Source organism: Scomber scombrus, chromosome 1 (assembly GCF_963691925.1).
Source record: "Scomber scombrus chromosome 1, fScoSco1.1, whole genome shotgun sequence".
Classification (NCBI taxonomy): Eukaryota; Metazoa; Chordata; class Actinopteri; order Scombriformes; family Scombridae; genus Scomber; species Scomber scombrus.
This window is the reverse complement of record NC_084970.1, coordinates 8693191-8746059: the sequence shown is the minus strand read 5'-3', so window position 1 is coordinate 8746059 and position 52869 is coordinate 8693191. Positions and strand designations below refer to the sequence as shown.

General features: G+C 42.1%; 1 protein-coding gene across 1 annotated transcript; it reads right to left on the bottom strand.

Annotated features, from left to right (window-relative positions):
* Positions 1-2535: 2535 nt before the first annotated feature.
* On the bottom strand, positions 2536-51661 carry LOC133981193 (AT-rich interactive domain-containing protein 3B-like). The gene is made up of 9 exons (XM_062420014.1): positions 51586-51661; positions 49450-50079; positions 24402-24476; positions 23683-23755; positions 6433-6616; positions 4681-4944; positions 3420-3700; positions 2927-3019; positions 2536-2729 (listed from the first exon to the last, which is right to left on the bottom strand). The coding sequence occupies exons 1-9, from the start codon at positions 51619-51621 to the stop codon at positions 2536-2538; spliced, it is 1830 nt and encodes a 609-aa protein (XP_062275998.1). The 5' UTR covers positions 51622-51661.
* Positions 51662-52869: the final 1208 nt, after the last annotated feature.

Below are 52869 nucleotides of genomic sequence, written 5' to 3'. Positions count from 1 at the left end.
AATGGTTAAAGTACAGTCTACTAAAAGCAACAAGGCTGCCCAACTCAGATCACACTGGGCTTTTAAAGAAGTCTCTAAAAAGCCTCACATTCAACACAGATAAAGCTAGAAAATTCATTTGTGGTATTTCAAAAATGTTTAACTTTAAAAGGGAGAAAAATACCTGAATATGGGTACAAACCATCTGTTTCTGGATTATCAGGAAGCAGGGTTTTTTTTTGTTTTTTTAAAATAACAAAGGGCCTCTGTCCGCACTGGCTGAGGTGGCTCACATCCACAGTGGGTGGTGGAGAGTGTTAAGGTTTAATTAGAGAACTAGCCCAAAAATGCCACAGCATCTGGCGCCACGGCTATTGATTGCAGGATTGAAATATACACACTAACAGCCTTTAAAATATCCAGCCAGACTTGTCATGTAATAAGATTTTGAGTCTTTAAATTCCAGTTTTTCTTGAATCAAGCAAGAAAACTGTTCAAACTTGCTTAAAAAAAGCCCACGAAAACCCTCAAAATCTGATGAAATGAGACGTAACATTTTAGTTGCCACCCACTGCGTCACCTGCTGGTGTGGGCAGGATTGTAAAAGGGTCCTTTAAGTGGAGCGACTGGGCTAGTCTTTGGTATCTAGCTGTGCAATAACCAGAGGCTAACGTGGACCAGAGGATCGAGGTGTTAAAAACGCTGGTCACATGATTGTACACATGCATATCATTTCGCCGCTGTCGTGAAAGAAGACGTTAAAATTGCGATTTTTTTTTCTTCTTCTAGTGTTTGCAGTCAAATTTAAGCTTTACATGGTTGTTTTGTTTGTTGACCTCTGCAACCTTGAATCCTGTTAACAATTCTACAAATACAAGTTTCAGTGTCTTAGTCTCTTCCCTGAAAAAAAAGCAGATATATCACTCTTTTCAGACAACATCTCAAAAAAAGAAAAGAAAAAAAAGAAAGAAAGAAAAGAAAACGGAAGCAAGCATAAAACAAGTTCTACAAGTAAATGCAGGAGAGAGATAGAAAGCCCATCCCAGTTCTGTTTGTCCCCAAAAATCCACCAGCAGTGTGTCAGTATGTTCTTGTCACTTTCGGTTCACGTAGGGTTTCCATCAAGGGGTTCAGGCGTCAAGTCTCGATTGGCTTAGCAGCCGTATGAGGTATGTAGTAGCTCTCCTTCTGAGAGAGTCTGATGAGGTATTCAAAAACATCATGTAGACTTGTGCAATCTTCAGGTGTGAATCCTTTGTTTTTTCTTCTTCTTTAAATTAACAGTGATTTCTTGCAGTTGTCCCATTGCTTCCTGAGAGAGACGCCCTCCAGAGCAGAGAGGCCGCTATGAGGTCTGAGCGACTACGTCTCGACCGTGGCGCTGTTGGATTGACATTAAGCTCTGCGGCTGCAGCTGGAGGAAGGATGCGCACCAAAATGGAGGACAACAATTAACTCAAACCTGATTCTGCAGCTCTTTGTCAGATAAATTTGAACTGGGAGGTAAAATGATCACAGGGCTTGCTAGGCCTGCTGGAGGGGGGTGAGAGTTGCTGTCCCCCCCCTCCAAATATTGTGCGCTACTTGTTTAAAAACAGCTTGTGCAGACCTGCAAGAAGTTGAATTTTCATTGGTTCTCTGGACATAAAGATACCATGCATTGTTAATTTGTTTGGTGACATCACGTCCATATTGGGAGGTTTGTGTACATTTTCAACCTTCCAGCCTTTCTAATGGACTCAACATGATGTGAACTGAGGGTGGAGTTATGAACTTAGGTATTTAGTGTGCTGATCTACAGCATCCGATCATTCACCAGTTTGAGTTCAGTGAGAGGCTACAGCGTGTTAAAGAAACCTGAGCAACCCAAGTTGGAGGCCCGTTTCTGTGAGGTGGGTGCTCTGTACACGAGGTTCCACTGGTGAGATATACCCGACTTCCCCTGATTGCAACTAGGTCAAAAAAAAAAAAAAAAAAGAATACAAAAATAAAGTTGATTCAGGTTAAATATACTACAGCTCCTGAGGTAAAGACACAACTGCAGGTTACTTGATTTGAGGTATGTAAAAAGAGAAAAACTAAAAACAAAATCATTCTAAAACACAAAATCAAAAAGACAACAAAATGGCAACAAACAAACAAAATGTCCTAAGATAAAACTTTTCAAGTTCAGTTGTGACTACACCTGTCAGTGGGTTTTGGCTGACTTGATTGTGTTTAGCATGTACATTAGGATTGTATGTGTAGATTATGTGTCTGTACGTGTATGTTTGTGTTTGTGTTTGTGTTTGTGTGTGTGTGCGTGTGTTTATAGTGTGGTGTATATGTACTTGTATGTTGATTAAAATGCATAGCTGTGCGTTTGGGCACGTGTTGTCATATAATATTCTCGGGCTCTGTGTTCATGATTGGACAGCCAAGAGGTTGACAGGGTCGCTGAGGTATTTGTTGTGCAACAGTTTGTTATTCTTATCGGTTTCTCATTGTACTGTATATTCATGCTGGGCCTCCCGGTGGAAGAGAGGCCTGGGGAACAGGTACAAAGGGCAGCCTGAGTTATGGTGACCCGCTGGGAGCAGGCTCAGCCGAGCCAGGACCCTTGGAGGAAGAGGAGGACGTGGGGCTGAGGGTCTGAGCCAGGGGTGCAGAGAAGCCAAAGCTAGAGCTGGTTCCAGCAGGGGAGGCTGAAGCAGCAGCAGCTGATACAGTGGGCCCCAGGACCCCTCCAGACTTCTGGGCAAACAGGGTTCCTGTAGGAAGACAGGGGACATCAAGTTAGTTAAAAACCTGAAAAAAGAATTAACAGGTGGAGGCTGTGGGCCACAAATCCTAATAAACTTTGGAACTTGGAAATATTACATGACATTGAATAAAAGTAAAGGATTCACAAGATCATTATTATTTACCGAGCATATGTAACATTTAATCACTTCTTCCTCATACACACCTGAATAGATTGTGCCATTGACCTCCACTGAGACAGTGATGCTTGCATTTCCATTGGTTGAGATGCTCAGAGACATGTCCTGCTGCTTCTCATCTGCAGACACAAACACTTTATTGTTAAATGATACGTTTTTTTGTATTTTATGAAAATAATGTTGATCTTTATACATTTCCCCCTTAAATCCCTACAGTAATATATTTAGATGTGGTCATTCACAAATTAAAATCCTGCTACCAAAGGTCCATCAACCAAATACTGACTTCAAATGGTGAATATTTTGTATTTTAGATTTGAACATAATTAAGTTTCAACAGTTTGTGGAAAAATGTAGATTAACAAAACTGTTCTGAGAACTTTCTCAAGTTCTTGTTTTTCTAGAAATGAGATTAGGCAAACCTTATTAAGTACAACTTGCTTAAGTTCCTCTTTCAACATAAAACCCACTTAGTTTGAAACACTTCTAGGTTCTTGTAACATAATCAGCAGCTCTGACCTCTGGTGGTGATGGCGGGGGCTCCCAGGCGCAGGTTCATGGGCATTTGGGAAGCCATGGCCAGCAGGTTGTGTTGGAAAGCCTGCTGCATCAGGCGCTGCTGCTCTTCTGCCAGGCGTGCCATCTTCCTCTCTGGGCCCTCTCCACCGCTGGTCTCCAGTTTTTCTCTCAGCTGCTCCAGTGTGGCGGCTCGTGCCAAGCCTGCAACCTGTTGCTGACCGAGGGTCAACGCCATGGGGGACCTCGCCGCCAAGATGGAGGAGGTCAGGTCATCTGGAATATAAAAATAGAGAGTTGTGTGAATCCAATTATTCATTAATCCAAGAATGTGACTATACTTCACATTAAATTAAACAGAATTTTCGTATCACGCCGTTTTATCATAAGTTTCCCTCTTTGGCAACTTGAAAAGTGAAAGAAAAAACCCCCAGATCTCTCAGGAATTAGTCTGAATGACAAGTACACTTTTTGCACAAAGAGTTTCATAAAAGAAGGGTCGGTGGCTGAGTCACAGTCCAGCCAAGTGAAGTGACATCAGATAGCAAACAGCAGGTTAATGACAGTGATCAACAAGATGCTACTGATGTAAAGTGAAGGCTTCACATTTCATAAAGTGTCTCCCAGCATGGGAACCATGTAATTCATCAGTAATTAAGGTGAGTGCTCAGTAGCCTGAGGCAGAACGGGTTCACAAATGGACTCCTAAACACCTGGACAGACAACACTCACAGGAAGAACACACACACACACACACACACACACACACACACACACACACACACACACACACACACACACACACACACACACACACACACACACACACACACACACACACACACACACACACACACACACACACACACACACACACACACACACACACACACACACACACACACACACACACACATTAAAACTTCTATCCATGATTTTAGAAATTGAAACAACTAGATGTAGTTTCTGTTAATTCCGACAGAGGGCAGTATTTATTTATAAATACTTCAGTCTCAATTCGTGTGAACTGGAACACACCAGTTTAATGAAGCTCCAGTCTTTGAAGTAAACATTTACCTAGTTTAATTAAACCATTATTAATCCATACAAAAAGGCTGTTTGAGTAAGTTTTTTTTCCAGCAACACCCCTCTTCACTCTGATTATAATTCAGATCATAGCTGAACCTTAAGTTCACGCATCACATTTTATTCACGCCACCAGATCATCTCCGTGCCACAATTCCTCTGCGCACATCTAAAGTGCCTACCTTTCTTCAGAGAGTGTCCTGGCGAGACGTGCAGGCCGTTGAGGGCCGCTGAGGTCCCTGCCCCCAGAGCCGAGAGGTGCATCTTGGGAGGTGACAGGATGCGGGGAGCTGTGCTGGGAGAGGGAGAGAAGCGGAAGAGGCTGCTGCTGTAGCTCGGACGACGACCCTCGCGTCGGTTACTGTCGATGGCCGCCTGAAGCTCACCTGGAGAGCTGAGGCCTTTCCTCTCGCACTCGAATGGGTACAGATATTTCATGTACCTTAAAGAGAAAAACACACACACAATACATCTTTAACAATCTGTACTTGTACATATAGATTGAGTACACAAGTGATCAGATTTTTGGAAGAATTACAGTTAAGGCAGAAATGTTTACTAATATATGAACAGATTTAGGTTTTATGAGGGTCACAAGCAGGCACAATCAGTATCCTCTTATATATGTCTTCTTAAAACAGTCTCATCTTATGGATTTTTGTGAAAGGTGCAATATAAATGAAGTTATCGTTAATACGTGAAGATGCAGCTTCCTGAAGATCATTTATATACATTTTGACTAAACTGATTTCTTTAGTTTGTAGAGGCTCTTATATATTACTCTAATATCAGTTTTAATCACAGATGGATGAAAACATAAAATGCTGGAGTGACCATTTATTTACCATTCTGTTCCTGCCTGAGGTGTTTCATGCATACTCATACATGTAAAAACCTGGTTATGCAGACACATGATCAAGCAGGTTTCTCTAGTAGATGTCTTGCTCTGTTAACTGCTTTTTCTCTAATCCCCTACTCTTATTATAGCAAGCAGGCCCCATGTTGTGCTGTCATTTATAAAATCAGGTTAGTCCAGAAAGCTGGTACTAACCTTGTTACTTAAGTGCGTGTAATTACATTGAATTTAATGAGACGCCCGATATGCAAATTGTTAAAAACATGTATATGTTGAGTATTCTCAGACGACGTCACACAGGCTCTTACAATTATGCACAGTCACAACTCTGCTATGTTTCCATTCCATTAGAACCTACATTAAAATGAACATATGCGTGCTGACTGTGTAATGGTGGAATAGCAACACTGAGGATCAATAAGAAGCTAAGAGCAGCGTCCATTAGATAAAACCAGTGGAGCGAGGCTACATAACAGCCCACAGACATTAAAAATACATAAAGGTTCATTAGGGCAGCCTGCTAGTGGACAGGACAGAGAGGTGTTACATATACTGAAGGGTCTCCGTCCAGAGAGTGGAGGAGTTTTAGTCCGGGCTCGGCCTACGAGCTGTCAGTCAAACCCCACCTTAGTCATTGTGAACTCTGACCCAAATCACATCAATAAATCTATGGGAATCAATGGGCTCTATGTGTGATGTAATGGACGGAGGGATTGGATGTGAAAAGGGAAGGCGGCTCGGTGGAGGAAACAAACTTGCATGTGTATAAACACTTGGGCACGGGTTAATATTGACATCTGCTCCCACGCCATCACATACACACACACACACACACACACGCACAAATCTACATTCTCTCATAAACACGCACACACTCACGCATACTCAAGGCATGAGGAAGGTGCTTGTTTCCAGCTGATAAGTCACACACACACACTTGAGATTCTTTATTTAGCCGGAGTAAATTCAATTTGAGTTTACTAAACATTAACAGACTGCGTATCTCAGAGTGTAAACAGTCAATTTATAGTAACCACAAATGCTGATACGGCTGGTTGTTTGTTGGTGACTCACTGTGTGCGCAGGGTGAAAGCTGCACTGGTGATGGAAGTAGGCAGATTGAGTCCCTTTGTGATTTCTCTCCAGATCTTCTTGTTGATGACCTCCACCAGGCCTCCCTTCTCCGTCACCAGCTTGTACAGCATGTACAGATCCAGGACCTGCTTGGCCATGATGGGGATACGATTGACTGGGGTTCCTGTGGAGAAGAGGAAATAGCAGAAAATAAATCAATGCTGTACAAATCATACATCTGAATCCAAATAGCCTAGAGACATATAATGAACATGGATTGTGTCCGTGAGAATGGGACATATAACTGACAGTTTTTCTTACGTGTATCCCTGCTGAGACATACTAGCATCCGACACAGAAAATATATTTAAAGCTGAATCGGTGAAAGGAGCAGAATGTCTATGTCTAATCTATATTGTGCATTTATTCATCTACAAATCAATGGTGAAGCAGCCAGGATCATTTTGTGACCTCCACATACAGATCTCAGTGCTGTCAGTGTACTGGTAAGACGAGGGTGGCAGGCCTGTTGCCTGTATGCCTGTTAAATTTGGCTTGAAAACATATTAGCCCAGTTAAGGCAATCTGGCTTGACCTGGAAAAGGGGATTCGCAAACAACACAAAGCAAAGCGGCTCTAGACTTTTGATACAGATGCATTAATCTTGTCAACAGCTTATCTGCAGTGAAGCTTGCAGGGAGCGTGTGGGGAGGGAGGGGGTGGAGGGGAGGGAGGGGTGGCGGTGGGGGTTCGCAGTATGCAACAGAATCAAAAAGTGCAATGTGCAACAGTGTAAGCACGGAGCGGGAGGAGGGGACTCTGGGATTGTGACGACCTGCTAATCCACAGGCGGCGGTGGGTGGGGGGCTCCTGGATAGGCCAGTATAATGAAGCTCATTTAGAGGATTGTACTGAGTAAATCCACACCCCTCTGCTGTGCTAGTGCTGCTGAGCCCGTCGCAAGCGAGTCGTACAGATTTGCCTCCGCGGTTAATACCGGCCAATCCTTGAGCGCCTCCACAGGCTGCTCTTAACTTGGAATTGGTCTCATTAATGACTTTGTAAAATAGCAGTGTGATCAGGCCATGAAGATTAGCCCTGATTCATTTTCTTAAGTTAGCAACATGTCTTTAAGCCATGTGCAAAGGGCCTAAGTGAAGTGAACACATGGACCTGCATAAGATTGGAGATCAGGGAAGGTGTGGTAGCTCTGACCCGTGTGCTTAATAATAGTGGTTGTTATGCTGGTGGTAGTGAGTCAAACTTATACTGTTGTGTTAACTGAAAAACACTCTCAAAAAGGTTTTTCCTCAGCAGGGCGGCTGAAATATAAAACAAATAGAGCACATTTCTAGCAGACAGGTGCAGGACTTGTATTTGAGTAAGGTGGGAGCGAGCAAAGGCTGGTAAGCCTGTTAATGTATGTCACTATGTATGGGAGGACAGACGAGGCTTTGACACTGAACAATCATTGTTTGGCATTACGGTTTCAGATCAGATTTTTTAAGAGTTTGGAGGGAAGAGGAACTTGCTGTTGTAGTGAAGTATTCAAACATAGAGCAGCAAGTGATTGGAGACAGCCAGGATAATAAATAAAACAGAGAAAACACGGGTAGCAATTCAGGAACCAGTTTATCTGGTGCACCTGTACAATTAAATGCAATCCTTGTTCAAGTCTGTTATGTCTACCTCCATTTATGTAAAAGATGTAGACAAAATATTAGGAGATTGTATCTGAATGCTGGTGAAATTCACTAGTATAAAACTACGGATAAAAAGAAAGAAAAAAAAGAAAGAAAAATACTGCCACATAGACAGATCTGTAATGCCTCCTCTCATCCTGAGAATAACCACAGAACCACAGCACAGTGTACACGTTTAATATTGTGAAGCTTGTTAAAGCTGACGAAAATTCTGTTCTGGGAAAACAGGCATCTTATCTCCAAAACCAATTAACAGTCAGCAAAACAAGCAGGCCTTTTGCCAAGATACCAGCTTCCTTTACAGATCACTTGGATTAGCTTAGAGGAGAGGAGAAGAGCAATAAGTTAGCATTTGATGCCTGTTAAAGGCCAAGCCTGTAGTGATATTTAGTTATCCATGAATTTAAATGAGCCATTATCCTTAAAAAAGGTCTAAAATTGGTTTTTATTATTAACAGTGACTTGTAGCTATTTTGATACTGTAGCTTTATTGATACACCTTTTCAAAATCAGTTGCTAACAAGTTACCAGTATACGTAGTGGTATATAAATCTACAAATTACAACAAGTAATATAATGGTTTAAACCAGCTGTGCAATAAATCTCACATTTTAAATAATCCTGTCCTTCTGTAGATTACTAATGTATTGATCCACACTCCTATCAGACTGAAAAGAAAATGAACTCTCTCCAGTGGTTGCACAGTAAACATAATGTTGATGGCAGACCTCTGACTACGTAGCAGCATTTCCAGAACATGAGCGGATCAAAGCGGCAGGAATGCTTTGCTGCCAGTGCCTAGTCAGTTATTTAATGCAGCGTTGGACATCAATCCTGCATCAAACAATTAGTACAACTGGAGGGGTCAGAGATCAGCCAGGGGTTATTGATGTGTGAATTAAACTGCAGGTCAGCAGGAAGCCATGTTTTCATACCGGCCCCGGCCACGAACAATGAGAGCACAACAAATGAGACACAACAGCGCTGGCCCCACGGTGACAGGCCAGCTGTTAGTTAGGCTTTAATTCACACCTATGCTTTTTATTCAGCCCTTTATCACGATCTGCTGTCAAATCAAAATCTGATTTCATCTGTACACAATGAGCTGTTTTCTGCGACTTCACAACAAGAGCACAAACAGAAAAAATAAGAATACATTTTGAAAACAGTAGCACAGAGAGTGATGTGTATGTGTGTGTGTGTGTGTGTGTGTGTGTGTGTGTGTGTGTGTGTGTGTGTGTGTGTGTGTGTGTGTGTGTGTGTGTGTGTGTGTGTGTGTGGAATAGAGGAAACCAAATAGCTATCTATATATCTTAAGTGGACCAGAGCTGCTTTTGAAACCTAAAACAGCATTAATTAGTCAACATGTGACATCAACCGGGTTTCACATTTCAACATGGCCCCCGTCATATGTGAAAGCGCCGGGAAAGCACCTTTGATAATGCGGTAATTGAGCAAAAATCACATTAGCAACACTGCTCGGGCAGTTAGCCAGAGAGTTCCCTAATTTGAGAGAATCAACAAGCCGCTTGCCTTTGGTGTCCCACATCTGCTCTGTTTCTAACCCTGGAGACATTTAGCTCTAACAGGCTTAATTAGACCAGTCCGAAACATCTCTTTTGATCACAGCAGTACAACTCCTGTCTCACTGCACCTTTTTATGTACTCTATACTGTTATTATAACTGTTCCCATTTCACCCTGTTGCTTCCTTTTTTTATTTATTACAGAAGACTAGAGACAACAGGATCCACAATGATTTGAGACCATATATAGCATACTTCATAGCATCATGCCACGCCGGCCTCCAGTAGGCAACTATTGGATATTTCATCTCTCTGTAAAGCTGTGATTTGTCCACTCGGCTGCTCTGAGCCAATCTGTAATTGGCTGCAGGCTTCACCTCCCATCATCCTTTGCCCCGGACTGATTTTCCCCCAGGGACACGGCCATCAGGAGCCTAGTGATTAATGGCACCAGGGGTCAGAGGTCACTCTGGTGGGAAGTGCCGCGGCTGAGGGCCCCTGAACCACTCCCTAAGTCCTTCCTCTGACTTCCAGTGTGAACACAAGAGCCACACGGCTAGTGTTCAAACGGCTAGACTTCAAATGATAAGGAGTACTGATAGAGAGGGAGACAGAGGAGGGGAAATAACTGTAGAAGCTGAGAGACTAGGATTTAACTAGTCCTTTTAAGGTTGATACTACTAGAGAGGTTAGGTGATATTTTGTGCATATAGTCAATATAGTTGATATATTTGAATAATTTAATTTACAGCATTTACCCTTATGGGGATATAAATCTCTCTGTTGACACAAGAGAATGAAAATAAACCATGTTAATGCACACTCATTTATACAGTCAAATCTGCAATCAAGTAAAAAGCCTTCTGTCCATAATTTCAGAGGCTGGATTCATTGATCAGCTCACACACTATTCATAATAATCAACAGCACTGGTCTCATGCACTGAGAGACATTAACCAGACTGTCCCTCTGTATCAAACATTAACATTTCCCACCTCATATTACAGTCCACGCTCTCTATCTCAATGAGAGGACCAACGAAAAAAAAGGGAACAAGGTCATTTTATCTGACCTCTGACCTATTTTTAGCAGGAAACAGCTGTTCACATTAAAGGGCCTCTATAATAAATCAATTGGGTGCCCCTGACGCCAGTAGTGGTAAATTAAATATCACTGACTTCGCATGATGGGCATTTTTTAAATAATTAAGTGACAGAGTGACAGCCTTCCAGCAGACAACACATAGGAAATGAATTTTTTACTGAATGAGAATTGGCTGGTGTGAGGTTTCACTATCATCTACAGTGAGGAAAGACAGGAAGGAAAGGAGAGAAAGGAGTAAGCGACATGTCATCGCATAGTTTTTGGTTGTATTCGATTCTGATGGTTCATTTAAATATTATTCTGTTCAATCTATTGAACATTACTCTGATTAATTACATGCATGTAGATAAAAAGAGAGCAAAAGATAGAAAAACAGGCAGAAGTAGAGAAGGGAGGAGAGAAGAAAAGGAAGGAGGGAGATGAGCAGAGATGAAGAACAAAAAGGGTGAGAAAGAGAGAAAAAAAGCAAGGGAGGAAACAGTTTGTGTGACTTTTTTTTCTTTTCTGTTGCTAGGAGGGAAGGATGGAAGGATAGAGGGAAGGAAGGGGAAAAAAAGAAGGGGGGGAGGTGTGGTAGCTGCTAGCTAGCCAGCTGGAGAGAGACTGGATTACTGCTGTAAGGAAGGTGTCAGCCAACACAAACAGCCCCTGGCCTCATGGCAGTGTCTGAGTCCTTTCAAACCCCCCCCCCCCCCCCCCACACACACACACACACACAGCTCCTCCACCAAGCCCCTACCACCACAAACTACACACCAGATCATACCAAACCAAGGCTACGACTCACTCTCTGCACTTCAGACCATTTAATATGTTCAAACTTTAGCACATTTAATTAACTTAGTTGAATAACTGATAGTAAGAAACCCTGCAGAAGTTTAAAAACTGTCCACTTTCTTTAATAAAACATGTGAAAAAAGAAAAGAAAAAAAAAGATGATTTTTATTTGACGACATGAATTGCACTAATGATGAGAAAAGGATTACAATACTAAGTGGTAAACCCATTTCTTAACAAATGATAATTTGAAGGGAATACCAATCCAGAACAGCTAAAATCCTTCATTAGCGTTGGACAGAGAGACACTGACAGCAGAGACGAGTGTCTGGACTCCACATGCTGGGAGTTTACTTTATGTCGGGCAGCCCCTGGCTCTAGTTTATATGTTCGTATGTCGGGGCAGCATATTGTCAGGACCCCGCTGTATGCTGGGGCCATGTTTGTTTTATTTTTAATGCATGGCCAGGGACATAAAAGGTAAAAAAGCCTTGAGTGTATGGAATTTGCTATCTTTAGTCCAGGCAGAGCCACCACTCGCATGACGGACCAATTCATATCAAGTGTTAAGATATGTACCCTCCACATAAGGGAAGTTAAATGTAACGTTACACTATAGATACATCGCTATTCTAAGCATGAAGCTAAAGCCACAGCTGGTAGAGAGACAAGCTATAGCTTGGGCTGCATAGGTTTCATTCCACTCATGTCAATAAAGTGCAATTAATGTAAATTGACAAAGGGAAAAGAGAGAGAGAGAGAGGGGAAACAAAGGGAGAGAGGCAAGACAGGAAATAATGGATGAAATAATGAAATAATCTTCTGCCAACTGTACTGAGCTGGGATGAAAAACATGTCAGTTCACTAAGTAGAGGATCAATAAAACTTCCATGTAAATATCGTCATATATTTTGGAGCCTATACAACCATTTTGGCACGTCTCACCATATAGACATAGTTCAGATCTAGCTTGTTATTTTAGGAATTAGTTATTTATTTTAGTTATTTTATCAAATACCACTCAATCGTCCTCTCTTGTCTCTTCCTCTCACTTTTCCTTCTGTCTCAATTAAAAGAACAAATAGCCATCCTAATGGATAAGTCACTTCAAGCTATATTTACTCAGGAAACAGTGAGAGTAGCTTCTTACTAAGAATTATTACAGTGAGCAGGCGGCCATTATATATGAGGAGCTGTCTTCTGTGCACTGTCAACTGCTGCAGCCTGTGGTGTAAAACACTGCAAAAAACTGGCGAGGCTCCAAACAACAGCCAGGAGCTGTAAATCTCACTGGGTGCTGTTCACACACTGGGGAGGCTGTCAGACTGCGAATAATGACACTATTAGAAGTTCAATTACACGATTAGAAGTTTCTCAGATGCAATTTGGCAATAAATCTCTCTATTTGTCAGACAGTTACAGACAGTTTTCCAGGATGCTTAAAGTGCTGTGCTGCTTTGGCTGAGCTTCATATTCTGACAGTCATGCCGGTAAATGCATCTTTGACTTGAATATGAGAGATAGACAGAAAAAGAAGGAGAGAGTAAGAAGGAGAGAGTAAGAAAAAGAGAGAGAAACATGACTCCTTCTCCGTGCGTCATGAAGATGATTCACCTGGTGAAATAGAGGGGGTGGGGTGGGGGGATTGAAAAGGTTGGATGGCGCGAAAAGTGAGATGGCCTCTCCAACTGTAACCCAAGTCCCCTGGATCCCCAGAGACCCGGCAGATCAACTGACTAGACCCCAATCAACACTGGCTGACATGGAGCCAACAGAGAGATGGATGAATGGACAGAAAGATGGCTGATGTCTTTTATGCAATGTAGTTACTCTGGGTCACTGGTCATTTCATTTCTGGAGGAAGAGGTGTATATCAGATCAGAAAATTTGATCATCTTGACTGTGTAGTTGCATAAACTATACAATTAGTTGCATACATCAATTTCTAGTATATAAGGCTCCTTGATAGATGTCTGCTACCTACCCCTTTTCTTTCTGTTTTGGGGTTAATAAAAAGGAAACATTATGGACTCTGTCTCAGTCAGTGTCTAGTATGTGTATCTATTTATGCATCCATCCATTAGTGCTTCAGGAGGTTAAGTTGCTCCACCCAGCAGCCATATTTGATGGTAACAAATCATTATCTGGGAATGTTTGTCTTCTGTAAACAGTTAATTGGTGAAATTATGCCGGTGGCTGGTGAACCTGCAGTGTACTGGTCCAAAGGCGAGTGCTTTGACTGAGTAAATGAATGATTCACATAATAAAATCTCTACTGCATTGTACATACTAACTGTAAGGGGTTAACTGGACAATGATTGCCCTAAGAAAAGTGTTGCGTTTTTCTAATTCATGTCTGCAGCACTACTGGCTACAACAAACCACCTAAACCTGTTGCATTGCTCATGCATGAGGCATGCATTTAGCGTGTGAACATTTTACCGCCCTCATTGCACAGTTGAGGTTAAGTAGTGGAATCATTACAAATGTTGCATTCAGTTTCCTTTCCTCTTGAGCACACACATGAACTTCTAGACAATTAAGTATTGTCTTAGCACAAACATCTCTATAGAAGCTTTGCTTAAATCGTATGTTAATATAGCAAAACTGATTCAAATCTAAACTTTCTGAAATAAAGAAGTTTTCCACACTCAGTACTACAGACATTACTTGGCTACATATCTAAAAGTATTACAGTTGGATATCCAGTTCTGATATGAGGGAATGAATGAATCCCTGTTCTATCTTTCTTTTCTGTTTGAAGTGGCTTAAAAGGTCTGCGCTGAAATTATGATCAGCCTAGACTGACAATATCTTTTGGCAACACTAAATTTATGAGCAAGCTTAAGAAACAAGAACAAACAGCAGATGACAGAGAGGATTTACAGTGTATAGTTTTTGAAGGAGGAGGTAAAAATCTCTTTGTTGACATGTGCGATGGTAGTAAATACAGGTGTGATACAGGCCTGTATTGTGAGTTACAGTCAGTTAGGAAAACGGTCAATAAAGCTTGTTTTCTAACCACAAGCGTAACCACTCAAGAACAAGCATGAAAACTCAAAAATGTATACATTCAACTACATTTCCACACACACCATTAGAATTAAAAGCATTAAAGTTTGCTGTTTCATTTAGCTTTTCATATGTTGTATCAGATTGCTGAGAACATTTCTTTCTGAAATCACAATTTAAATCTCTACAGCTTGTACACAAGTATAGTACAAGACCTCTGCTCTATATTTACAAAAGTAACCCAATAGCTTGGCCTTGTAAACAGCCATCTCTGATCTTGAAATGTCAAGAATGTATATGTCACAGCAACATCACAATGGTATGTCACACGCATAATAGAGGGAGGGGCTTTGCCATCAACTGTAGATTCCTGTGATTAAGGTGCAGAAGGTAGGTCTAATTTTTTTTCCACTGAAATCACTTTAAATTCAGGTAAAGTAAATCCGAAGCAGAGTCAGATAATGAGGGAAGGGAGTCATATTTAGAAAGAAGGAAATTAACAAAAGGAAGATACTGAGTTTAAAGGGAAAAGTATGTAAAAAAGGAAAAAGTATTAAACAATGTAAGAATGAAGGAGGGAATTCAAGATAGAAACATAGGGTCAGAAATAGAAACCAGAGTATCTCTTAAATAGAACTATGGCCATCACTAGTGACACTTCCACTTGTCAGACTGGGTATTCACTGTTTAAAAATAGACTGATAAATGATGGACATAGCAACGCATGACGTCACCAACGTTGCTGCTTATGGTTGGCACCATCTTTTCTGTTTGGAGCCAGGACCTCCCATATATGCCTGGAAGCCATCCCGCTACCCCAGACCAAAGCGAACAGTAATTTATCAGTAACACTGAGTGGTGCAGATCTGTGCTAACATTAGCTAACTAACAGCCAGTATCATTATCAAGTAACCCCTCCTAAGCTTATAGAAATATTGCGACATTAGTCCACCTCAGTGCGACTATATGAGCCATGGAGAGCAGCAGGTGAGCTGTCAATCAATGCCCACATTGCAGATATCATCGCTACTCTAAGTCTTCAAATCCAGCTACTTAATAGAGGACCTGAATTTAAGAGATTGAGACACATTTTATGCAACAATTTGACACTTTCTGAATAGGAGACTATTAGACCCAGTGATTTTTGAAGCCAACGGCTAATGTCCATCAGTTGTGTTACACTTTAGGGGATTTCCACATTTGCTTTAATTTCCCACCATGGTAGTTCCCACTAAGGTATAAAGGGTAAGTAGTTGGCAATGATGTCTTAACTAGCAGGTGCAACACTGAGGAGGTTCCCTCTCCCTTCTAGCTTTATAACACAGCTAACTGCTTCAATCAATGGACACCGGGATAGACAGATAAAGCCATCAGCTGACGAGCCCCATTTGAGGCCTAGCAGCAGTAATCAATACATGAGACATCAGCTGCTATAAGCCGAAGAGAAAGAACGATATGTTGCAATGGGAGGAGATTGCGGGGGAGGCTGTGCACTCATCTTTGAAATGTTAACTCCCATCAATGCTAATTACTTTTGGCTTTTGGAATCAATGACAGAGAATCATACATTTACCTTTCAGGGATTTAGCTGATGCTATTATGCAAAGTGTCAAAGTGAGGTCAGCAGCAGAAGATGCTTTCATTCCTTAATGACAAAGTATCAAATAAATTATGTTAAATAAAGAAAGGCCTTTAATGTCAAGAAGATTTTAATATTTTTAAGCACCTACAGTTAAATGACAATGATTAAGGAGAATGATGATAAGTCAACCTTTAAGCCTAGTTATGTAAGACGAAAACTTCTTTGCTCACTCATTTATAGTAACTTATAACAGGCCGATACCTTTATCTAATCATGTATCCCCAACAACAAACCATCAGCTACGCTCCCATCATGAAAGAAGTAAAAGCATTTAGCCACTGTGTGTTTCATGTCCATTTCTTCCCTCAAATCAAGCGTCTTGTTTTCCATTAGGCCCCTTTGCACTCAGATCTCTGTTAGTGTGTGGCTTATGCAACACTGCTGCAGAGCTGCACTGGAAGTGAGCTCAGGGCTATTGTACTGGTGTAGGGCTCCTCTGGGGGCTGTAATGTATTTCATACCATCCATCACATGGGTGTGGAGGCCAGGAAACATTGCTTTAAGAGCACACACAGGACACAGATGGAGAAGCAAGACACACAGATATGCAGGGATAGCAGTAGTTTGTGTCACGGGAGAGTTTCATGTGAGAACAGCTTAACAAAGTCCCTTAATGCGGCTTAATGTGCTTTTCTTCAATTGAAAAATGTCGGGTGCCGCCTTAAAGTTTTATGTCTCAACTTAATATGCTTCAACTATGTTGAATGAAATTAAATTAATATCTAGTGTTTGTCTATCATGTCCCTACATGACTTTTAGAGAATCAACATTTTAATTACTTTTTCTTTCTTTTTTTTTTACATTTTGCATTATTAGTCTGTCACAATGTAGACACAGACAGGAAACATGAGGAGATGGCACAACATGCAAGAAACACCCTCCACACAGAATCGAACCATGGGTGCTGTGTCCACGTGTCATGTGCCCGAACAGCTCACGCTTCTTTTGATGGAACTTTTTTCCATAGCTCCTTGACGTGTCATTCACGCTCATTTCCTCATCTCCCCGTAAATGCATTGAGGTATTTGATTGCCACATTTGTTTTGCAGAGTATTTGCAAATGTATTCAACTGAAGACAAAACAAGGTGACCAGATGAACTGAACAGCCAGTGTTATTTTTACCCTGACCGATGACCTTGCTGGGAAGCATGAATCTGCTTGAGGCCGGCACTCGCCTTTCCTCTGCTCAGTTACTTATGAGCATGGTGATTAAGAATCTCCCAGCGCTGCAGCTTAGACTCAAATCCCTGTACAGTATGGTCGTAATTAAAGATGGACAGCGCAGTGGCAATCTAAGGCTGTGGAGCAGTCTGGCTAAATGACAGAGGAAATAACAGAGAGGCGATACGGGTTGGGGGTTGGGACGAGGAGACAGAGAGAGGAAGAGACACAAAGAGTAGTCTTGGTTGGATATTAAACAAACAAAAAGTCTCAAGATTTTAATCTGACTTACCCTCCATTAAAAAACAGCAGGAAAACTACTATTTCCTTTTGTTTTGAAGGGAGAGAAGAGTGGAGCAGCCACAGATATGCTCACTCCATAAATGCTGGGTTGTAATTTGCCAGCCAATGGGTGGAGTGAACTATAGGCAAAGATAATCTCAGCCCTCAGATATATCAACACAGTGACCATAAAATCTTTGATCCCAAATGCAGAGGAGGATGTGTCCAATAAGAATAGTTTTGCCTTCTTTGGCAGTCGGTCTAAGGGCAATGATTAGAAAGCAGTGGTTGGAATCAGTGTATCATTTGGGTTCCCACCCTTCCTGAAAGTAGGGCCCCCGTGCTACCAGCTCCGGTCTTTTAATATATTTGCCTGATTATCTTTCGGTCTGGTCGGCAAGTTTTAGTCGACTTCAGCCACTGACAGAGTTCTTCCAAATGGAAATGAATGAGCGCTGCCTTGTTTCTACAAGCTGGCCAGTGCCTCCCTTAACCTCCCCCTTTGTCACCCTGGCACCCCGTCTGCCCTTGTCTCCTACTGCAGTTTCCATGTCTGCCCTCTTCATCCTTCATCCTCTCTTTTCTCGCTTTTCACACATTCAGACACGCGACGGTCGCTCCCTTGTCTGCTGTCCGTCAGCGATGCCCTATCAAAAAGGTTGGCCCCCACTTATTTGGAGATCATTAATCATCCTGTGTAGGACAGGAGGCCCCCTTAATCCAGCCCCTCCTCCCCTACTAGCCTCACCAAGCAGGCCACAGCGCGGCCCTCTGCCCCTATCCCCCATGGTGTTATCAAGTTTCAGTGGTTGTAACTGTAGCACAATAAACAGAGGGGGAAGGAGAATGGGGTGGGTGCAAAGGAGGAGGAAGGGGGTGGAGACAGAAAGCAAGAAAGACAAGAGAGGACAAAATGTAATTTCCTAACTACATTTTATTGGTACATTCTATGTAAAATGTGTTTAATGGGCCTCGAAGTCTGCATCAGTCTAGAGAATTGCATCTGTAATGAGTCAGATTGTGAAAACTAGTTTAAATAAGTTGGTCACAAAATTTAAAAGAACTATTATATACTTTGTCTAATATTTGCCCCGCAGTTCAAAAGGTCGATCTCTAAAGAAAATCATTTCACCCACAATCCAACTATCTAAAACGAGCAAATGTGCTCACAATACCGAGTGTTTTTGTTGTTAAAGCAACCAGGTGCTGCCACTTTCCAGAAGTTGAGGGGTGTTAACTAAAAGGAAAATGAGGCCATTTCAAAGAGTCAGAGAATGTTCCTATTGTGGTGTGGTGTTTGTACAGAGGGCCTGCCTGTTACGAGGGCCAGTGTGAGGCTGACCAGGGGAGCAATATAATGCATACATGGATCCCCCAGAGCCCATTCATGGTGTAATTGGTGTGGACAGAGCTCTAGGTCTCAGGGTTACAGTTAGGGAACTTCTTCTAATGTCCTACTGGGAGGCCACTCTTCCCGCTCCACAAATGCTGAAAAATATATTCAGCTTAACACAGACGCTACAATTCTTGTCTTTCTGAAAAAATGTGAAAGAAAAGCTACCTGAATTTGATTTTAATGTAAAATATGTTTTTAGAGCTGAGTGATCTGCAAGTGGTCTGCCTGTAGTAAATTACAAATGTCAGTTTGTTTCTTCATTTCAAGCTTTCAAGAGTAAAAATGACAATTATTGACATGCTCCTATTTGATTGTAGCCCAAAGTGGCCCCTGAAAACATTACCAGCAGCCTCAGTAAATCTTTACAGGAACAAACAGCAGGTTTTATAATGTAGCTGCAGCTAAATGAGACATCTTCATTATAATCATTATCATCTCCTCTTCCTTCCCTCCAGATCCTTCCTCTAATTCTATACATCTTTCTTTAGCCTAATTAAGACCACTACGACTTAATGGCACAGACAAGCCCGGCTTACCACTTTATTACTATTAACAGACCTAAATCTACTATAAAGGGATTTTCCCCTAAAATAACTCTAAAGCAGCGATAGCACACCATGTGGTCCCTCTTAAGCTGAATCTACACTTCACACAACTGTCACACTGCGATGGATCTAGCCTTTGCTGACCGCAACGTGTGGGGTTTTCCTGGCTGGAGTAGAAGGGGCTAAAACACTTGTCTTTACTCCCCCCCTCCCCCCTCGTCCACCCCTTCATCACCCCCACCCTTCCCGACTGGTGAATTCACTGAACAGGAGCCTCTCGCTCTCTCTGTGTCTGTCCATCACAGCCTGTGGCCATTAATCATCTCAAGTGGACAGCGCTGACAGGCAGTTGGCTGCATCACTCTTTTATTTTCTCCCTCTCTCTCTCTTTTTTCCCCCTTCATAGCGCACCCGTAGCTCCCGCAGCAGCCTCGCTCGCTGGCCCTGTCCCAAATGAGAAAGTGGCCCGGGTGTCGCACCAAAACAAACAATCGCCCATCTGCTTAATCGAAACCTCTGAGGTGGTTAATGGCGTCGAGCCGCCGTCAAAGCTTTTGTGTTTGCTCCCAGTGGGGGGAAGAGCACAAACCTGTAATGGATATGATAGACAGCGATGAAGGCTAATATCCTCCACCCACATACACTCTTCCAACATGAGCAGCCGTGGTGCATTTACATCACATTTACATGTCAGGCCATTAGCTGATGTTTCTATCAGGAGCCAATGACAAGACGTTTTCTGGTATAACAGGACTGAGATTCTTCTCTAACATCACAAACAACAAATAGTATGCAGGTCAACGTTTATAGGGGCCCAGCCATAGACTTAACAAATTCTACTGTGTCTTTATAGTGATCTCTGTAATAGTGGAGTAATCATTCCAAAGAGAACCAAGTAGTAAAGTTAGAGAGGGTTTGTATGCGTGTCGTCTGCCATTTCTGTGATGCAGAGCCCATCAATGGGCCCCTTTACGCAAAGACAGGAGTTAGGACAGCTGCTAAAATTCCTCAACACCACACACACACACACACACACACACACACACACACACACACACACACACACACACACACACACACACACACACACACACACACACACACACACACACACACACACACACACACACACACACACACACACACACACACACACACACACACACACACACACACACACACACACACACACACACACACAGGCAGGAAATGGGAATCCCTCGTAAGTTTTCCTTCCGCTGTTGCTTCCCTCTCAAGGCCCGGAGGCCCCACGACGAGGTGGGAAAAGCACTTCACCATTTGTCTCTCCGCATCCTGAGATTCCACTGGATTTCACTTCACCTCACAATCTGCCTCACCAAACAGGGCGTTTTTTGTGTTTAAAAAAAAAAAACATTCTGCATCTAAGGTCGGTCAAAAGAGGCTGACATTTCCCCTCTCACATGACCAGCTTTTAGAAAACCGCACATAATAACGCTATGAATTAAAACAGCATCTTAAGTGCTCTTTCATTAAAAAAAAAAAAGAAAAAAAAAAAAAAAAAGGAGTGCAATAATCTTGAACCCGCATCTCTGAAGTGGAAATGGAAAGAGGAGCAAACGCATAATAATTAGGGGGTGCCATCAACAAGAGCTTTGTAAGGCTCGCTCCTCATCACATACAGTCTCTGCACTAACGACAAAAAGGGAATCTAGCCAAGCAATTTGCTCCCTGTGATTAAGACTCCAGTTTGAGAGACAGCAGAGGTCAGCCAAGTGCCTCTTGTCTTAAGGGAGGGGTGAATAACTCACTTTAGAGCAGCTGAAATTATACACTACCATCCTGTACAATGGTTGCATCACGTCTCTCTAATGTCAATAGCAACATCCCTGTCGTATCCTGCATGCTTATTTGAAGCAACCATTTCTGTTTATTTCTCACCTTTCCAGTTAGTGGTGCCTGTTTTTTTTCTTTAATAAAAAACATTCAAATAAAAATGATAAAGAATAAAAGCTACGACTATTTCTTACCATTTTTTCCCCCATTCGCCTCACACTTGTCTATTATAGATGAGCAGGTAGATGAGACACGGTAATATTTGTTACAACTGTTGTCGGCCAATGACCCTTGCCCTGGTCACCTGTACTGACGGCGAGAATTTGATCCGTGCGAGCTGATTCCAGCTGCACTCACTGTAATACACACGGAGCGAGCTTGAGAAAATGTAAATGACAAGAGTTCTAATTTTCATATTAAGTTTCTTGTCATCTGCTCATCGTTTTATTTGCTTTAATGAGAGATGAGATTTTCCAATTAAGGTATAATAATATATTTTATTCTACATTTGTGTGAATTAAAAACACAACAATGGCAAAATAATAAAAGACAGGCCTGCTTATAAGACTCTCTTCAAAATCAACCTATTTTTTTTCCTTGAATAAAAGCAAATTAAATAATGTGATATGGTGGACTGCAATCAGCCAGTTATCTGCTGTCAGGAGGCATTTTAGTCAACTTGATGGATTTCTCCGTCTGACCAGCGTGAGTAAAGGGTCAGCAACCAACCACTCCTGGCGTCTGCCACTGGACAGAGATGCTAACAGGGCCCTGACAGATCCTGTCCCTCCCTCCCTCCCTCTGACTCAGCTTAATTCATCACCTTCCAAACAAGACCTCCGGGTGCTAAGACCAGACCAGACGCTCAGAAGCTGCTGCTCTCGTGAGCTCGGCAGCGTATGCGCGTGGGCAGACACGCACACGCGCGCGAACCTCGATGCACATGGCCCCATTTCTACAAATGTACGCGCCATCCTCATCCGTCACAGTGTGACAAAACAAACGATGCATCATGTACACAGTCGCGTACATATGGTATCACTCATCACAGCCTGTGACAAAACATAATGAAGGTATGAACCACACACACTCACACTAACCGTCGTAACCAATCACAGCCTGCCAAAACATCATGTGAAATATGCAGCACTGTAATAACATTGTGATTCACCTTGGGAGGTATTGCTCGAGCCGTGTCATTTGCTTGGCAACAGATTTGTCTGATAAATGCATAAGTACATTAGCTGCCCTGGTCGGAGGGGTTTCATAGGCTGTATCAAAGCTGCATGCGGTCAGCTGAGCCTCCCCCGGCTGTTGGCCAACTAAATAAGTAAGGCCACTGCCAGATCCTCTTGGCTCTGATAAGGCAGAACCACAGGATAAGTCAAGGCACAGCTCACCTGCTGACCCCATAAGGCCTTTACTCTGGGGAGGGGAATTAGTGCTGGATTTCTTAGCCAATGAGAGATACAGCATGCTTTTTATGTTGATCAGTGACATAAGCATGCTTAACGACCATGGAACAAGCTGATACATTTTGAAGCCACAGAAGAAAGAACTGTTATTTTTGTTGCTTTATCCTTTCCCGGCTTACATGTCTTTTTAACACCATATGACTAAATAAACTACATGTGCTGCAGGCCCAACACCATTCAGCCTATAGTGAAATTCCAAACGCTTCGAAAAAAATAGAAACCCATCCTCACACCGAGACAGGAAATGACTCTTAAGAAATGGAAGTCCTGTGGCATTTTCTTTTTTCCACATCGGCAAAGTGCAGGAAATGAACTCCAACTATTGTCACACCTATGGGAACTTTCACAGACTTACACTGCAATTTATAACACAGAGGTGTTTCTATTGGATTCAAAATACCCCACATGCCATGATAGTTAACAACGGTAGGGTTGTAGTTTTGAATATAAAATATACATTGAGTTGTCTAGAAGGACCTACAGCCTGAAAGCATTACTGTAACTGAGGTATCTCTTAACATAGATACACATTTCCACAAGACTCCAAAAGACATGAGTTCTTCAGGAAACCACTAGTTAAAACCCAACTGTAGAAAAAAACACCCTTACAGACTGGGAGGTTCCATTTGAATCTTATCTAAACACCAACTGACCTCCAATTTTTAAAGTCTGTGCTAAGCCTGCTGAATCTGATACATGTAAAATAAAGTCTATGGTGGTGCTATTATGATAGCACTAGAGAAGGTGGCACAAACATCGTGAGGAAGCAGTTGCTGCCTAATATACAGCAGATTTATGGTGAGCATATTTACCTCTTTTCTGCATGAAAGTGAAGAGGTCATCCAAAAACTCCTTCCTTTTGGGGTCATTGTCCAACTCGTACAACTGAAGGAGAAAACACGAGATGTCAGTTGACCACCAGGTGAATTGGGCTGCATGTGGGTGTTTGGCCCTTTAGGCATGTTAAATAGTCACAGGAAGAACTGTCTGCTTGTTCAGCATAGTGAACTGCGCTTCTCTTTTCTTTTGTTTTGATCTGTCATTTCTTTCCTTCTTCCTACACCAGGCTGACAATGACAAACTTTACTGTGCCAGGTGAAACATTTTTATCAGAAATATTTTCAGTGTGTCCTGTTTAATCAGATTCATCTCTTGCAATGTTTTTTTGCAGTAAAAATACAAGCTACTGACTTATTATTTCCTCTTGCGCAGGCACAGAATGTACATGAATTTCAATGGCCAGCTGTTCATTGGGTGTCGTCTTTGTGAAGTGCAACTTTTAACAGAAGAGGTAAGGCAACATCAGTCAGTCTTGGTCAGTGCTAGGTCTTTGAAGCTGGTTTGGGATTTTGCAGCCCTTGGAAAATGTACTTACGGCTCCACATGTTGAAACAGCTTTAAAAAGGTTTATGTATTTACAATCATACTGAATTAATGTTATGTTATAATTGGTGCAAAAGTTTCTTTTTGGTTGTTAAATTACTAAACCTAATGAGAGCTAATGGGTGATCACAATCTCTAAAATGCTCACCTTAGCAAAGTCTCTGGAAGCCTCTCCTCTTCCTCTGCTACTGTCTGCTTCATCCGCCCAGCCTGCACTCCCATTCTGCAATAGATGACAAAAGGACACAGATAAGCTCAGTAAACTAAAACAAAGTGGTTATTAACATATACACAGAGGATCCAGACTGTAGTAGTAGAAATACTGTAAGCAGTAGTAATATGATTGTTTCTTTAAAGATTTTTTTGAGGCGTTTTGCCTTTATTTAATAGAGACAGTAAAGATATAGACAAGACACATGGGTAGAGAGACAGAAGAGCATGTCATAAAACAAATTTCCTCGGCTGAAATCAAATCGGTGATGCTGCTCACTTCCAACACTAGTGTAGTTACAAGTTGTTTCCTTTTATGAAAATGTGTTAATTTGGGTTCTTTTTTTACCAACAAACACTCCATTAAGGTGAAGTTTGACTACAGGTCAGAAAGTTCATGACAGGATAAAGAAAATGGTTAAGCTCCTTGCTAGTTACCAGCATTCTGCAACGCAAACACATGAAAACTAATATATACTCAAACTCAAAGAATGCATTTTTCCAGAGGTTGGAGGAGTAACCTCTGGAGTTATTGTGCCCCTGAGCTCCTGTGTCCCCTCCCCCTTCATCCTCAAACATCTCCATTTGACCTAAACCATCTGCATCTGGGCCTGCCCTGCCCCCACCCATGTCTTCCGACCCAGCTGGATACAAGGGCCCCCCATCCTTCAATCTTAACGCAGCTGTGACGGGTGGCCAAGTTCATGGAGTGTAGCTGGCTATCAGGAGGGGCCAGGGGAGGGTGGGCTGGTCAGTAGCCCGCATGCACACGCACATGCACACGCGCACACACACACACACACACACCAGATCATGGCTGTGTGTATGTTTGTGAGTGCAGGGGGGGGGCGGGCAGCAATGGCCCCACAAGACGGGAAGGAAGGAAAATAGGGGCAGAAAGGGGTGCACGGTATGTGCCGACCAGGAATGTCTCCTAAAGACAAAACCTATAAAAGCATCAGGAATCAAAACAAGATCCGTTTGGAGGGGGACGTTAATAGCTCCAGCTCAGGGTCTAGTTTCAACCGGGAGCCCATTGGTCAGTGGCAATTACAGGACCTGAAACGAGAGCCAGGAGGGCAAAGGTTGTCAAGGCCCCTGAGAGCAAGTCATTTTCACCCTCTCACTCTCTGTACGTGTAACGCTTGTCAACATTCATGCTCCCTAAACAAATACTCATCAGCCATTAACTTGCAAACACACTAAATGTTGCAGCATAGTGTTGTTTATTATAACATATCGGCTATTTAGAACAGACAACACCCTCGCTTACACATTAAAAATGTAATGTTTCAAAATACCAAATCTGTATGTGTGGAAATTAACTTTCGCAACACTAAAAAATGGAAAAGGTGTTTACTTATAGTCTCAAACTAACAGGAAGTTTAGTTCCAAAATACATTTTTAATATAAAAACAAGTATTTGAAGTTCATTGTTCAAAATGAGCCAACATAAATACTAATAAAACCGTGAGTTTTTCTTTTCAAATCATTATTTTATCTTTATCATTATATTATTCATATCAGCTGACATTTTGTGTTGAAAATGAGTCTACAGACACAGCAGTGCTTATCAAAATGACAGTTCACTCTGCTGTCAACATTATCTACAGTATGTGACAGAGATTACAGCAAGATCATCATGTGAAGGTAAATATATAATAAATTTGAAGGACGTATAGACCTTTGCACACAGTTTGACCACTTCTGTTAACCTTTAACCATTATAAATGATTATAACTGAAGGTAATTCAGACTGCAGCCATGTATAATCTCACATGCTTACCCTTGCATGAAAAACTAGAAATACAGTCCAGACTCACAATAAATGTTAAAGGAATTTAATAAAAATGTTTACACTAAGTGTTTTGGGTTTTTTTGGCGAAATGGATGTTATCACTATATTGATATGAATGATTCCAGTTAATAATTTCCAGTGAGAAACACGCTGTCTTCACTTATGGCGCTTTTCCACTATACAGTTCTAGTACTACTAGGCTCGACTCGACTTGGTACCAGGAACGACCTTTTCCATTACTATAGAACCTACTTAACGTCGTTTTATACGCGACACAAACACATAAACAATGGAGGACATGGAGGCAGTGGTGTTACTTTTTGTCACACAAAGCAAGAAAATTGAGCCGAATGGCTGTAACGCTGTTGCCGGTATTTAAAAATGCTGCGTTTGATTCTTGTGTGGGACGTCTCGCTCATGACTCTTACAGTAACGACTCACTGACCAATCAGTGGCCGGCAGTCTGTTGATGTCACATTTAGTATCGGCTCGGCTCGCTCGGAACCTCACCAGAGCAGGTACTAAAAACCGTTGAGCCGAGTAGTGCTAGAACTGTATAGTGAAAAAGCCCCATTAGAAACTATTTTTACTGAACTGACAGAAAGCTTCTTCACAGCTCAATGTCAGCAAATCCAATGAGCTTGTGGTGGACTAACAGAAAAACAGGAGGCCCCCTGTCCTGCCTCCTACTACAGTGACCATAATGTGATTTGGGCTGCTGTTCTATGAACAAAGTTCCCAACACCTGCCTTCAATCAGCTCATTACCTCATTAGTATTTTAGCCCAGACTCTTCATTCATTGCAAGATTGTTTTCTCAGCTACAGTGTTAATAAAACCTCCCTGGTCAAGTGGATTATGACAACTATTCTGTTTGCTGTTGTCTAGCTTGTTATTCATTGTCTTTCTGCTTGCCTCAGCTTTGTTGTTCTGATTCTGCTGCATTTCTGTTAGTGTCTAAGTTCACTGAGAGATACAACGTCACATGCTTGGCCAATAAAGCTGATTCTGATAGAACAACACAGTAGAAGTAGAAGATGTAGTAGAAGATGCTTCAGATGTGGATGTTGCTGCAAAGAAGCTACAAATTCTAAAACGTGGATGCTTCACAAACATCTTCAACCCAGCAGCAGAGAAGATCTCTACAATCAGCACGGTCTGAATGTGGGCACCGAGATTCAGTATCTGACCAAATGTGAAATATGGTCACAATCTGCCCCTCTGTTCCTGAGTTATGGCGTTCAATAACAGCAAGAAAAGTGTTTTTGCAGAACATTATGATTTTCTGGATATAAAATGTCATTATAGTTTTATCCTATTACACATTTGTGGGAAACATTGTTATGACTAACGTATGAATTCTTGAGTTATGGACAAAAATGTGTTTTGTTGAGGTCACAGTAATCTTGACCTTTGTCATCCTAGACTCCAGTTGGACATTTGTGCCAAAGCTGAAGAAATTCTCTCAAAGCGTTCCTGAGATATCGTGTTCATGAGAATGGGATGGACAGACAGACATACAGACAGCGGCTGTGGCTCAGGAGGTAGAGCGGGTCGTCCACTAATCAGAAGATCAGCGCTTTGGTTCCTAGCTCCTCCAGTCCACATGTCGGAGTTTCCTTGGGCGAGATCCTGAACCCAAAATTGGTTTTGAAGGCTGTGTCATTGGTGTGTGAGTGTGTGAATGTGACTTGTAGTGAAAAAGCTCTTTGAGTTGAACACTAGAAAATCACTATACAAATGCAGTGAATTTACTATTTACATACAGGCAACCAGGAAACATTATGCCTCTGGTCATGGCTGTTGCCGGAGCAGAGGCATAAAAATTGCATTGAGCACCTTTTATACACATGTGCAATGTTTCCTATTCAACTGCCTAGAGGTGGACACTGTAATCTTACAGGCAACAACCCAACAAAAAGCCATAAAGCTACATAGGAAACACCATTATTGTGCTAGTTAGTGAGTTATGGTGCTCCTTTAAAGCACCAGTAATATAAATTCAAAATAGTTGCCGCTGGAACCGCCATTCACACTGTTTCAATCAGTGATTACAGAGGTGAGAAAATAAACAGGTTCTGAACAGCTCTTTTTCAGTCTTTACACAAATATATAACCACACACCAACAAAAATGTGTTGAATATCAATGCCAGTCTTTAATAATAAACAAATAAACTTTTGTGTGTATTATCATTATTATTATTATCATTCCAAACATTATTCATTGAGAATATTTTCAACAGTATAACCTGAATTGCTTCATCTACTGTGTGTGGACAGAGTACACGGATAGTTACAGTAAGTGCTAACTGTGTTTAGTGATATGTCATTTAACAAATGCTCTTATCCAAAGTAAAAACACGGAGGCTTCAAAAACAATTAACAGCTCCCAGCTCACAGTATCAGATGTAACTAGAAAACAGCCCACAGTAGCTGCCGGGTTACTGGCCTTGGATTTGTTAGGGGAACACAATTGTGTTTACACACATGCACAACACACCACTTACACACACAAACACACACATACAACCATGCCTCCCTGAGGGACACTCTGTGTCATGGGAGCACAGGGGTCAAGGTGGTCCTAGCATGAACCGAGAACAAAAGGTCTATGACACAACATGATTGTCCAGTCAGTGTCAGGCTGGAGCTTCTCCACTCTCTCCCCTGCTTCTAACACAATTTCTGAGGTGCCTCTGATAAACAAGGTTTGGTAAAAAAAAAAAAATTTAAAAAAATAAAGAAACAAAACCCCAACAAAAAGAAAAGAACAAACTGCATCATTCCCCTGACCTCGTCATTTTACATCATTTTTAATGGTGCGGTCAATACAGTTAATGGAGGGCAAAGTAATTAGAGAAATAACTTGTGTTTGTGTTCAAATGTGTTTTACTTAGAGGTAGGAGATATGGACAAAAGTAATACTGTGATTAAATTCAGTTCATTTAACTGTGCAACTAACAGATATTGTTCCTGCAAGAAGGTCAAATATCCATGTTTTTTTCTTTTTCTTCTTTTTTTTTTTAAAGCAGATTTAGGCCTACTAAAAAATAAAACAAATAAACCTCACAAAGTTAAATGTTACATCTCTGTTGGTTCCTCTGAATCAATTTTTTTCTTGATTGTTTGACAGGAGCATCACTTTAACTGAAATAACTGTCAGTTTGTGTAGCATTCAGAGGGCAAGCTGAGGCTGTGTGTCTGCTATGATGAAAAGCACTGATGATAGTAAAAATAAAACCTAACTACTTTGGGATTAGACTTTTTAAACAGGGTCATTTATATGAGTTACATCAACAGGAACCATGTCTGCCTCTCTAGCTGCTTCAAAAAAAGAACAGTAATTGAAACATGGAAGCCTTTAACCGTGAATAGACATGTTGGCTCTTGAATTGCGACTTTGGTCAGCTGAGGAATGTTAACACTATGTTGCTTTTTTGTCAAGTTGGAGTGGATACTGATGTTTTTAGGACCACTCCTTATGATCATTCACCTCAGCCCCCTCATCACATCCAGTGCTCCACCCTGAAATGACTTGTTCAGAAAAAGAAATTCCCACACCCTGTTATGTTCATGACACACATACAAGGCTCGACTTGCCTTGATAGACTGCATCGATGTTTCAAATGAAATACTGTGTGTATGTGTATGCATCTTGTGAGTGAGATACCAGTTTTATTTTTATTTAAGTCAGTCCTAAAGCCAAACATCTGAGAGTATATGTGCTAACGACAATATCAACGACAATAAACATGTATGTGTGTCGACAATAAACATGTATAGTCTCTGTGTGTGTGTGTGTGTGTTGGGTGTGGGATGAACAGAAGCCCTCATATGTTTTAAGCAGCCCATGTTTCCTTTCTGCCCCTCTTATGCTGTTAGCAGGTTTACTGGCCAGCCTGTGGGTGGCCTAATCACATTATGGCCATACGTGACTGATTGGAGCAGCGCCAAATCAGGGATAAGAATAAGGTAGTTGAGATGAGAACTGAGCTGGAGCTGGCAACTGCTGTGTGTGTGTGTGTGTGTGTGTGTGTGTGTGTGTGTGTGTGTGTGTGGGGGGGGGGGGGGTCCACATATTAATGTAACCCTGTGCCTAAAAAAGTGTTTTATATGGAAAGGGACCAGGTGGTATCATGTACTATCCTGTATAGTTGTATAAATGGGTCACTCTCCACTGTTTTTCTACTGCTGACAACATTACACTAACTATTATTGTCATTTTTGACATGGGGAAGATTTGGTTTTTATCTCTCTGTGGGTCACTTTCCTGACCTGCTCAATTTTCGACTGCACTGGTTGTGAAATCTGTGCATTTGGACTGCACGCTTATGTCACATTATTGTCCTACATTACAGTGGACAGCCTACTGTCTCGCAACAAGTTGACATTCTTTACATATCCCACCATCTGAATCACACAAAAAACCTTGCAACAACACTCCTGCTTGAATGTCGATGCATAGCTTGGGGGTAATTCTACACAGCCATTATAGAAAGATGTCTGGAGTACAGCCACCATTTTAAGTGAGGCCAGGCATGCCGGAACAAAAAGGGTTAATGGCTGCTGCTTGGGGAGTGGGGGATGGATGGCATTGATTGCTCAGGATGTTGACAGCACTTCTCCAATTTGATAGTGGAGCTGTTATTAGATGAAGAGGCTTGTCCTTAATAGAAGCCTCATGTGATTTTGCCTTCACTCTTCCAGTAGGAGGGTTGACTGGGCTCGGATGGCTGCTATTGGGTGAAGGAAATATTCATGATGTTAGATTCAGTTTGGGAATTTTTTCTAAATAATAAAAGCAGAGGGAAAAGTGGATACAGTACATTTCCACATACTGTAGAGACAGCACTGAACCTATGTGAAGTAGGTCATTCTCATACTATAGATAACAGGCTGATGACACAAGTGACATGCTGGCCACAGTGGGCCAGAGAGCAGTTGTTATTTTGCAGCCTGTCGGTGTGATCCTGGGGACTAAACAAGGCCTAATGAAGAGAGGCACGTGTGTCTGCCAGATCAGAGTTCCTGTTAGCCCTGAGCCAAAAAACCCCTGTCCCCCTGTCTTCCCACTCTGAGCTACTGTCATGACTGTGAACCCCCACAATACACGGCTACAACACTGCAGACCAAATCCCTAGGGCCACAGTCATTGAACAGGAGGCCAAAATCAATAGCCCTGGATGTGCAAACACAGGGAAGTCCCCAGCCCCCCCTCCGGACACAATCTCGCAGCGCACGTCAATACTCATCATCCTCAGTCATCTACCGCCACGCCAGGGAAACTGAGATGAGGGCAGGATCGCAGCTTCCAGTGTGACCTAACCCCTTTGCCTACAATAAAAACACCCTAACTTATACCCGGTTCAGACCCGTGCAGTGATGAGGGTCATTCTGTGGGTCTAGTTGTACGGCCACCTTTCAAATAAAAACACCAAGGATGAGATATCCAATGTGTTTATAAAGACGAGAAGATGGGAGAAGCTTGTGATGTCAAGTGGCTACATATCTACTGTTGCGTTTAGCTTTCCCACCTTCTTCTTCTACAGCTGACCTCCCGTGGCTTGTTGTAGATGGTAACTCCAACATGGACACCAGAACACTGCACTGAGGTTTATAATACTCACAAACTGGATTTTACAACTCTGGAAAAGTTATTGTGGTGGCAACTATTTTATCTTTCGTCGCAGCGATCGCAAGGTATTTGTGTTACAAAATAATCCACCAGGTCAACGCAGTATCTTGCCGGATCACGTTGCATTGTAGTGAAAAAGCTGAGTCAGGTTCAACTTTTTGCCAGATGATACAGCGCTGTTTTACCAGAGCCTGTGCTGTGTTAACATTGAAATGAATGAGAGGAATGCATTTTTTTTACCCATTCAAAGCTAATGTCAGTCTGAATGCCACCTAACACAGAGAAGGTTTCCACAGGGAACCCTCATCAAGTTACAGTTAACCACAAAAAAAAAAAAAAGGTGTAAGTAGCCACGCCTCTCCTCTTCAAAAACAAATTACATGCACACATCCCTATAGCGAGGCGCGGCAGTAAATCAAGGGCAACGAAATGACACACTGGTGCACTGAGTGAAAGCTCTGCCAGAACGGGCGCAGCAGCAGAAAGGGTGACTTTAGTGAGATTCGCCAACATTCCTGTACACCGGTAACAGGACCTCACAATAACAAGAGAGCCCCCTCTCATCCCACAGGTACTCTTAACATCTCATTCCCGAGCTAATCTTTTTTAGCCAAATTGTTGCCTGTCAAAATAGTTCAGCAGAGGAAATCTTTTAAACAGACACGGCGGCAGTAATTTAATCAAGGCCTCCGACAGAAATCTGGATCATAGCCAACAATAGTGATAAATGGAGGACAGAAGAGATTGCTTAGAAGTTTAACTACTGCTTATGTTGTACAATTGAATGAAAAAGCTATTACGACTCAAAGTGCTGGTTGCTCTAATTCTAAGCTGTTATGAAAATGTGAGCTAAGACACATAAAGATAAAATACAATTCTTTGTACAGGAATTTGTGAAGAGAAGTCGATGTGTTATTCAAGCTGATTTCATATGCAATAAGCCTGATTCTTCATTTACTGGGGAACAAGAAACCCTGATGCCTTCAGTTTTAAGTCCATCAGTGAAGCCTTCATGCACTCAAAGAAAGCGAATCTGCTTCCTCTCAGCATGCCTGTAAAAACGAGCATTGTGGGGGGGTGGCGATCTTTAATCCAAATCAAATAATTGCAGCCCTGATCCCTCTGTGGGACTCCAGGAATCATTTATAGTGCCTCTTCTCTTGCCATGCAGATTGGCGGGGGTGGGGGTGCGCATTGGGCACTGGGCTGAGCGGATGGTGTCCTTTATCTGCTAAATACTGTAAAGGATCTCATGGTGAGCTCGCCATACGCCACCACCAACAAAGGCTCTGGCTAATCATGATTCCATGTGCAGCGAGTGGGAAGTAAATCTCACTGCCACTCGGGAACATATGGTAGAGCTCCTAGTTACAAACGGATCTGCCGCTGATTCTTTGCTCTCATTAAGAATTATTATGGAGCATAAAAAAGGTCACATATCACATGAGAGCGGACCGGCAGCAGAGAACAGGACCCCGGGGGCACGCCTGCCTCTGAATGTCCGGTCATGTTTGTAGCTGAAGGGATTTCTGGTTTTTTGTTGTTTTTTTTTTGGGGAGAGGGGGGCGACAGACAAAGTGGCGGGGACAAGGGGCTAAATGTCCAGGGGCAGGACGTGTTTCTACCTGCCCTGGCCTCAGCAATGCTGCACCTTTTAAACAGGCCACTGAAAAACAGGCCTCCAGGCAAGACCACCACTCCCTCCATTAATCACTCCAATTACAAAGCTGAAAAAGAGAAACAGGGGAAAAAGTGAAGGGGGGGGGGGGAAGATAGAAGGACAAAATGAAAATAGGCAGACAATCTGAATTAGACGCTGATCGGTACACTTTTTCACCTCGCTCTTTATCAGACCCTGAGAGAGAGACAGGATTGCAGTCTGTGTTGTCCAACCACATCAGAAATCAAGTGTTTATAGCTGCCACTCAGACTGAAAGGCCAGCCTTCAAAGGGAGCGGGGGATGAGACGCTGTCTAAATACCGGGTTAAAGGCACATTTTCAGCGTCTCTCCTGGAAGGAATTCGTAATGTGTTACACATGAAAAGTGACAGAAATAGTTGTGTATAGAATGGAGAAAAAAAAGAAAGAGAAAGAGAGCCTGAAAGACTAGTTCAAACCCTGGCGCCTTTCTCGCCCACGCACAGCCGGCCAATCACGATCACTGTGTGAAGTTGGTGTGAGTGTTGGATTGTCAAAATTGTTGGTTTGAGAAATTTGTAGAATTTGTCAGACGCAGGACCCCGATTCGAAAAAGTCAGAAAGGTGAGTGAGTGGAGAGGGGGGCCGTTCGACTGAACGACAAGAAAAGAAACAAGAAAAGACCTATGTCTGAAAGAAAGGGGGCGGATCTGCATATTTAGTTCCTGGGTAAACATGTCTGTTGGTGACTAGCAAGTCTGGTTTGCCAAATAAACTGACTGCATACAGCTTCAGCCCTTTCACCAAGACACCACATTCCACAAGCGGAGGCCCCATCCCCCCATTACACTAGCTGGCCCCTTTCGCTGCCTCACACAAATGCAACGTTTATAGGCTGGTGTGGCCAGAAGTTCACACTCATTGGTTCAAAGACCCTTTCACAGGCAGAGCAAACATTTTAGTGAATCACATCTGTGCCACCACATACAGTACTCCGCAAGTTAACCCTTTCCTGTGCTGTTTGAGGCCCACAGCTCTGGACTGGATTTTACAGCTAAAGCTATGCAAAGACTTGTATGGGGGGGCCCCCTCGGGTGCCACAATCGCGGATAATTTGATTTGAAGCTATTCGTTTTGCTGTGTGAAGTGTGCAGTGAGAGATATAAGCCCAAATATGCAAAGTATTTATCATTTTGATCAAAATATATTCAGGATCTTACAAAATAAAAATAAAAAATCTGTACAATAAATTACAGTTTTAGGGCTCTTAATAAGACACAAGTCAACGGTCAAAGCAGCTATTACAGTTTCTTCTGGGTTAAAAGCTTTGGCTAAAATACCTTGCATATCTCATATCTTTCAAAGAGCAAGCATCCACTTCACCCCTGTGCTAATGGCAGCTGGAGACATCACACAGACCTGATAGGCCTTTATATACATTCTCATTATACTGGCAGCCACGGGAACTTGATACATTCACAAATCAACAAAAAAACCTTGGCTGCTATTAGGACACATCACATCTAATTACATATGAAATGACAAGAGGTCACGACGCCTGCAGTCAGATGGGTAAATGACTTCTTTGTCTGGTGAATAGTGGTTGGGCAGAGAGGTATTGAGGGGAGGATAAAAATCAGTCCAGTTATTCTCAGAGTTTCCTCCATCAGAGTAGTCAGTGTTATGACTATCTCTCTGAATCTGCAGTATCAAATGTTCAAACCATAAGCGCAATTCACAGCTTTCTGTAGAGTCTAATCGATAGGGAACGATTTCCCTGTTCAGAGCCAGAGGTATCTGTTTCCTCTCAGCTAGCGTTAAGTGTGCAGGGGCATTCCACCTCTGACAGGCCAGTACCCCCCGGGGACCTGATCTGGGATGGTGCAGCTCGTCACGCATCTGGAGCTCATCTCCAGCCTGACAAGCCACTACATCTCTACTGGACGCTCCAAAGACACCAGAGACACCCCAAAAAACTTGAAAGAACAAACAGAAAAAGCTTGAGACATTTCGCTGTCATTGCTGTGGAGGTTATGCAACAATATGGAACCAACTATCAAGTTCACCAACTAAAATGCTAGTCATGCTGTGCAGAAGTGCCTTGGTACTTCTTTTTGCATTGGTCATTTACAATAAACCTTCCTTGAGAGAGAACCCAGTTTCAATAACTCCACACTGTACTAATATGTGACCAGCAATGTCATTTTAACTATACAATATCTTATGGCGCTTTTCCACTATACAGTTCTAGTTCTACTCGGCTCGACTCAACTCTTTTTTTTGCGTTTCAACTAGGGATAGTACCTGGTACCTGGTACTTTTTTAGTACCTGCTCTGCCGAGGTTCCAAGCGAGCCGAGTCGATACTAAATGTGACGTCACCAGACTGCCGGCCACAGATTGGTCAGAGAGTCGTCAGTGGAAGAGTCATGAGCCGTCCCACACAAGAATCAAACGCAGCATTTTTAAATACGGGCAACAGCGTTAAAGCGATTTGGCTCTCTTCTCTTGCTCTTCCACCATTGGCTCCATGTCCTCCATTGTTTATGTGTTTGTCACATAAAACGAAGTCATGGCAGTTTCGCGCAACCGTGCTATGACGACCCCGCCCAAGTTGAGTAGGTACTATTGTAATGGAAAAGGTCGTTCTTGGTACCGAGTCGAGTCGAGCCGAGTAGTACTAGAACTGGATAGTGGAAAAGCGCCAATAATTATGCTCTGGTACTAGAAATGACTATGGGTGTCTTATAAATTAATATAAATGAAGATTTACAGGGAGGGTATGACTCATTAAGTTGGCATGATGTGATGAGGATAGTTTTATTGGAGGAGATGTACCACTCTGTTGGAGTTGTTGAAACTACAGAAACACAGTCCACTGGCAATTGTACAATGACATTACAGAGTGGAGTGTGATGATCTTTGGTGTACAGAGAGCATATAAACCCAACAATGGCCCAGTTTAATTTTGGCCTGTCAACAACCTACTCACGCAATTAACTTTAATTAGCAGTAGCTGATATAATCCACTGCTGGCTGCCTAAATCAGTTTAACAAGCGATAACTGTCAGCACTGGCTAAAAATAAGTTAGCTCCAAGCCAAATGTTTTGTACACTGCTTTACTGATGAGAAACAGAGGGTTAGAACAGTATTTTGCCAGCCTGGTCAGAATTGAAAGTACTACACTAAATAATAAATACAGCACACATTTAAAGGTTTGCTTTATGCAACTCTATGCTACAGTTCAGTCTACAAACAGACATCACAAACGTGCAGTACATATGATCAGATTATATCAAACTGTAATGATTCTCATGAGGAAATTGGGTTATTGCAGCAGGAGGGAATGTGATAAAGATAAAAGAGCAAATAGACAGTGATACAACTCCAGAAAAAAAGCACATATAGAGAGTCAAACTAATAAGTACATATATGCAGGGCTGGATGATATGGCCAAATAATGTATTTGATCAATGTCTATAAAAAAAACAGAAAATACATTTAATAATAATAAAAGTTCAATCAATAGTTTTAATAGTATTCTCCTTACAGAAACTAGAAGGTTAATTTTGGTTTATAATATACAATATTCAAACAGGTGACACACATTCAACTGAGCAAACATGGCTTTATGTTAAAATAAAATAATAAATATGTAAACAAATGTTCTGATTCCCTTCACATGTTGAGGATGATATTGCCCTGTCCTCAGAAAAGTTTGTCAAGCTTTATCAATGTTTGTCATTGTTGATGCGAGCTAGCAGATCAGCATGCTAGCCGCAGGCTTGTTGGCCTGGTGTAATCACTCCCCCCTCCCCCGCGTCCTCAGCCAACACTACCACCACAATTACAATCTAATTCTGTGGGAAACACTGTTTTACTGCAGCTGCTCATTTTCTTCTGAGCAGGCTACTCCACACAGGTGGTCATTCTGAGCTGTTGTGAGTGGGAGGGGCTGGAAACGTGTGTGCTTGATTCTCTGCTGTACGACTGGCTGCTGGTGGAGATAAAATGGATTCAAAATTAACTATCGATACATATAAATCTCATAAAAGATCAAATTTATGGTCGTTATCGTTATAGATTTTTTTGTGAAAATCATCAAGATTGTTTTATCGCCCAGCCCTGCATAGATGGACAGTGTTTTACAAAGACAGATTAACAAGTAAGCAGATATTTGCACAGTACATGGTACTATATCCTGTATAGTACTGTACACAGTATATAGTAAAGTAGTTTACAGTCACTCAAGCTACGTCAAATGTAATCCAGTTCCTATGATGAACAGCTTTTACCTGTGTAAACAATGTTTTTGACTATGCCAATATAAAGCACAATCCTCTATTTGGTGAACTAAGTAGCATTTTTGTCACTAATGTAAAAGTACACATTATTTTAAGTGTGATTTCAAAGTATGTGTGATCAGCTGAGATCAACAAGACCAAACGTGTTTCAGTATTATTCTATCAATAGTTTAGTAATTGCTGCTTTTTAAAAATAAATGTTGTGAGCACACTTGCTGTCTGTGCTTTCTAATCACATTTATTTAGGGCAGGAAAACCTGAGATGCTTTTGTTTGACCAGATGGCTGGCTAATCAAGGCTGGCTCTGCTGGGGGTTGGGGCATCCCAAATCTGCCACTAACATTATTGAACCCTGCTCCACATTAATATGCTGATGTTTGTTAGAAAAGAGGCTTGTGATCTGATACATGTGATGTTCACTTCATACGTGGAGAGCTGCACTCAGTATCTGTTAAACACCTGCACCTTAACAGCATATTCATCCCAACTACATTTCTGTTGTCACATAATTTAGGAGCAACGGAAAATTTCTATGCTGCGGCCCACATCACACGTAAGGATAATAATAAAAAACTAGAAGAACATTTCTGATAACCTCCTCAAGCTACAACGTATAGGTTTATGATAACCTACATACACTGTAGACCCTGCTGTTAATAATTCAATTTTCTGTGCCGCTCTTTAATCATTTACTAACATGGCTTTTGAAATTATCGACTGCAGTTGACATGGTCCATAGTACTATTCACAGTGTGATTGTCTATTAACCAGATCAGCTAAGAGGCACAAAGCTGATGGGAGGGTTTCTTTTTTTGTCATCTGAATTAATTCAATACAAGACTTCAAATCAATATAACATTAATTAAAAAGACTCAAGACATTTCACTTCTTTGTAACATAGTCTGAATACAGCTGAATAAATTAACTGATAATGGATATGCAGTGTAGTTTCACAGGTATTTCTTTTTTGTGCATTACATCATAACAGCAGCACATCCTATTAATCAAAGCTACATACAGTATTGTAATGCCAATACATTTAAGAAATGCTTGATAAGCTTTGAACACTGACTTCAACTGATTTCATCCGAAAGAAAATAAAACTACAATATGTCAACATACATCTGCTGCACTGTAAAATGTGTCAATGAATCACTATATTACAAACAGGACTTTGCTCATGTTAGTGGGAATAATGAGCTCCTAAGACTTTTGTCCTATATGAAGCTATGTGTACACGAGCACAACATTCAGGATTACTGGCCTGTGGCTTTGACAGATTTGTTGGTTGTTTCTATTGATAATCGTGATCCAAGAAGGGAGTAGCTTTGGAAGACATGCAGCATTGAGTGTACAGTGTAAATGTTGGAAACTGATCTGTGAACACATAGCTTTTAGTGTAATGTGACATTTCCTGGGCAGCAGCCAAGAGCTTTTTTTTCTCTCTCTATCGCTCTCTCTTCCTTCCTCCTCTGATGGTAGCACCCTCTTACAAGTGCATGATTACGCTCGTCTTGTGTTTGAAGATTTGGCAGACAAACGGCATGTTACTATAAACTACATGGTCTTTTTGGCAAGCGGTGCAATGAGTGTGCAGACTGTGAAAAGCGGTGCAGGGGCTATAGTGAAAGGAAAGCCTCCTCCACTTTTACTTCCTTCTCCTCTGCGTGGCTTTGTGCCAGTTCCCCGTCAGCTGCTGTGTTTACCCAAAGGCCTTGACACAGTGGCCCAGTTAGCACCTACAGGCCCCTGACACCATCCTGGAGCTCAGCCAAAGTAGTGGCACAAGACAGCAAAGAAAACCACCAACAATAGACAACTCTCGCAACTCTGACTCCACGCCTCCTCGCTGGATGGGACAATCGTACAACGTGTGTCCATTGTATAAGGCTGTTATTACATCATAGACATTCTCATAAAGATTGCAGCTTTGTACCACTCATATCATACAACCTAAACAATTAATTACAAACCATTTTTGAAACGCCTGCTTTTTGATAAGTCTTTGTCTTGGGCAGATCAGAGCATTTTTATTGATCTGTATCAGCTATACAGAGTTGTGGCTACAACAGCTGCTGCAGTCCAACACTGGAACCATGTCTGTGATGAAATCCACAAAAAAACGTTTCCGTGTGAACATGACTCGTCTCGTGCCCGTAGCATTTTCAAGTAGCGGATCTTTGGCTACAGCAGAATTTAGGAAACAGGCTAAAATCTCTTCTTCCTCTTCCTCCCTGCTTTAAAACCGCATTCTAGCCACTGTGTGATAAGGAGCAGAACAGACACCGCCTGATTACTTTGTTAATTATCAACATCTGGTCTGTCTGCTTTCTCCAGAATATTCCAATATGCTATACAGCTCAAATTTACATTTTTAAATGTATATCTTTAAAAGAATATATACAGAAAGTTTAAATGATCTCTACCAATAACTTTTTTTTCTAGAGTGCTAAAAATTACTACCACACTACTCTGTAAAAGAACTGCAGTATGACTATATTGCTGCAGATATTTTTGTATACTGGATGCTGACAGAGGATTAATGCTCAAATTCAGCACACAGATCTTTTTTTTTAACTTAGTGACTCATGGTTCAGTCATACATGTGAACCATACCCAAGTCTCGCCATTCATTTCATGATGACTGGAAACTGAAGAGTGCATGTCTTCAAACTAATTACTGCCCTGAAGACCACACCGGGGAACTAATTGTACACCACCTAAAGGAAGCACCAGAGTCTAAATGAAGAGCAAATGGCTGGCATGAACACAGACAGCAGTGCAAACATGGTGAAGACTTGGCAGCTCAATAACTGGAGCTCATATAGACGTTTTTGAATATGTCAACAGGGCCCTCAGTCCTCTCACTGATTTCACAGATGCTCGGTCAGATGAGGACTACGTGAGTGTGTCTTACTTGAACTCTGTGCTCTTGAGGGGTGGATATTGAGGACACTGACCTCTCTAAGATGCTGAAAGAAACCACCACTAATTACTGATTACCTCAGTAAAAAAACATCAGGATCTGAGTACAGACAACCTGCTGGACTTGGCAGCCTGGGTTGACCCCAGTTTCAAGCTGCAAAACGTGGATGATGACGAACTGGAAGCCCTCTTTTCTGCATCCACTGTGACTGCAGCATCTCTACAAGGCATCAAGAGCCTTAACAACCACAGGCAGAATGTAAAAGAAGTAATTGAGGGAGAACTGGCATCATACCTCCACATACCTGAGGCTGCCAGTGAGGTGGATCCCTCAGAGTGGTGCAGAGTACAACCTCAACCTTATCCTCATTAGTTTTTGTTACACTTTTTTGGCATATTTTCTATTAGCACAGTGGTGCTGTTGAATTATAACTATAAACAGTCTGAATATTTATTTTTTTATTCGAATATTGTATTATTTTAGGACTATTTATTTTTATTACTGTATTTCTTTTGGCTTCTTTACAACTTCAAATTAAACTCAGGTTTTAATAACCATTTTGAAACCTACGTAGTATGTATAATGCAATATTATGTTTTAATGCTGCAAATGGTGAAATTCATAGGCTTATTTCAATTGTGGATGGTGATTGTGATTAAATAGATTGTAACGTTATTTTTTGGCCAGTTCACCCAACCCTATTTTAAGAGTACTATAAAACAAAAAGTGCCAAAAGCTTACAATGTTGGCTCAGATTTGTACCATTTAACTATAAGTTAACAATTTTCAGACTATAATACTTGGGCAAAGTTCATGTACATCTGCTTATTTTATAAGTACTGGGACTGAAAAATATTATATCGACCTCTAATCCGCAACAGCATATCAGAATAACTCTAATGATTGTTTTGAAGGTTACAAAATAGTTGTGTGGTAAACAATGTAAGAGGATAGTTACACCTCTAAGAAACATATTTACCTTGGCAGGGCTTCATGCCTGAGAAATAATCCTGTGAGCAGAGCTACAGACCAACCAGTTAAATACAAAGTATACAGAATAAGAAACCATACATGGTGGTAAAACAACAGCACCTCACATACAGTGCCGAGGGTCATCGCAACACACAGTAGTCTATACACTTGTGTACTGTATATATCACTATATGAAGTCAGCCTATATAAAACTCAAGGAGACTTTGCTCAACGGTGTCATATGACCCTGCTTCTACTTCCCTGCAGCTGCCAAAGGCGTTGGTGGATGTCTTTGTTTCATTTGGCTATTCCCCTTTCTCTGTTTGCCTTCATTAAAGAGCAGGTGTTGAGATATGCTGAGTGGGAGTGGCTGTAAAAGGACGAATGGAATCGGCAGTGGTGTGGGGAGGGGGGTCTTGTGGTTTCACTACCGACTGATCAAATTACAACAGGCATCAGTAGCTCAGTTTCCATTAGAAGTAAGGAAGTCAATCCTCCAGGGTGGATTTAGGGGGGGGGGAAGAAGTGTGACAACTAATGGACACGATTTGCATTTAAATGTGAGAACTTTTTGCCTTTCAATTCAATTAAATGGAGAGCAGTGTGGCACTCAGTGACGATGCGCATGAGGAGTCTTCCAAAAACTCATTTGCATGATGTTGCGGTGGGCAAACACTGTAAGGCAGCAGTAAGGCAGACACTACACACACAAAAGACAAGAAGACCTTGTGCTTTGAACAGGTAGGCTTTGGAAAACGAAATGTGCCTTTTAAGAGGAGCACAATGTACTTTTTCCTCTCATAAAGATTTCTGTTACGCAAGAGAATAGTCAAGTGAGATCTGGGCAGCAGTATAGAACGCTTGCTTCTTTAAAGAGGAACGCCTATACACAAACATCTCCACAATGCAAATCACTCGAGCATATAGACAATAAAACCACAAAGGAAATGAGCATTTCAACAGCTGCATTTTCCCTCTCCCCAAAAAGATGTATAGACATGAGGAACGGAGGAAAGTCAAATTATGATCTACAAGAATTACATTTGCCACCTGTAATAAAATGATAATTATAATACAATAAATAAGAGCAAAGAAGATTTCAATTGGATATACAACACATGTTAGATATGTAACAAACACCGATTGCCGAACATTTTCAGACCACAGAGATCTATTTGATAAAAGTTTGATTCAAGCATTTTGGCCAGGAGTGAATATGGCCAAAGTGGGAATCTCTTACATGTTTGTGTTTGTGTCCATGTTAACAATGTAGAGTTATAATAGTGTAAACCATGAAGCCATGAATGAAACCCAGTAGTCTTGTGCCTGCACATAGGAATGATCATGACGTCATGGATGACAAGACTTGACACTGTCAGTAAGTGGTGTGTGTGACCGGGCCGTGGTGTGGCTGAACTGAGGGAGACTGGACACACCATGAGAAGCGTCCTGCTGTCTGCCAGCAGCAGATGTGCCCTTTGGCACTCAGACAAATAAAATAAAAAAGTGTCTCTGCCTGCACCAGCGGGCCCTCCCATCCAGCTCCTCCCATTCAGGCCCTTTGGCTTTTTTTCTTTTACAGCCCCTGCGACACTGAGTGAAATGAATTGAAAGATCACTAATCAGGGGCCCAACTACAACACGGACATGCACCCACCCACCCCCATCAAACCCCCTGTCTCTTGTTGGGAGCCCCCGGTGGGAATGTTCACTGTTTGAAGAGTTAACTCTTTAATTCCGTCTGGAATGTTTCCTCTGGGTGGGGCAGTTTAGTGTGTTGAGCCAGACCACTAACCCCTCTTCTCCTTCCACAGCATCTCCTCCCCCCTTCGCCCTCCCCCTTCATCTCCCTACTAAATTCAATACCTCTATTTCTGGCCAGGGGGGAATCTTCCACACTTAACTGTTAGGAGCAGGTCAGCACAAAATGAAGCCTGGTCTTTGCCAGGACGCTTACACTTTACACACTTATTCATATAAATCTAAAACTGACATCTGCATGTGAAAACTTTAACATCCACACTGACATTTTTAGCTCCTTATAGATATTATCCACCCATACTGATACACCACAAATCATGGAAATTTGTGAAAATCTCAGGTGACTTGAGAAAGAGGCATTAAACATGAAGAAAATAAAAGTGACACGGACAAAGTATCAAACATTTTCAAAAAGCTCTGTTCTCCCCTGTTCAAACTAATATGTAATACTGGAGAGAAGTTTAGCCAATATTTTAAATATTTTAATCTTTTCAAAATAAACGTATCATAATGTGGTCAATGTCATTAGGAGCTCACAGGTTGAGCTGTGTGAATAAATACTGTGATGGTAAGTTCACTTTTGACCTCCTGTGGCTATTTTTAACTACGACATATTAAATTGAATTATTTAATGTTCCAATATTGCCTATTGACCAACTCTACTGGAAACTGGAAGTGCAAAACAGAATTAGGCATCACTAATTGTGCAGTCGCCGGATCGTATTTGTTTCCATCCTGCCACGAATTCAGCCATAACAATCAGACTACATTAAGCATGGAGCAGCATCCATCAGAAAGACGCCATTAAAAAGGCAAACCAGAGCTAAAAGCCTGCTTGCCTTCATCCCGTTGATGAGGCAAAGCAAGGTTCACACAGCACTAAACTACAGAAACCGATTATAAACTGAAAAATCCCAAAGCAACACACCGTATACATGAATGTAGAAATGCCAAACCTCGCCTCTCTCTTTTCAAAATACTCCACTAGCAAAAAAAAAATGCACTTATGTCAAATTTGGCCACCTGCACGTAACAAATAAGGGGAGGACAATACATAGATGTCTTCACATTCTTCATTTTTGAATGTTTTAAACTAAAATTATGGCCACATTTTACATAGTGAACCTTTAAGATCCAACTTAACAGGAAATTTGTTTTAAAACAAATGCATTTACATCAAAAATAATGCTTGAGGCACAAACATGAATAGTTTTAAATATAAGCAACACAATGTTTTCATTCTGCTTGTTTTAGCAAACGTCACATTGTTTGTGAAGCTGCTCTCTTTGAACGTGCTGAACATGTTGAATATGTGTATTACCACAAAAAAAAGGAATAGAGAAAAACTGGTGGGTCAGCTAAAGGGACATTTCACCGTTGTGACTTTGAATTATAGCTAAAATTGGAAACCTTAACCTAGTCACCCAGCCTAATCTGTGTCAGGATCAGTGTTGTAGCTCAGGGGGGAAATTTGGAAATTAGATTAACCATTTGGTGTCCAGCTTATTCATCACAAATGCCATTGGTAATATAATTTTGTAGTCATGAAGTCATCCACATGACAAAGACCCCAGTGAGGAACTATACATTCACATTTACAGAAAGGCATTAAGGAGAGAAATGGAAAAGAGCATTAATATATTCAACTGAAAAATATTTATTAGTAGTGTAAATTAAAATGACATATCTATGTCATGTCATTCCTCTCATTTGATTACAGCAGGTCTAAATGTAAAATGTTTGTTACACAAAAGTAGTTTGCAAAAGAAATGAAATTAGAGCACTGAAGGATTTTTCTGTAAAATAAAAATGAATAAAAACAGGTGGATGGAAAACAATGTGTTCACAGTGGCGGTGAACAGTCAGGTTTGAGGCTATCTATTCTCTGTGTAGCTCAACAGTGAAGACAACACAAGTGTCACATATTACAGTCACAATTTTTTGTTTTGAACAAACACCTGAAACATTTTTCAACAGACTTCAGTCTTCCTCATTATTTCTCATCTGAGAAACCTCTTCTTGCAGGCGCTTTGTACAAACAGGGGTCAAGACTGTAATTCCAGCCTTATTACATCAGCAATAACAGGAAGTCTAGTAAACAGAATAAGCCTTATTACGCCATTTAAAACCCACTGACAGTCGTGATATGTTGAGACACCATCATAAAATTTCAGAGAGCAGAGTACATGCCAGGTTGGCATATACAGCATGCACAACAGGCAGTGATACCTCCTAGCTCCCACAGCAACATTACACAGAGCCATGATGATACTGTAGTGTGTTTGTCACACATCCAGCAGCCTTCCCAACAACACCGCAGTGCTGGACTGATGCACCGGGCTAACATTTGTTTCACATTCCGCTTGCAAAAATGAGCGCTTGAATCCATCTGATAAATACATTGCCCTTCTCATTTATCATAAATGAACGAGGCCAAACATTCCTACCTCTAAAAGCTCACACACAATCCTTATCGATCTCTGCGCTGCAGCCGTGCAGCTCCCCACTTCCTGGCTGATGTGTTGCTGGGGCGACAGCTAAATTATGCAACAGCGCTGGCTCAACAGACGGGCTTCAGTGCCTGAGTAGCGCAAGCACAGCTCAAAGGTGGCAAATGATGGTGGGGCTTAGCGGTAATAGAGGTCCGGTTACTTCAGGGAGATCTGGACCACTGTAGTCTGGTCTGGAATCAACGTTTCCTTTTTTTAGATGTCTCCCTCACCTAAGCTGCACTCTGCTGCTATTGCACTGATTTACTTTTCATTTGCCAGCATCTCCACATCACAATCATCTGATTGGACTCAGATGACATACACATCTAATCAGGTTATAGTACAGTCTATCACAGTTAATTTTACGCTCCATTATTGGTGAAGTTGAACCATTTATTTTAAGTCAGATTCATTTTGTGTCAGTTGCTGCTTCATGTGACAAAGAACTAAACTGTGTTGGTTTTTTTTCATTGAATTATGGGATAACATACCAGAATCTTCACTACTCAAGTAAGTAAAAAAAATGATGCCAAACTGTCAGAGATGTCTTCAGGTCAGTTTCTGTGTCTGGTAGCTTTGTCATCACAGCAATGCAAATCAGCACATGCTCTGCCTCCATTTTGTGTCAATCATCAGAAAGCAGAGTCACACAGAAACAAACTGCATGTTAACATAAAAACCACTGCATCTACACACCACCTACACACACACACACACACACACACACACACACACACACACACACACACACACACACACACACACACACACACACACACACACACACACACACACACACACACACACACACACACACACACACACACACACACACACAGTTAGAACATTCGGCCAATCCGAGTGAAACAATGTCACCGCCAACACAGTGGCACATAAGACACAATCTGTGTTCTGCGGGCATGATTAAAACTCTATCAATCACACAGGGATTATCGCAAGGACTGGAGGGGTCTATGGACGTGTGTGTGTGTGAGCAAGAGGGGTGTGTTGGTGGATTACAGGGGTCACGCAGCCTCTGTCCCACTGCGGCAGAGGCCAAAGTGCTGAGGCTGGCCGGCTGACCGCCCCAACCCTCTCTCTTTCTCTCTCCCTCTCTCTCCATGCGACGCCTTTGTCAGTCGCCTTGTTTGACAATTATTTACTCTGCTGTTTAGGACGGGTCTGAGGTCACCGTTGCATACATCATTGACACAAAAAACACAGGCTCCCCATGTCTGTCATCTCCCATCTGACCTGTGTGGGCCCTTACCGCTGGTGTACACTCAAAACACTGGAGGAGTACAGGACTTCAAGACGGACTAATCGAACAGCTGTCAGTCAAATGTTGCTGCTGCTACATGAGGACAATGACATACATGTTAACATTACATTGTTACTACTGGAATATACACTAACTTTAAGGCTTAGGGCTACTTGCGACTGATCTTTACAATTATTTGTTGCTCCAAATCTTACATTATATTGTTTCTCTGTAAGCTCCTTGTGAAAAAATCAGGAGCCAAACTCTTTAAAGGCAGTCTGTTGACAGTGTCTCTGTCAGGATGTACACACGTTGCTTTGGTTGGTCACCTCCACCCAGTGTGACTGACTACGTGAAATGTAAATGTTAATGTAAATGCTCTTCTGTGCATCTCTTTTAAACTATGTCATCCCCATCTCCCCTCTCTGTCACTGCTTTTAGAACATAATAAATGTGCACCCCCCTACCATTATTAAAGGGGGTCGGTATTTGCGGCATCTGCCAGGCTTGTCTCTGGCCTATCGAAGACAATGACATCAAAAAAAAAAAAAAGAAAGAAAAAAAAACAGTTCCCCTGCCTCCACTCACTGCCCCCCCTCCCTCCCCCTACAGCAGTGCAACCTGAAACTGCCTGAAGAGATGAGCCGTCATTAAATACTGCAGAGCTGACATAATGACAGGAAAGATAAAAGAGAGGAAACAAAAAAAGGCCAGACCAATTCTCGTCCCATAATGCCTCCGCCCCCAACAACCCCCCAGGCTCAGCCCGCCTCTCCTAATAAAAGACACCAGGCCACAGATAGGGCACTGGTCAGCTACAACTTTGCTGCTCTGATCTTCTGTTCTGACAACGCTCACACACAAAGCCTGGTCACCTTACAGAATAACACTGCTCAGCTCTCTCTGACTCCTCTGGAAACAACAAGCAGATGAAACAATGCAGAGAAACTCCACTTCATACGGTGACCTTGTGCTGTAGATGTTTTTAACCGTTTCCAGTAGATCCTGTGAGTGTAGAGGCTCTTGTTAAAGAGCTATAATAATAAAAACACAAATCCCACTGCTCCTCCTCCTGCCTCTATACTACTATACTATCCTCCCTCAACGTAGTACTGCGGGTCTTCTGTGTGTCACTACCAAAATGTCCACGCTCCAAAGCTAAATTAGGAAATGTGGTCAAGAGAAGCACCATTCAAAGACATTTGCCTTTAAATAGACAGTAATAAAAGCCAGACATATGATAGTCCGGCACCCTCAGCCCACTGATCAAGCTCAGATATGTCCTCTGACACTGCCTACTGTTGTGCAACTAAGGCTTTTTATATCACCCACAGGCTGCTGAGCTCTCCTTAACCTGCTATGTCCTGAGCTATGATGCTAAACCACATGTAGCTCGGCTCACTTCCCAGTTGGCATTCCAGCGTTCTGTAACATTGTGCTGAGGCAATATTTACCTTGAAGGGAAAGTGCACTTGGCACACAGCCGAAACTCATGGGGTGGGAGGTGTAACGGGCTGCTACTGTGTACTACATTCAAAACTTCCCACCCACCCAAAAATCCTCGTGCTGACCCGGCCAACCACCCACAGCCTCGCAGCAGCAGCCCTGCCCTGCCTGACTCCGCTACCTGGACCAGAGCCAAACCAGAGCCTGAGCAAAGCGCCAAGAGGGAAAGCGAACGAGAGGGAGAGAGAGAGACACACACACACGCAGAATGTGAGCGCAGGGGGAGAGAACTATTGAGCGTGAACACATTGCGCCTCAGCCTGGCCCTTTGCCAGGACTCACTTAGGAGGATTTTTAGCCACAAAAGCCAATCGGCGGTCAACCCTTCACTGAGATTTTAAGTGTCTCACAGAGCTATGGCTGCAGAGGTTTGTGCCACAGTTAAGATTAAGCAGTTGCTCACAGCAGGGGGCGGTGCTGATAAATTAAACAGACGGCTCAATGGGAGAGTGGTGAAGAGTGAAAGGCTCTTCTTCTTTATGTCACACTGAACAGCTGTGTTTTTATTACGCAGCTCTTTGATGACTCATGAAATTTAAGGAAAAATGCAACAAGTTAAAATAAAACTGGGAGTGGAAAAGATAAATGTGAAGAGATGTATCTGACAGGACAGCTTTAGGAAAAGAGCAAGACAGGAAATGATGTAATAAGGAAAAGAGAGTATTGGCAGGTTGCCAAAGTACGGCACTGACCTGTCTGAAATGATCATCAAAGCCCCAGTCGGCCTGTCCGTTAGGAGAGGTAGCAGAGTGAGGCCCCGCAGGAGACAGACCCTCGTCAGGTTCCTGCTTCACTCTGATAGGTGGTGATGCAGACCTCTGGGGGGCCGACGCAGAGTAACTGCTAAAAGGACGGGCCGGGATGCGTGAGGCGCTCTGCTGCAAAGCAAGGGTCTGCTTGCGGAGAAACTCCAGACCGCTGGCACTTCCCTCCTCGTCATCACTGCCCTCGTCCCCCTCCATCATCTCATTGTCGTCGTCATTGTCCCCAGAATCCCGGCCTCTGTCCTCGTCATCCTCTCTTTCCGAGTCCACACTGCTCTGATTGGACACCCGGGGAGGCAACCCACCACCGGGGATTCCAGCCAGGCCTTTACCCATGAAGCTCGCTCCAGAGGCCCGGGCAGCCGCCAGGATGGCCTGCTGAGCAGCAACCTGCTGAGCATACATGATGTGGGCCTCTCGCAGCTTCCTCTCCTTGCGCTCCATTTCCAGTCGGGCCTGCTGCTGGCGCTGGAGCTGCTCCATCACTGCCTCCAGCTTCATCCCTCCTGAAGAGGTGCTCTGAGGAAAGGCCACACCAGGCTCTTGAGACATGCTGGGCTGTGGGAAGAAGAGAGAGTCATGGATCACCTACAATATACTGAAATGAGACATGTGATTGAAACATAAACTCACGCACACACAACTGTACACACACACAAGCACCATTTCCATCAGGTTTGTGTAGAAAAAAACTAGCTAAGATTAAACTCCTTGCACTCATTAACTTTGGTCAATGTATGAACCAGAGGACCTTAGCTGAGTGCCACGAGTCAAAAGTTGGAAAGTCCTATTTACCACGGACTTAAATATAAAGTACATTCACATACTCTGCCTCTCTTTATTGTCAAGCCATCCATATAAAAGTATACATGTGGGATGAAATACTGCCTATGGTGCAACAGTTAAACAGGTAGACCGTGCAAGACATAAAACACACAACATAAAAATAAGAAAATAAACTGAACAAGTATGTGCTTGACATGATAGTGCAGGTTATGAAGACTGAGGTGAAAAAACAAAATAGATCATAAGACAGGGCAGTAGTGCAAAGATAATGTAAACTATAAAACAAGACGCTAGTGCAAACAAGAAAACTAATGCAAACAAGACAGGAGTGCAATGAACACATGAACTAAATCAGGAAAAAAATATGTAAAGTCCCTTGTGGCTTAGACTCAATATTTACATCAAAAAACAAATCTGAGCATGTGTTAAAGCAGAAAGAATGAAGTAGCTCAATTGTAATACTGTAACTAATGTAACCTGATCATTATCAAGTAGCCTGGCCCCTCAAAAATATCTTTTTTTTTAACGTTTACGTCCTCGCATATTGACAGAGCTAGATGGGACACATGGCAAGCACAAAATAAATCAATAATATTTGCTAGCCTGATACAAGGAAAAAAAATAGGAAATGCTCATAGTCACCCCTCATACTAAATCCTGTTTCACGTTTGAACGCCTTTTTCAAAGCAAGGTGGCAATCTTACGCCCAAAGGACTGCGTTTAACTGAGGACAGTAAAACAAAGTCATTCAAGTGTTCAACCTAGTTAAATAAGTCGTGAGGCAGATAAAACATGCTCACAAATAGCCTGTATCCGTCACTTCAGCTCTAAAAAAGGAGGAAAAGGAGCGTCGCTTTCATAATAAGGCAAACAAACCACCTGAGTGAAAGAATTAGCCAAAGTGTCAGAAAATGTTCACCTTTTCCACACTTAGCTGCTAACAACCACATCCACGTAACGTTTACCGAGCGCATTTTAAGCACACAAACAGGCTAAACTAGCACAGTAGCGGCATGTATTCGTCTAAATGAGTGCTACAGTATTTCTGTGAGGCTGGAAATTAAATAAAAACTAGCCTACCATACGGCGGAATGAGCTCTGGAAGGTTTTCCTACTTTTCCCTTGTTAATGTTAAATGAAGCCAGCTTTGCTCCGTACAACACGGAGCGGTCAAACTGCGGCTCTTCGGAGGCTTTTTCGCTCGTTAACTGGTTAGAAAATTGTAAAAAAAAAAAAAAAAAAAAAAAAACCCCGACACCGAGCAAGACGACGACTCACCATTTGTGCCTTACTGCTGCTTGAGTTGTCCACCATCCCTCCTTCCTTGGCTTTATCCTCCTTTTCTTCCCTCGTTTCTGGCACTCGTTCAAACACTTGTAAACACACACACATACACTCACGCGCGCGTGCACCCCTCACACGCGCGCGCACGCAGAAATCCTGTGCACGCACCGGAGACTCCGACTTATCCGCCTCGCAGAAAGGCGCTATGTATGTATGTATGTGTGTATGTGTGTGTATGTATGTGTGTGTATGTGTGTGTGTGTGTGTGTGTGTGTGTGTGTGTGTGTGTGTGTGTGTGTGTGTGCGTGTGTGCTCTCTTCTGGGCGACCTCTCCAAACAAAATGTGGCTGTGTTTCCTTCGTTGTTTCGCCACTGATTTTTCCTGATTTTCTTCTTTAATCGAGAGGGCGATGGATTGGGAAATGGCCCGATCTCATATCTCGGAGAGCGCTGAGGTAACTCCCTTCAGTCGTCTTTTTTTTTTCCTCCCCTTCAATTGACACCCCCCACATGGTGCACAGCAGCATTAGGCCCGCCCAGCGACAGCAACAAGTCACACTGCCTTTTCATTTTCATGACACTCTCATTAAAGATCCTTTTCAAACCTGTTATAAGATGTAGCCTATATTATAAAACACTCTACTTTGAATACGCATTTGTGTCTGATAAGATTTTTCCACCAAAAAAGTACAATTATCTTGTTAAAATCCTTAAAATTACAGCTACTCCATCTCCCTCATTTAAAATTCCAGGATCTATGAATATGCAAATATTCATTTCAATACTAACTATTGGAAACAAGCTGCCTCCTACTTCACTGTGAAGTCCATTCTCAGTATTTGTGCTTTGAGGCTTCAGGTTTTCATATCACACCTGTGTGCGTTGAATATTGGACCAGGACTGGATTCCAGACTATCTGCAATGTCACAAATCATCCCTTAAAATCAGATTTTCAGAGAGCACAGAGGAACTTTCTACTTTCAGCAGATGAATGTGAAAACAGCCTTCTAGTGTCAAACTCTGCGCATACATCATTCTGCACAGTGAAGCTCAAACATCCAACTGTAGGAATAAGAATAAACATATTTTTGAGTGGAGGGGGATTTTAAACTGTCTTACCTGTCATTCATTTCTTCATATGGGTTTGTTTCTTTGTAATTTAGCATTTGGAAGGCTAAATAACTAAACGTAGGTAGGCTCCTGCACACAAAAGTAGCTATATTGATATGAAACTGCATCAAATTAAGTAAATTCAAAAACACAGCAAAAGTATATAAT

Coding starts and splice junctions, on each gene's coding strand:
- LOC133981193 (XM_062420014.1), bottom strand. CDS start 51,621: ATGGTGGACAACTCAAGCAGCAGTAAGGCACAAATG. Junction 23,756..24,401: donor CTTCCAGAGACTTTGCTAAG/GTGAGCATTTTA, acceptor TTTCTCCTTCAG/TTGTACGAGTTGGACAATGA. Junction 4,945..6,432: donor GCTTTCACCCTGCGCACACA/GTGAGTCACCAA, acceptor TTTCTCTTTAAG/GTACATGAAATATCTGTACC.